Source organism: Mirounga leonina, unplaced genomic scaffold (genome assembly GCF_011800145.1).
Source record: "Mirounga leonina isolate KUSES-001 unplaced genomic scaffold, KU_Mleo_1.0 Mir_83, whole genome shotgun sequence".
NCBI classification, from domain to species: domain Eukaryota; kingdom Metazoa; phylum Chordata; class Mammalia; order Carnivora; family Phocidae; genus Mirounga; species Mirounga leonina.
Window position 1 is genome coordinate 1,311,759 of NW_023270826.1, and position 62,165 is coordinate 1,373,923.

Sequence of the window (62,165 nt, forward strand, 5' to 3'; positions counted from 1 at the left end):
GAGATCAAGCCCCGAGTTGGGCTCCTTGCTCAGCATGGTCTGCTTGAGATTCTCTCTCTCTGCCTCTGTACCTGCTCCCCATTCATGCACACTCAATCTCTCTCTCTTTAAATAAATAAATAAATAAAATCTAAAAAATAAAAAATACTAGATGAGGCATATGCATGGGAAAACATTTAAAGGCTTATTTACCAAAATATGAACAGTGATTATCTCCAAGTGCTGGATTATAAGTGATTCATTTTGCCAGAGCTACTATTGCTAGACATTGGCAATGAACCACAGCTCCCAGTTGGCCATGCAATCACAAAGGTAAACAACCAATACACTTACAACCATTCTGTACCCATGCAACCATTCTGTTTTTCACTTTCAGTACCGAATTCAATGAATACATGAGATATTCAACACTTACTGTACAATAGGCTTTGTGCTAGATGATTTTGCCCAACCGTAGGCTAATATAAGTGTTCTGAGCATGTTTAAGGTGGGCCAGGCTAAGCTATAATGTTAAATAAGTTAAGTGTATTAAATGCATTTTCAATTATGACATGGGTTTGACATTCATAATGAAATTCATAATGACAATTATGACATTCAATTATGATGGGTTTATCAGGCTGTAACACCATCATAAAGTGAGGAAGATCTATACTATGCCTAGAGACTCCTTATTTCTAGATTTTTTTTTAAAGATTTATTTATTTATTTGAGAGAGCAAGAATGAGAGAGAGTACATGAAAGGGGGGAGGGTCAGAGGGAGAAGCAGGCTCCTCGCTGAGCAGGGAGCCCGATGCGGGACTCGATCCCGGGACTCCAGGATCATGACCTGAGCTGAAGGCAGTTGCTTAACCAACTGAGCCACCCAGGTGCCCTCCTTATTTTTAGATTTTTTGTTGTGAGAGCATAAATTTCTATACTGCTCAGTTTATTCAAATTGATGTTTTCTGTTACATACAGGTAAACACATCCTGATTGACATAATTGGAAAAAACAGAGTTCAGCTATCTTCCTGTAGAGAATTTTGTTGTAACATAACTCCCAGGGAGGAGGGAAGAATTAGGACCCAAAGGTTGTCCAAAACAAAAAATGATCTAGAATTTGAGGAACTGAGGATTTGGTAAAAATACATTTTGGTGAAACCTTCTTTGATCAGAACATGATAAAAGGAATTAAACAGTTTTCTTCTAAATCTAACTAAATATCACCATTTCATATTTTTTAATTTTTTCTTCTAGAAAAAAAACTTGGCTTTTGTTTGACAAAAATGTTCAAAGCAAACACATTTTTTGATTTCAAAACTTAAAAGTGACTTATTTATTATTCTCTAAATGTTAACTTTTCTCTAAAATTTTCCAATACATTTGTTTCTGAAGCACACTATTGGGTATCTACTCCCAATTGTAGTATTTTATTTTCATGTAGCTAAATCTATGAAATAATCAGATTGTGATTCAACACAATTTGCTCATGAAATTTATACAGAAGTAGGCAATTTCTTAAAGGTACTAGGGAAGGGGCTTCTGGGTGGCACAGTCGGTTAAGCATCTGACTCTTGGTTTCAGCTCAGGTCATGATCTCAGGGACCTCGGATCAAACCCCATGTCAGGCTCCATGCTTGGTGTGGAGGTTTCTTGGGATTTTCTCTTCCTCTGCCCCTCCCACTTATGTGTGTGTCTCTCTCTCTAAAATAAATAAATCTTAAAAAAAAAAAGTACTAGAGAAGTGGTTCAGTTTTAATATCTTCTTGATTTATCTTATAAGTAGCAGAAAAATCTGTTGTGTGAGCTTGTTTTAATTTCTTTTCCTTTGATATTCCTTAAATCTGAAACTGCCTTTTTAATAGTTGTTAGTATCCGTTACTGATAATTCCTTCTTATCATTTACAAAATATAGTTTGAGACCTTTACCCAGATAGACAGGCTCAGGTATTAATGAATAACTTTATTATTTCAAGGTTGGGTTCTCTATTCATGTGAGTTTTCAGCCATTGATTTTAACTGCAGTAATTACTAAATGCCTTTGTTGATAATTTTATTTGGCTACTCATATTTTAAAACTTGTTTTTAACTAGTGATTTCTAAGTTTTGACGTTTGATAATTTGAGTGTTTCTGTACAATGTTTCCGGACTTGGCTTAAATGTTGAAACCCTTGGTTAATGATCAGAGACATTTAGGTGGTCCTAGGTGGCACTTCTCAACCTTTGTCCATAGGACACACTTCCCCTCCTATCAGTTGTATGCAAATCCTGCTCATTAATTGTAGCTTCACTCCTCTCTCCATCTAGGAAGCAGAGCTCTACAGGCATTACTTTCAATCCAAAAACAAAATAGGAAATAATGGGAAATATTGGCACTTTTCATCAGCAACAAATTACCAGAACATTCCTCCTGACACTTCATCACACTACAGTGACACCGCATGATGCCTCATGACTCCCAGGGAAAAACACTACTCCAGTGGTTATTACAATGCACTGGAAAACAAGAAACAAAAGACAAAAAATAAAGCCACCCCCACCCACTTGGAGAATAACCCTTGTCTGGGCAGTAACTTAACGTCTCTATGCCTCAGTTCTCCCTACATACAAAATGAAAGCTACAAGAAATTCTCATGAAAAGATTAATAGTTTGACATTATTGTTTTGAGAGCTTCAATTCAACAAGATAAGACAGAGGGCCTGGCAAAATAGGGAGAGAATCTAGTGGGGAGGGCCTTAAATGCTAGGCCGAGGAGTTGGATCTTAATATAATAAAGATGTGTAAAGATTATCGTAGCAGCCTTATCATCGATGTCTGTCTTAGGAGGAAAACCGGCAGCAGGAGGTAGAATGGAGGAGAGAGAGATGGAAATAAGAAAAGTTAAGAGAGTATTGCAAAGGTCCAGACAGATACTGTGGAAGGGAGGAGAGGGAGGACTCCAATTTAAGAGATGAGACAGACAATCAATTACAGACGCAATAGAATTTGTTACTAAATGGTGTGATGAGTGAGGGAGAAGAAGGAGGATTTGAATAGGACTTTGAGGTTTCTGGTCTGAGAAATGTAAAGAGGCTGATGCCATGAAGTGACTGGAAGCACAAGGATGGCATGTGCGTTCGTGCGTTTGTGCGCGTGCGTAACAGGTGACATGGGGCAAAGGTTAAGGGATGATTTTGTCCCGTCTTTTGAATTGCCTGTGGACGCCCATGTGGTGCTGTCCAGCTGGACAGTTAGAGTAGGTCTGGAGGCGCTTGTTCATAAAAAGGAAAGGAATCCTCTTGTAACGCGAACAGGTCATTTTTTTTTTAAAGGTTTTATGTATTTATTTGACAGAGACAGAGACAGCGAGAGCAGGAACACAAGCAGGGGGAGTGGGAGAGGGAGAAGCAGGCTTCCTGCCGAGCAGGGAGCCCGATGTGGGACTCGATCCTGGGACTCCAGGATCATGACCTGAGCCGAAGGCAGTCGCTTAACCAACTGAGCCACCCAGGCCCCCGAACAGGTCATTTTTATAGTCCTCACCATTAGCGCCCTAAACCCTGAGGTTATTACCTCACCAACAGTAAAAGCTGGATTACAGCTCACCGTGCGAAGGCCCTTCGTTCCCACAATTTCTATGGGCAAAATATTAATTGTGTTTAATTATTGTGCGGCATAATTCAAAGACTAGGCGATACATTGTGGCTTCTAGAGGGCGTTTGGCTTTTTCGCGGCAGCCCTCAGGGAAAGGAAACTGGACAGCTCCGCAGGTGGCATTCGGCCCCTTCCGGGTCAGGGCCGGCCAGCCGCGACCTGCCCGCAGCCATGTGGGTCTGGGCCTTCGGGCCCTTTCCGACCCGGGCGCTCCAACCTCGGGCGGAGGGCCCTGCCTGCCTGCTTCCTACGGCTTACGGCCCCCGGCCCCCCGCGCCAGGGCGGGGCGGGGCAGGCTGCTCCGAGACCCCGCCTCCTCCTGCCGCCACCAGCCCCGCCTCTCCCGCTGCTGCCGGCTCCCTCCGGCCCCGCGGTGCGGTGCGCGCCTGCGCTGGCCCTGGCCTCGGAGCAGCCATGATGGTGGGTGTTCTCAGCCGCGCCGAGCCCCGGGCGCGCGGTGGGGGCGGCGGGCGCGGGGCGGGAGCGGGGGCCGCGCCGGCCTACAACTAATGTCTCCCTTTGTGTCTCCCCAACTCCATCTTCTCCCCTGGTGCGCCGGGCCCGGCGACCCCGCAGGAAGGCCTGGACGACGGCCCCGACTTCCTCTCGGAGGAGGACCGCGGAGTAAGTTCTGCTTCTTTCTCGCTCCCGGGACCCTTCCGCCCCAGCCTTGGCCCCTGGGTGTGGTACCAGGAAGGGTCCCCTGTCGCGCGGCACCTTCTCCCCGGCGTCCTCCTTTCGGTTTCCTCGCTGCACCGCGCCCCGCCCTCTTGCAGCCGTTCCTCCCGCGGGGCCGCTCCGTTCTGATTTCCCGGGGACCCACGGCCGCTTTCCTGTCCCCCGCCCCGCCTCGGACCCTCCCTTGGACCTCCTCCCCCGCCCGGCTCGGGGCGCAGGTGGGAAGTGGAAGTGGAGGCCGGAGCTGGGTCCTTACCCTTCACCCCCCGACCCTTGGAGGGGCTATGAAAACCCATTCTGCGACCTTTGTGGCGGCACCCTCAGTTTTCTCCCGTTGTGGACCTCAGACCCGCTGCCGCCCACTCTTCTAACCTTCTAAAACAGATATAGTACAAGCTTTTTCTAAATTGCCCCTTTGCAAGGAATTTTACAGTTGCCGAACCTTAACTCGTATCCAGTATCCTACCAGATTTTGCAAAGTGCTGGAAGCTCACGATACCTTCACGTTTCTTAATGTCCAAAAAATACATCTTTTCCGGAGTTCCCTTGGTGATGCTTTGAGGCCAGTTGCCTGCCACTTAAGAAAGGGCCTCCAGGCTCCGATTCCTCCCTCCCACTCTCCCCCCTCTCCCTCTATTTGCCTTGGCCGAAGGGGGGTAATCTGTATAGTGCCTTGTACAAGTGAGCCCTTGAAAAATATTGATATGTGATGATTGCAGCTCAGCAAGGTTCCTTGGGTCCATCACATTTAACAGCCTGCACTTCAGTTTTCCATTTTACCTTTACTTATTCATGTTGGATAATATGAGAGACACATCAGTTAGTGCCAAATATTGTTGTGGGATATTAACTGTTTTTTAAATAAAAGATGAGGTAGTTAGTATTAACTGATGAGCTTTATAAAGTTTTCAAATGGTAAGAAGGATACAGAGGGGGCTGCATACTTTTATAAATTTCTCAGTTTACACAAAAGCATCATTTAGAATTTCTAGTTAGTGTGAAAGCATCATACAGGATTTCTGGTTATTTCTAAAAAGTTTAGTTTCTAATGAGTTTTTAAAAACTGTGTAGGTGTGTATCTGTATCTTCTGGGGTAAGACCGTAGTAGCGTTAGATGGCCACTTAAAAATTACATTTTGGGGGGCGCCTGGGTGGCTCAGTCGGTTGGGCATCTGCCTTCGGCTTGGGTCATGATTGCAGCATCCTGGGATCGAGCCCCGCGTTGGGCTCCCTGCTCAGCTGGGAGCCTGCTTCTCCCTCTGCCTCCCCTGCTTGTGATCGCACTCTCTCTCTCTCTCAAATAAATAAATAAAATCTTAAAAAAAAAAAAATTACGTTTGGATTTTAAAATAGGGAAGCCAGTAGAGTTGTGTAATGAAAGGAGAGGAATTGATAATAGTATAATTAAACTGATTTTTCTAAATATAAAGCAGTTGGCACTCTTTATTTAGATAACTTTGTCTCTAATTTTTGTGGTCTACCAGAAAAAGCAAACAGGATTTGCAAACAGGATTTGCCCTCCTGTAAAATCTGAATAATGTTCAGTAAAAGTATTAAATTTTTTGAGTATTTATTTTGATATGAAAAGCAGAGTATTTTCTGGTTAATATTTGCATTCATTGCTTTATGCCTTTGGTAAGATTTGTTTATGAAACTCGAAGCACTTATGTAATGTGTCCAAAAACTTTTTTCATGTATTACAAAATTAAAGGGAAAGGGAGACAAAGAGCATGCCTGACCAGGAGAAAATGGAAAAAACATTACCATGAATTTTTTTTACAAAGCATTTAGACTGTCATAGTGAATATGTATATATGTCCAGTTCTTCCTTACTTTTTGTCCTGTGGAACTGGGTGAATTATAGTAATAATTATAGGTGGGCACTGTGTTAAGTACTGTATAAGCATTGTTTCATTATATTCTCTCATTATCCTTGTGAAACTTTTAGTATTCACCTTTTACAGGTTAGAAATCTGAACCTTGGAGGACGCCCGGATGGCTCAGTCATTAAGCATCTGCCTTCGGCTCAGGTCATGATCCCAGGGTCCTGGGATCGAGCCCCGCATCGGGCTCCCTGCTCGGTGGGAAGCCTGCTTCTCCCTCTCCCACTCCCCCTGCTTGTGTTCCTGCTCTCGCTATTTCTCTCTGTCAAATAAATAAATAAAATCTTTAAAAAAAAAAAATCTGTACCTTGGAGAAACTGAGTAAGCGGTGTAAGGTCATACAACCAATGAGTGGGAGAAGTGGACTTTTTTTTAAAGATTTTTTTATTTATTTGAAAGAAAGAGACAGAGGTAGCGAGAGAGAGCACAGGCAGGGAGAAGAGGAAGAAGCAGGCTCCCCGCTGAGCAGGGAGCCCCATGTGGGGCTGGATCCCAGGACCCTGGGATCATGACCTGAGCTGAAGACAGATGCTATACCGACTGAGCCACCCAGACGCCCCTGAGAAGTGGACTTTAAACTAAACCATGGTTCTGATATCAGAGCCAGTACCCATATTTCTCAAAGTGGCCCTGAAACATCTGCTTCAGAATCACCTGTGGTGTTTGGAAAACAAAAGTTTCTGGGTCATGCCCTAGGAAATCAGATTCTCCTGAAGTAGGGAGAAGGACTGATAACTACTTCTTTTTTTAATACTTTTTTTCTTCTTCTTTTTTTAAATCCAGTGTAATTGCCCTACACTACTATTTCAGCAAGCACCCAAGAAGATTCTGTTGTGCACTGAAGTTTGATTACAGCTGCACAGTTACCCTGCTGTCCATCATTTCAGGAACAGAAATATCTGGCCTGTTTAAATTTCCTTATATTGTGTTTGTTCTGAAATAGACTGCCATAATTAGAACTTTTAGACATTGTACTTTTAGTTTAGGTTATCTTGTTCAGCCTTTTTCTTTCTTTCTTTTTTTTTTTAAAGATTTTATTTATTTATTTGAGAGAGAGAATGAGATAGAGAGAGAGCATGAGACGGGGGAGGGTCAGAGGGAGAAGCAGACTCCCTGCTGAGCAGGGAGCCCGATGCGGGACTCGATCCTGGGAACTCCAGGATCATGACCTGAGCTGAAGGCAGTCGCTTAACCAACTGAGCCACCCAGGTGCCCCTTGTTCAGCCTTTTTCTTGAGAGAGAAAAAGCAGGAAGTGCATGTATCAATAGGAATCTTTATATAAATCACAGATTCAAAAATAATTGTAAGCATTTCATACAGAGCAGCAAGTAAGCAAAATTAAAGTCTATATTTTTAAATACATTCTTAAGCAGCCTTAAATTTTCATCATGATTTTTGGAACAGAAGAGAATCTTATAGCCTTAAAAAAATATTGTTTTGTGAAAAACTTAAAAAGCAGGCTTTAAGAAATACACAATATTGAAAATTACTGGCTACTCTTCAGCCATACCTCTACATAATAGGCTTTTTTTTCCCCAAAATGAAGGACAGTAACATATTATTTAGTAAACAAATGAGCCCTTTGAACTGGACACATTTTGCTCTGATGTGCTTGTTAAATAAGAGCCGTGGGTGCCAGTGTGTTGGCATAATTCTCTTAGCATTTGATTTTAATTATAAATAATATGTTTATTGTTTTCAAAATTACTTCAGGTGGAGTAACTACACCTCTCCTGGACTCCTAACCTTGCTCCTCCCTCTCTGTTCCTTATCTTTGTCATGTTATCATTTTCCAGTCATGCAAGCAAGAAACCTCTGAATTGTCCTTCATCTCCATATCAGAATAGTCACTGAGGCCAGTTAATTTTTTTTTTAAAGGTTTTATTTATTTGTCAGAGAGAAAGAGCACAAGCAGAGGGAGTGGAAGGCAGAGGGAGAAGCAGGCTCCCCACCGAGCAAAGAGCCTAATGAGGGACTTAATCCCAGGACCTTGGGATCATGAACTGAGCAGGGGGCAGACACTTACCCGACCCAGACGTCCCTGAGGCCAGTTAATTTCATCTCAAAAATGTTGCTTATCCTATCTCTATTTGTCTGGCCCCACTTGTCCTTGCTATTTCTTGCCTGGATTGTAGCAATGCCGTCATTGGTCCGTGTCTCCTTTCTGTCTGCCTTCCAATCCAGGCTTCACATTATTTAAAGTTACCTAACTTTAAATGACTAAATCATATAACGACACTAGTCAAAAGTATTTTCTTGGACCCAGTTCGTCTTGCAGTAAGGTTCAAACTCCTTGGGCTAGCGTTAAACACCGTTCATGACACTTTCAGGCTGGCTTCATTTCTCAGTATATCTTTCCTGCTAGACACATTCTGGTCTGCTTGTCATTGCCCAGGCACTTTAATTTCTGTTTTATGCATGCTTATTAATGTGGTAGAGTGCTTTTTTTCCTCACCTTTTTTTTTCCACTTGAAATTTGATTTATTTTTGAAGACTTGGCCAGATGTTTGCATTTTCCTTTGTACCTACACAGCATTTAGTTTGAGCATATTCCAAATTTATTCATAGTTATTTTAGATAAAAATGTGACATTGATTATGTTGGCAGAGGATGAGAAGATGAATGTTGGCAAAGGAAAAATGGAAAGTTCCTGCCCTAAAACCATCACAGTATGGTGACAGATAAAGTGCCATGGGAGTACAAAGGAGGGAGTGTTTGCCTTTGGGAGAAGGTGAAGTAGTGAAGACAATGATAGCTACATACCTATGTAGCATTTACTGTGGGCCAGGTACTTTCCATATATTAACTCAATTCTCAAATCCCTGTTAAGTAGCTGCTACTATTCTAGTTTGGAAAGGAGAACTGAGGTTCAGAGAAATTAAATAAATTGCCCAAGGTTATAACAGCTAGTATGAGCTGGTTTCAGACTCAGGCAGTCTAGCTCCAGGTCTGGCACTCTTAACCACTGTGCTATCACCTAAATGAGCTAAGCCTTAAATATTGACCAGGAATTTTGTAGCCTCTCAGGGAAGGGGAAGGCTTGCCAGCAGAGTGGAGAGCCTGGGTAGGTAATTTGGTTTCACCTGGAGCACTTGTTCTCACAGGAAGCAGGGGTAGATAATGGATAGTACACATGAGTGTAAAGTGCATAATAATTAAGATTCTAGGCAGTGGGAAGTCCTTGGGGATTTTAAGCTGGGAAAGCCCTATGCCCAGATGAAAATAGCATTGTAGATTACTCTGATGTGGAGGATGGGTTGATTCTTCCTTTCACAAAGCAGAGAAGCCAGTTAACGGGCTGTTGTAACAGTCTGGATGAAAAATGATGAAGGTATAACTAAAGCAGTGGAAGAGAGGATGAAAGAAGGGACATAGGAAAGAGCTGTTGAGGAGATAGAATTGACAGGGCATAGTGACTGTGTAAGTACATGGGCTGGGGAGAGGAGAAGGAGAAAATGAGGAATGCAGGCGAGAAGAACAGAGTTAGGTAGATCATATGTTTGGTTTCATATATGTTGGATTTGAAGTGCCTGTAAGGTGTCTAATCCCTTTCCTGCCAAAGATCTGTAAGGGTGAGGATTGTGCCTTTTCACTGCTCTGTCCCTAGCTCCTAGGACAGTGATTTGCACATTGAAGGCACTCAGTTGCTTAATAAGTGACTACATCTGGGGGCGCCTGGGTGGCTCAGTTGGTTAAGCGACTGCCTTCAGCTCAGGTCATGATCCTGGAGTCCCGGGATCGAGTCCCGCATCGGGCTCCTTGCTCAGCGGGGAGTCTGCTTCTCCCTCTAACCCTCCTCCCTCTCATGCTCTCTGTCTCTCATTCTCTCTCTCTCTCAAATAAATAAATAAAAAATCTTTAAAAAAAATAAATAAGTGACTACATCTGGGCGGATATGTCTAGTTGGTACTGTGAAAGTATGATTGGGAATTTAAAATAAGAGGTCTGAGTTGATGATAAATATTTAGGAGTTATAGTCGAGAATGGCTGAGATTGCCCAGGCTAGATAGCACTTGTGGAAACCAACATTTAAGGGTTATAGGGAAGAAATAGATCGATCGATCGACAGGGCTGAGAGAGGTAGGAGGGATATGAGAGAAGTCCCCAGAAGTTGAGAGAGTTTAAAGGAATTAGAATGATCATCAAGGCAAAATACTGCAGAGAGGTCAAGAACACTAAAAAATTACTGGATTTGGGGCGCCTGGGTGGCTCAGATGATTGGGCGTCTGCCTTCGGCTAGGTCGTGGTCCCGGTGTCCTGGGATCGGGTCCCGCGTCGGGTTCCCTGCTGGGCGGGGAGCCTGCTTCTCCCTCTGCCTCTGCCTCTCTCTCTCTCTCTCTGACTTTCATGAATAAATAAATAAAACATTAAAAAAAAAATAAAAAATTACTGGATTTGGAAATTAGGTATTCGGTGTGTACAGAGTTTGTGAGACCAAGTCTAACCTTGACTAGAAGAGCAGTGTCTGAAAGGGTTGTGAAGCAGACAGCACAATTAAATGCTCAGGTGGACAGATGGACACTGCTTGTGAAAAAGTGGAAAGGATGATGAGGTTAGATTTATTTGTAGGAGAGTTTATTGATAGGTCTGAGGGAAAAACAGCTGCTAGTGTTTGTTTCTTTGGGATGTGGGAAACCAGGTCACTTGTTGCGAGTGGGGATGGAAATGTAGAGGGTTGAGGTAGTAAAAGTTTGGAGTAGTAGCTGAATGGAATTGGAAGGAGAGCTGAGCAGATCTACTCAGGTGTGTTGAGTGGTTTTAAGAGCTGAATGCAATTTGAAGACCATTAATTTGTAGTAGACCAATATAAACAGTTGTGACTTTTCTCTAGCCACACCGGCACCTCAGAAAGCAAAGATGATTGTTGAATTGAGTGTGGGAATTTGCAAGCCAAGTATGGCAAAAAGAGCTATGAGAGTTGACGGGACCAGTAAGAAAGATATTGGAGTGACATGTCATGCAGTGGAGTGGAAGAGGAGGGAAGCAGACATACGGAAAGGTCACAGAACAGGAGATATTGATAAGGTTAAATTGTACACAGAGTACAGTTGGTGAGGAAAAAGAGAATGGGAAGTACTTAATTTTGTGTTTTATTACATAAGGTTGATTGTCTCCCTCACTACCGATTTCTTGAAGGCAAGGCTTTTTATTCACCCAAGACAGTTGTTTGAAATCTATTAAAATAAGATGAAAAATTGATTATTTGGTTAAAAGTACTAGGGAAGGGGTTCCTAGGTGGCACAGTTGGTTAAGTGCCTGGCTCTTGATTTTGGTTCTGGTCATGATCTCAGGGTCATGAGATCCAGCCCCCATTGGGCTCCGCACTCAGGAGTCTGCTGGAGATTTTCACCCTCTCCCTCTGTCCCACCCCCCAATCATGCTCTCTCCCTCTCTCAGATAAGTGGATAAATCTTTTTTTTTTTTAAGTTTATTAAAGGGATGCCTGGGTGATTCAGTCAGTTAAGCGGCTGCCTTCGGCTCAGGTCATGATCCCAGGGTCCTGGGATTGAGTCTCACATCGGGCTGCTTGCTCGGTGGGGAGCCTGCTTCTCCCTCTGCCAGCCACTCCCACTGCTTGTGCTCTCTCTCTCTCTCTCTGACAAATAGATAGATATCTTTTTAAAAAGTTTATTAAATAAATGCACATTCGCATATTGTCTAAAGAGTAAAGTGTTATATTTGTACTACCAGTAATATTAACTTTGACTTGGAGGGAATGCAGAAGTGGACTCCGTTAGTACTACCCTAGTAATATTTAATTGTGTCTGATACGGTATGTGAGAGGAAATCTGGTTGCAGATGCCAGTTAGGACTTTCTCTAGCCACACGCAGCAGCTCAAAGTGTAAAAGCAGAGTTGATGGTTGGATTAATACCAATTACGAGAATTTGTAAGCTGGGTATGGCAAAAGAGCAGTGGGAGTTGTGAGACCAGCAAGAAAGGCATTGGATAGGGCTCCTGGAGAGCTCAAGTCAGTTAAGCGCCTAACTCTTGATTTCAGGTCAGGTCATGATCTCCGAGTCCTGAGATCCAGCCCCGCCTTGGGCTCTGCACTCAGTGGGGAGTCTGCTTCTCTCCCTTTCCCTTTCTCTCTGCCCGCTTCTGTGCACGTGCTTGTGCTCTCTCTAAAGTAAATAAATACATCTTAAAAAAAAAAAAAAGGCGTTGGAGTGACATATCATGTGACCCTAGTAATGTTTTGTTGTTTCTGGTGTAGTATATGAGAGGAAATCTGGTTGCAAATGCCAGTTTCCAGAAAAAATATATATAATCAACCACGGATTTGACTGCTCAGTATCAGACCTACAATAATAATAAAAATGATATATTACAGGACTTCCAAAATCATATCTGGGCTAGGAGTTAAACATTTAAAATTTGGCCTGAATTAGTGAGCCTAATGGAATTTACTTCTGTCTGTCTCAGAGGTTTTCCATTGACTGTACTGTAATTACAGTTTCTCAGCCCAGTTATTTTTTTTATTTTTTTTTTTTTAGATTTTATTTATTTATTTGAGAGAGAGAATGAGAGACAGAGAGCATGAGAGGGAGGAGGGTCAGAGGGCGAAGCAGACTCCCTGCCGAGCAGGGAGCCCGATGCGGGACTCGATCCCAGGACTCCAGGATCATGACCTGAGCCGAAGGCAGTCGCTTAACCAACTGAGCCACCCAGGCGTCCCTCTCAGCCCAGTTATGATTACCACCTTTCTTTCTACGCTTCTCTCCTTTCCATTCAACACGTTATTTATTGAAGTCCGCCACTGGGAATATAGCAATGAACAAAACAGAAATCTATGTCCTCAAAAAACTGACATTCTAGTTAGGGAGGACTATTAAAAAAAATATAGTAGATGGTAAATAAGTGATATGAAAAAAATGAGGGGGAGGGATAAGGATTGTTTGGGAGTGGAGAGAAGTTGAGCTATAGTAGTCTTAGGGTTGCCAGGAAAGGCCTTCCTGAGAAGGTGACGTTTTGGTAAATACTTGAAGGAAATGAAGGAGTGAGTCATGCAGATAGATATCTGGGGGCAGAATATTCCAGGTAGGGGGAAGAGTAAGTGCAAAGACTCCTGAGGTGGCAGCATGCCCCAGCGTTTAAGGAACAACAAGGAGGCCATCTGCATGTTTACAGTGAGCCAGAGGAATAGTAGATTAGCCTGAGAGATGATGTCAGATACAGATTTTGTAGGGCCTGGGAGACCCCTGGTAGGACTTTGGCTTTTCTCTAAGCGGGGACCCCTTAGGTTTTGAGCAGAGGAATGATTTTTAGTTTAATGGGATCTTCTGGTAGCTCTGTAAGGAGTAGATTGAAGAGGGTAAAGGGTAGAAACAAGACACCAGTTGGGAGGCTATTGCAGTAGAGTCATTTTCCTTTTCTTCCTCCATCCATCCACTTATCTCTGTACATTCGCTTTTCTGGCAAAAGATGAACAACTAATTTTTTAGGAATGTTCTAGGGTAGATACATTATAATAAATGAGTCAGTATAGTAAATTAGTAGTGAATGTCTTCTTTACTAAGTAATTATATGTGGAAAATTAATCAGCAATAAGGCAGCGTCTTTAAATTATCTTTTTTTTTAGATTTTATTTACTTGAGAGAGACAGAGAGCACAAGGGGAGGGGAGTGCAGAGGGACAAGCAGACTCCCCACTCAGCGGCTCACACTCAATCCCAGGACCCTGGGATCATGACCTGAGCTTAAAGTCAGACACTGAACCAACTGAGCCACCTAGGCACCCCTAAATTATCTTTCTAATGTTATGTATTTATGTTGCTTAATCCATTTTCCCTGCCAAGTCTTTCTCTTGACCTTGACACAAATGTTTAACCTAGTCAGTCTCTGACAAAAGAATACAAAGTTTATCAGCCCAGATAAGGATTAAACCAGTGAATGTCATCTAATGAGAATTTCTTCACTCCGACCTCACTAGTTTCAATTAAATGTTGATGAATCACAAGTTGTTTGCTTTCATTTTCCCTTAATAAAAACTCTCTAACATTATTAACTTTAAAGAAAGAAGAAAATATGCCTGAAAAATCTTGTGTACATTTTATGTAATTAACATTAAATTTACAATATGATACTTTATCAAATCGAAGGCACAATTGTTTGGAAGGTATACTTTCTTTTATGTACCACCAAGAAAGAAAAAACATTTTCAGTTAAACTGAAATTTGTCATCAGTTGCAAGGCATTCCTATTTCAAATGTTAAAATATGCAAAATATGCATCTAGAATTGATGAAATAGAGCAGATTAGCTTTCAGTGGAAATTTTATATTTGTGTGGGGGATGATTTCATTTTATTGGCTGGCTTTTCCATTATACATCTTAGTTATTAGAAACAGGACTTAAAAAAAAAAACCCTAATGTGTGTGAAGCAAATCTTACTGCCAAACAAAATAATTTCTTTATGTCTCCTTTTCTATGTAAACTCAGGAAATGGAAAAAAAAAAAATTGAGGTGTGAGGTGTATACCAGAACTGACTGTAGAAAGATGCAATATCGGGATGAACACTTCAGCTGATATTTTGAATTTACTATGAAATATAAAGGAGTCACAATCTTACCACCAGCATTTTGCTGTGACCATATTTATGATTCATGCACTTTTCCTAAGATCAATTCTAGAACAGTTTCTAAAAGAATGAAGAAGACAAATGATAGATTGGATTGTGGCCATTAAGGCAATATGTGAATGGCTACAAGCTTTAATAAGGCATACAAGAGAGAATTTACAGAAGAGGTGGAAAATAAAGAAGTAGAAATGTGAAAGTAAAGGAGGAACTCCTGCAGATGATTGTGGTTATGATCACAGGGATGTAATCTGTGTATTTTTCAAAAGTCTTCAAACTATATACTTAAAATCTGCATTTCATTGTACGTAAGGTGTACCTAAAAAGAATCCAAAAACAAAAGCAGTAAATATATAAGAATGTTTGTTATTAATAAAAGTTACAATTTTAGGGGCGCCTGGGTGGCTCAGTCGGTTGAGCGACTGCCTTCGGCTCAGGTCATGATCCCAGGGTCCTGGGATCGAGCCCCACATCGGGCTCCCTGCTCGGCGGGAAGCCTGCTTCTCCCTCTCCCACTCCCCCTGCTTGTGTTCCCTCTCTCGCTGTGTCTCTCTCTGTCAAATAAATAAAATATTTTTAAAAAATAAAAAAATATTAACAATTGAGATGAAGTTTTGACAGAATATAAAGACAAAGCAACCCTGAAAATCTAGGCTAGGGTTCCCAAACACAGTTTTTAAGGCTTTTTCCCTGAAGATTTTTAAAATTTTTATTTTATTTGAATTCAATTAACATACAGTATATCATTAGTTTCAGAGGTAGAGTTCAGTTATTCATCAGTTGCGTATAGCACCCAGTGCTCATTACATCATTATATCACTTGCCCTCCTTAATGCCCATTACCCATTTACTCCATCCCCCCACCCACCTCCCCTCTAGCAACCCTCAGTTTGTTTTCTATAGTTAAGAGTCTCTGAAGATTGTTATAAGTCTGTGGTAGGGCCTGGGGTTCTGTATTTTTAACAAGCACCCAGGGGGTGCCTGGATGGCTCAGTTGGTTCAAGTGTCTGCCTTCAGTTCAGGTCATGATCTCAGGGTCCTGGGATCGAGCCCCAAGTCTGGCTCCTTGCTCAGCAGGGAGCCTGTTTCTCCCTCTGCCTGCCACTCCCCCTGCTTGTGCTCACTCTCTCTGACAAATAAATAAATAAAATCTTAAAAAAAAAAAAAAAGGTTTATTAGAGTGCATGCACGTGTGCGAGCAGGAGAAGGGGCAGAGGGAGAGGGGGAGAGAGAATCCTCTATACAGAGCGAGTAGTGGGGCTTGATCTCACCTCCCTGAGATCATGACCTGAACTGAAATCAAGAGTCAGATGATTACCAACTGCCCTACCCAGGCGTCCCCATATATGCATTTTTAAATATATGACAGATCGGAGAGTATAAACAATTTTGCTTCCAGCATTTTTTCCATTTACATTGTAATTAAAATTTGAAATGCTAATGACAGGACGCCAGGGTGGCTCAGTTGGTTAAGCATCTACCTTTGGCTGGGGTCATGATCCCAGGGTCCTGGGATCAAGTCCTGCGTTGAGCTCCTTGCTGGGCGGGGAGCCTGCTTCTCCCTCTGCCTGCAACTCCCCCTGTTCATGCTCGCTCACGCACCCACTCTCTCTGACAAATAAATAAATCTTTAAAAAAAAAATGAAATGCTAATGACTATGTGAGATTCCCAAAATAAGTCCTGGGTTTTACAACTACAGTATTTGAAGTAAGCTAGGTAGATAATTAGGCTTTAACTATTTCATATCTTTGCAGCTGGCTAAGACTTTATTTTCATCTTATAGTGTATTTGATTTTTTTAATAAGTCTCCAAATTAGTCAAACATTTTAGAATGTATATTTATTTAAAGGGAAGAAAAATTGATGAAATTTAAGAATTATAAATAGAATTAATGGTAAGCATTATAAAGTAGAGGGGCATCTGGCTGGCTCAGTCGGTGGAGCATGTGACTCAATCTCAGGGTTGTGAGTTTGAGCCCCACATTAGGTGTAGAGTTTATTTTAAAATAAAAAAAAATTATAAGTAGGACGCCTGGGTGGCTCAGTTGGTTAAGCGACTGCCTTCGGCTCAGGTCATGATCCTGGAGTCCCTGGATGGAGTCCCGCATCGGGCTCCCTGCTCGGCAGGGAGTCTGCTTCTCCCTCTGACCCTCCCCCCTCTCATGTGCTTGCTCTCTCTCATTCTCTCTCTCTCAAATAAATAAATAAAATCTTAAAAAAAAAATTATAAGTAGAGAAGTCTTCTCATAGACAAGTAAATGAAAGCACTAAATAGAGAACATATTCAATTCTTGGAACATAGTAAAGCTTGTAGAGTAAAATGTGAGATTTAATTCATATCACAGGTGGTAGTTGAGTATTTACTATATGTTACCATTTTTCTTAGCATTTTACATATGTTATATGTAATATATTTAACTATGTAAATAATATATATAACTATATTATAATATATAAACTATAATAGTTTCATTGTTTATTCCTGAATTAAGCAATAGAGTTAAAATTATTAGCCAATATTCTTTTCATTATTTTGCTTGTTGTAAAAGGTAGATACTTTCCTGGGCACCTGGATGGCTCAGTCAGTTAAGCGTCTGCCTTCGGCTCAGGTCATAATCCCAGAGTCCCCGGTTTGAGCCCTACATCAGGCTCCCTGCTCAGCAGGGAGTCTGCTTCCCCCCCCCTGCCCCTCACCCTACTCTCATGCTCTCTGTCTCACAAATAAATAAAATCTTAAAAGAAGAAGAAAAGGTAGATACTTCCCTTAATTTTAGAGCACTTGAACTTTAATGGACTATAGTTTATGTATTTTTTTCAAACAAAAGGTCTCACATATTTATTACTGAACCAACCAACTGGTGCAGAAGCATAGTAACAGAGAAGAATCATTTCCCTAATAAAACATGTCTATTGCTCAGGTTGTAGTGATGTTACAGAGTGATAGGATATGAGTATGTGACCATGCAGCATAAATATGTGTGCCATCCATGTGCTGTTCCTTATAGACCAGCTTGGTTCTTTTCCAGTGCCTCTTGAAGCTGTACCTGATTTTGATACCGGTTTTCATCTGAATCCACTAGGGAATGGGACAACTATGCTTTTGTTTCTTGGCCAGAAATTGCTTGATGGGTCTTGTGAGAAGATCCAAATCAGAGTATTAATGTGCAGAGTTGGGATTCAAACCCAGGCCATCCAAGCTCCTAGGTTAGAGAGCCTTCCAGACTTCCCTGCTGTCATCCATGGTGAGGAACAGTCAACCATACACACCATGATGGCAGAGAAATAGGAGAGAGAAAAAATAGTTCACTTTTTGAGTGAAATTATAATGAATCATGGTTAGCACATCGACTCATACAAAGCATAGTTGAAATGTGTAGAATGAAAATGAAGATAATAACATAGCCAAAGCACCTGCCTCCCAAAATATATATGAGGTTTAAATGAACTTTTAGATTTAGGATTCTTTTGTTATTTTTGTTCGTTTTTGCATTATCTGAATGTCTGAGAAAAGAATGAAATTCTCTATAAGCCCACAGAATTTTTCATTAAGGTATTATCTTTTTCTAGCTTAAAGCAATAAACGTAGATCTTCAAAGTGATGCTGCTCTGCAGGTGGACATTTCTGATGCTCTTAGTGAGAGAGATAAAGTAAAATTCACTGTTCATACAAAGGTAAATGTGATTTTGTACTTGTATTATTAACAGCTATTTATTGTGCAAATGTTACATCTGTAATAATATATTGACTGGAACTTTGGTTTTGAACAAATTAGAAAGAAACCATATTTTAGCTTATAATTCACTGCTTTTATTTTAACAAACAGTTTTAGGGAATGTACTTTTTTTAATATGCTTTTTAAAGGTTAACATTTAAGAGTTAATCACAGATGTAATGCAAATTTAATTTTCTCTAGACTTATTAACATGTTTCAGTATTCTTGTTTTCAATTTTGTTTTGTTCTTTCAGTTAATTATATTATTGTCTTAGAGGGCATTTGGGTGGCTTAGTTGGTTAAGCCTCCAACTCTTGATTTCGGCTCAGGTCATGATCTCAGGCTTGTCCCTCTCCCCCCCACCGACCCTCCCTCTTTCTCTCTCTCTCTCTCTCAAATAAATAAAACTTTAAAACTAAATAAATTACTATCTTAAAAATTATTTTCTTCTTGGATTTTAGTTCTCAGGCACATTTTCAGATCTTAAATTTATTTTCCTTTGAGTAGTTGAGTTTGATATATATTAATAACTTTTAAGTAATGGTAGCAATACAATATAATAAGAGGCTGTCAGCTTACTTTCTTAAAGATCCCAGGATAATTTTTTCTGGGTGTCTCAGAGTTTTCATAATAGAGTTTAAAAGTACTGATAATCATTCATATAAGACTAATTTAAGAAAATAAGATTAAAAATGTTTATTAAAAGCTTTTTAGTGCAATTTTGATTTTTCTTCAAGAGAATCTCTGTCTTTGCAGAGTTCATTGCCAAATTTTAAACAAAATGAGTTTTCTGTTGTTCGACAACATGAGGAATTTATCTGGCTTCATGATTCCTTCGTTGAAAATGAAGACTATGCGGGTTACATTGTAAGTGTTGGGGTTCCATTTTAATCCCATTTTGTAGGAACTTTTTAGATACTTTGTTATGTGTTAAATCTTGTTTAGCATTTTAGTGAACTGATGTGATTTTTAAAAATTGTCAGTTACAAAACGCAATTGACTACCACCTTTTATCCTGAATTGTCTAGTTTGAGAGTGTGGAGATATGGATATCTTGTGCTCCTTCATTTAAACTTAAATTCTTACTGTTTATTGGAATTGAAATGGGCTTTTCCTAGAGATTAAGGGGATGTTATAAACCATACCCGTTTTGAACCCTTAGGTAGACAGATATTTAGAGTTGGAGGGTTCCTTAAGAGGTTATCTAATCTAAGTATGCATTAGGTGTTGTGCCTCAGCTGTTGACCACACTCAGATTCCTGAAATTTAGTTTCATATGATCTCCTTGAAATCATCCTGAACTGATTCTGTCTCCATCCTTATGGCAACACTCCTTCTCAGTCTTTTGCTTTTTCTTTGTAAAACTCAGAATTTGGTGGACCACTGGCAGTGCCTTCTTTTTTTTCTTTCTTTTAAAAAAATTACTGGTTTATATAAAGAATCAACACAGGAACAGCCAAAAGGAAGAGATGCATAGGACAAGGTACAGGGAGAGGGGGTTGGTGCAGAACTTTCATGTTCTGCAGGTGTACCACCTTCCACTTTCCAGCATGTCAGTGTCTTCGCCAACCTGGAAGCTCCTCCTTCTCTTCCCATGTTATTTCCACCTTTTCTTCCTCATCTTGTCTAATTCTTTTTTTTTTTAGTTTTATTTTATTATGTTATGTTAGTCACCATTCATTACATCATTAGTTTTTGATGTAGTGTTCCATGATTCATTGTTTGCGTATAACACCCAGTGCTCCATTCAATACGTGCCCTGCTTAATACCCGTCACCAGGCTAACCCATCCCCCACCCCCCTCCCCTCTAAAACCCTCAGTTTGTTTCTCAGAGTCCATAGTCTGTCATGGTTCGTCTCCCCCTCCGATTCCCTCCCCCTGTCATTTTCCCCTTCCTACTGTCTTCTCTTTTTTTTCTTTTAACATATAATGTATTATTTGTTTCAGAGGTACAGGTCTGTGATTCAACCGTCTTACACAATTCACAGTGCTCACCTAATGGCATTTTCTTACTACCATGTCCTTCTACACACTAAACACTCCTCAAAGATCAAGACCGTATCTTATTTAGGGATGCCTGGGTGGCTCAGTTGGTTGAGCCCCTGCCTTCAGCTCAGGTAATGATCCCAGGGTCCTGGGATCAAGTTCCTCATCAGGCTCGTTGCTCATCGAGGAGCCTGCTTCTCGCTCTGCCTGAAGCTCCCCCTTCTTGGATTTAAAAAAAAAAAAAAGGGCCATGTCTTATTTATCTTTATATGCACATTGTTCAGCATCATTCCTGGCACATAGTAGATGTGGTTGGTGTATGGGCATCCATGAATGTGTGCTCGGCTGTACTTGATGCTTCCTTCCCTGTGGCTTTCCTCAAGTATAACCCTTCTCTTGTATTCATTCTTTAGCTTTCCCCTACTTACCTGTTCTTCCTCTTATCTTCTTGCTTTCTTTACTTTCCATCATTTCCCCTTAAGTGTTCTTCTAGGCCCTTCCTCTTAAGATAAACTTTTTCTTTATCCTTCCCTTGAATGATATGTCTCTTCTAGATCTTATATTTTTATTTAAGGTAAGTGTTTACGTACCCACTGTGAGTGAATAGAATGATGTTAGTCATTAATCCCTGTCTTGTTCTCTTGGTTTTAAGTCAGTGCTTTCTTCTTATAACACTCCTCCAATTCAGGAACCCTTTTTAACATTCCTTGCTAGAGCATACTCTTGGCATTCATGAATTTTAAAAACATAGCATAGCATAAAGCTACTATGAATTCTTTAATTAAAAAATATATTTGTATTTAATCAAACCATTTACATACTTCTGAAAAATGGTATGCATCTTCTTTTAGTGTATAGTCAGAGCTTAATGTGCATATACATTTGAGGACTCTAAGTTGCCACATAGGAATCTGCAGATTAAAGTTTGGAAACTAGTGTTCTTATACTAGAAAATAGTGTTCTGCTGTATTTCTTCCTTGGTGCAAAGGACCTAATCAAATTCTCTATCCTGAATTGGGATGTTCCTGGTGTCGTGTTCATTCAGGATGTTTTTAGCTCTCCCAGATACAGTCTTTTATGGTGGCAGTAGTACAACTGCTGTGAAAAAGAAAATAGTCTTTAAATTAGGGACTTGGTTCTCTTACAGATCCCACCGGCACCACCAAGACCTGATTTTGATGCTTCAAGGGAAAAACTGCAGAAGCTTGGAGAAGGAGAAGGGTCCATGACAAAGGAAGAATTCACAAAGATGAAACAGGAACTGGAAGCGTATGTGATTTTTGTTGTTGCTTTTGTTAATTGTGCTTGTTTTAATGCCTTTTTCTGTGCTCTCTGATATCCCATCCTTTTAATCATTTCACCACAGTGACCCTTTCTGAAAGATGCAGGTTTAAGCCAAACAACCAGTTTTAATGGTCATGATCAGAGCCTACAGGAAAATTATAGAATAATTGTCTGTATTGTAAAATTCTTTAATGTTTTAAATAGACTCTGAAAATTAAAAACAGAGGATCCAAAACTTTATTTAAAAATAGTAGAAAGGGAAATACGACTCTTTAAAGCAGAATGTAACTTGCTTTGTTTTTTATTTACAAGGTTTTAGTCATTGCCAACCTAGTTTTCTTTTTTCGATATGTGCATACTACCCAAACTTCTATTATTTCTCGTAGAAATATGCACTGAGCAACTCTGCATATATTATTTTCTTTTTTAAAAAATGTGTGTGTGCATGTGTGTGTAATTTTTGCCCTCTTTTTTTCTGTCTCTGGCTTCTGGCTGAAGGAAAAAGAATAGGAACAAAGTAACAAGAGAATAGTTTTTAAAATGTTTTCATTAAATGATTATTAGTTTCACATATACTAGAAATTGTATTCAATCCTTGAAAAAATTTGAGATAGTTTCTATTTTATTTTTAGCATACTTGCTAAAAATACCAAATCTTTCCCCTTTTACTAGACATATGAATAATTTTAGATTTGCAGTATATTGTTTTTCTATATTTTGGGAGCTATACAAGGAAATAACTTTCCTTGCATCATCATCACTTCCATCACTCTTTTTCTGGCCATTTCTCCTCTTCATGCATTTCCTTTTCTCCTCTTCCACTTAGTTTTGGCTTTTAAGCGTCTATCCACATGGCTACTAGACTCCTCTTCAGAATGCTAAACTCATTTGACAAGATAAATTAGCAAAGTAGATCTTTTTTGTCAAAGTGTGAGGTGCTAGGTATTTTAAGATTTTTGGCCCTGCTGGGTGCAAGCAATAGTCTTGAGAGCAGACAGAAATCTATACTTTTATAGTTATAAGACTGAAAACTGGAAATTAGCAGAGCACATTAATATTAAAGAATCTGTGGTTTTCCAGTGGCCCTGATCATGATTCTTTTGTGGTCTGGTTAGGGGTTGGATAACAGAGAACCTTGGGTTTATTCTACTGCTACCTCCATCCTCTGCATCCTTCTTTTTTGTCTTCACTGAATGACTACCCTCACAGAGATCAAACTTCTCCCAACATTGGTCCTGCTGGTTTGCTGGTATGTAAAATTTATCCTCCTTGCACGTAGTTGAAGCAAGAATATTGGGCCTTTTCCTTGAGTGTTTCTTTTTTTCAAACTGACATATATTACTATACGATCGCTGTGATTCACTGATGATATTAAACTATTTTAAACACAGTTTTTCAATGTAATGACAAAAATTAGTCTCTCTGCGGTATGCTTTTTTCTTGTGTGTTTGGGTCATTAGATGAAAATAATTATTAATGTCAAAAATATGTTTACTGAGGATTGGGTTTTATTTATTTTTTTTATAAAAGTGTTTAAATGCAGTAATTATCTAGAAATTGAGTCATAAAATTGTATTGAATAACTTGTAGTATACTTTCTCTGGAGCTGAAAACGAACCCCTCTATAGTTACTTTAACATCAACTTGCATAGGAAGAAAGGTTCATAAAACCTAAAAATATTAACATTTAAATATAATAAATACTATTAACTAGCATGAAGCCTTTTCAGAGCTGGGTTTTATATATTTTATTAACAGTTCAACTAAAATCTTTGTTTATGTGGATTATATCTTTATATCTTTAATTTTGCTTTTAGTATAATTCAGAGTATTTGCTGAAAAAATTGTTGCAGATGATTTTCTAGTTGATGCAGTGTTTTACCTTTAATTTTGTGTATTGTTTCTAGTGAATATTTGGCAATATTCAAGAAGACTGTTGCAATGCATGAAGTGTTCCTATGTCGTGTGGCAGCACATCCTATTTTGAGAAAAGATTTAAATTTTCATGTCTTCTTGGAATATAATCAAGATGTGAGTATTGATTAAAGTAGTGATCAAGGTTTATTTTTAGAGTTACTGGGAAAGGCAGGGAATAGTTAGATGACCCTTTTTTGTAACATTCTTCTATTTCAAGGCAGTTTAAAATGATACTTTTGTGGGGCGCCTGGGTGGCTCAGTTGGTTAAGCGACTGCTTTCGGCTGAGGTCATGATCCTGGAGTCCCGGGATCGAGTCCCGCATCGGGCTCCCTGCTCAGCAGGGAGCCTGCTTCTCCCTCTGACCCTCCCCCCTCTCATGTGCTCTCTCTCTCTCATTCTCTCTGTCTCAAATAAATAAATAAAATCTTTAAAAAAAATAAAATAATAAAAAATAAAATAAAATAAAATGATACTTTTGTAGTGGTAATACAGTATTTCAGTAGAACTTGAGGAGATTAATTGAAGAAATGAGGGAAAATCATGTTACTACATGGGATATTGATTTTCATCCTGAATTGTGAACTTTTTAAGAAACACGGTTATCAACTTGATTGTTTTTTTTTTTCTTTTTTTTAAAGATTTTATTTATTTATTCATGAGAGATAGAGAGAGAGAGAGGCAGAGGCAGAGGGAGAAGCAGGCTCCCCGCAGAGCAGGGAGCCCAATGCGGGACTCGATCCCAGGACCCTGGGATCATGACCTGAGCTGAAGGCAGACGCTTAACCGACTGAGCCACCCAGGCGTCCCATCAACTTGATTGTTTCTTAAATTTGAGTTTGGAGTCCTCTGAAGCCTTATGGGGAATCCCAGCGAGGTGTTTGAGCTAAAGAATTCCAGATTAGTTTTGGGTTAATCATTGAGTTTTGGTCTGTTTAACTGACCTTCTTCAGTGCGATTGCTCCTAACCTTCCTCCCTCCCTGCCTGAAAACTGTTACAGTGCAAATAGAAAAATTGGTGCAGGGCGCCTGGGCGGCTCAGTTGTTAAGCGTCTGCCTTTGGCTCAGGTCATGACCCCAGAGTCCTGGGATCGAGCCCCACATCGGGCTCCCTGCTCAGTGGGAGCCTGCTTCTCCCTCTCCCACTCCCCCTGCTCGTGTTCCCTCTCTCGCTGTGTCTCTCTCTCTGTCAAATAAATAAATAAAATCTTTTGAAAAAAAAAAAAGAAAAGAAAAATTGATGCAATTGAGCTTCAAAGATTTCTTCATTTGTAGTACTGGCAAAAATTTTAATGGGTGGGCGATACAGATCTTGGGATTTATATTCGGATGACGAGATTAACTCATAATTTTAGCAAAAAACCAAATGTAGCATAGTGCTAGTTTGTTTACAAGTTAACATCAAGATCAAAGAATTTTGTATATATAAATTTGTCCTTCTGGTTTGGTTTTAGTAGACATGACAATGACAATAAAGTGTCCTAAGTCTAGCAGTAGAGAGTACATATTTTTTTAAAAGGGTATGAAGTAACTCAAGATCACAGAAACATAGCACTTAAGCATGGGTACTTTGACAAGCATAAATGTGGTATGTGATACTGGCATGTGGTCGTTTGTAACTAGGAATTAATTGTAAAGAATGCTGGCTATATTATGAATTATAAGAAGTGAAAACAATTCGTGAGTAGGGTTGCCAAAGAACACATGATACAGAATGCTGTCATCAATTTTTTACCTTTATGTGTTTGTTTTTCCTCAACCTTATTCGTGGCCTGGGCCAAAACCTTAATAATAATTGGTAGAGCAGCATAAGTCTGTATACAGTGGGGCGTGGTATTATCGGTTCAGGGTGACTTGTGCTAGAGGAGCCTCGTGCTCCACATACTCTAGCCCATTGCCAAATCCCTTAGTGCTGTGTAAAATTACATATCTGTATTTTTTTAATTTTATTTTTTAAACTTTTTTTTTTTAAGATTTTTTATTTATTTATTTGACAGAGAGAGACACAGCGAGAGAGGGAACACAAGCGGGGGGAGTGGGAGAGGAAGAAGCAGACTTCCTGCTGAGCAGGGAGCCCGATGCGGGGCTCGATCCCAGGACCCTGGGATCATGACCTGAGCCGAAGGCAGACGCTAAACGACTGAGGCACCCAGGCACCCCTATATTTATTCTTTTTAAAGAGGTTATAAACTATCAAGGATTTTGTTAATAAATTAAAGAGAGGCTGGCAAATTACAACCTATTTTTGTATAGCCTCTGAGCCAGGAATGGCGTTCATATTTTTAAATGGTTATTTTTACTCCTTTATTTTATTTTACTACTTTACCACTCCCCCTGCCTGTGTTCCCTCTCTCACTGTGTCTCTCTCTGTCAAATAAATAAATAAAATCTTAAAAAACAAAAAACAGGGCGCCTGGGTGGCTCAGTCGTTAAGTGTCTGCCTTCGGCTCAGGTCATGATCCCAGAGTCCTGGGATCGAGCCCCACATCGGGCTCCCTGCTCAGCGGGAAGCCTGCTTCTCCCTCTCCCACTCCCCCTGCTTGTGTTCCCTCTCTGGCGGTCTTTCTCTCTGTCAAATAAACCTTTAAAAAAAAAACCAAAAAAACAAAAAACACCCTAATGTCCATTCAATTCTTGCTACCTTATCAGTGGCCACACCCAGGACCCTCTCTCTTATCTGAGTTCTTAAACTCTAGTATTAATAGACTCCAAACATTGACAGCTAGACTCCAAACATAGATAACTCTCTTTTTCCCTACTCCTATTTTGGTGGTTGTTTAACTCACTGGTATATCTAGACCCTTGACCTCTCCTGCATTTTGACCCTGTTAGAAGCCCTTTTGTCTTTACTTATTTCTCATCTAGTCTAGATTGCCTGCTCCATCATTTATAACAAGGTTATGACTTTAGACAGCTCTCTCCCATTTTCCATAAAAGCTCATTTCAACTTTCAGCAGTTCCTCTAGATGAGAAAATGACCGTGTTCACTGGGAAGTGGAAGCCAGTCAGAAATCAAATCCTACAACTCTTATGTGTGTCCCACAACTCTCAATCACCATGGCAGCCATGATCATGTTTTAGCTTTTTTTTTTTTTTTTTTTTATTTCTTCCTTTCTAATCTGGATACCCTTTTAATTTCTTTTGCTTGCCTAACTGTCCTGGCTAGGACCTCCAGTACTATGTAAAATAGAAATGACAAGAGCAGACATCTTTGTTTTGTCTCTAATCTTAGGGGGAAAGCATTCATTGTTTCACTGTTAAGTATGATGTTAGCTGTGGGGTTTTCATTGATGCTCTTTATCAAGTTGAAGTTCCCTTCTGTTCCTAGTTTGTTGAGTGTTTTTGTTGTGAAAAAAGTATAGCTATTGAGATGATGTGGTTTTGTCCTTTATTCTGTTAATATGATGTATCACATTGTGCCTTTCCATTTTGATGAAGATATCTTTCTAGCTGTCCTGGATCCCACATACTTCTACATCTTTGGGATCTCTTCTGACTGAGTTTTCTTCTTAACTCTGAACATGGTGAAACTCTGTAAAGGTATTGAGTAAGGAGGAGATGCTCAAAATTTGATTTTGGAAGTCATCAACAGAATGGATAGAATTGAGGAAATGAGAGATGTTAACTAGTAGTCCAGTGTAGTAGTTAGGCAAGAAATAATGAGGTTTTTCACTAGGACAGTGGGAAAGAAAGGGACAGATTTCAGGATTTGATGGTAGAATTTGAGCTGTGAGAGACAAAAAAAAGTTGTAGATTATTTCAAGATTTTTAATGAGAGGTATGGGGCTTAAGGGAATATGTTGGAGAGACTGGTTGGATGGAGGGACCATGGACAGGGAACCAAGAAGAAAAATTTGGAGATTAGATTAGATTATAATGAATACTGTCTTAGTTTAATGTGGGTTTAGCAGAATCTCCATATAGGGATATAATATAGGCAATTGGAAATAGGGTCTGAGGTTCAGGAAAGAGCTTAGGGATAGTGATCATGATTTGTGAATCATTTACATAATGGTGAACATTGAAGCCATGGCAGTAGATACGGAAATTAGATGGGATGTTACATTGTGGGACACCGTGATGCAGTAAGTGGTAAAGTCAAAGAGTTAGCTGCTTCTCAGTTTTGCCTTTAGATAACCATTTTTGCCATCTGGAGTCACCTTTTGTGTCCCTTATACTATAAGTTGCTGATCCCCAAAACAGGACAAGACATGATATTTGGATGAGTTCAGAGTGAAGAGTTTGCAGAATACGGGGCGCCTGGGTGGCTCAGTAGGTTAAGCATCTGCCTTTGGCTCAGGTCATGATCCCCGAGTCCCAGGATCGAGCCCACATCAGGCTCCCTGCTCAGCGGGGAGTCTGCTTCTTCCTCTGCCTCTCACCCCACTCATTCTCTCTTATTCTCTCTCAAATAAGATAAGTAAAATCTTACAAAAAAAAAAAGAATTTGCACAATATATTTTCAAAGTTTTTATAGAGTCCTATGATGGTATATTAGACTCCAATAAATTTTACATCTTTAAAGGAACTCCTGGATTAAATTTTTAGTTGTCTTTATATATTACTATATATGGGATAAGAAGGCTACTTGCAATGGGATTATCAAATATACTTATAAAATTTGAGATATCTAGGCATTATTGTAGATCACCTGAATCTGAATCTTTGAGAGAGGCCAGCCTCCTCTTTAATACACTAAAGTTTGAAAGTCACGGATACACATAATGATACTGCCACTTTATTAAAGTTTAAAAACCAGGATCCTTTTGTGGTTGCCATTTTGTTTTTTTGTTTTTTTATTTTTTTATTTTTTATTTTATTTTATTTTTTTTAAAGATTTTTATTTATTTATTTGAGAGAGAGAGAATGAGAGACAGATAGCAAGAGAGGGAAGAGGGTCAGAGGGAGAAGCAGACTCCTGCCGAGCAGGGAGCCCGATGCGGGACTCGATCCCAGGACTCCAGGATCATGACCTGAGCCGAAGGCAGTCGCTCAACCAACTGAGCCACCCAGGCGCCCTGTGGTTGCCATTTTGATGTCAGAGAATAAAAGAGGCATTACTTTCCATTTGTAATCTAAAAAAATTGCCAACTTAAGTTTACCTTTCTTTCAGCTGAGTGTGAGAGGAAAAAATAAAAAAGAAAAACTTGAAGATTTCTTCAAAAACATGGTAAAATCAGCAGATGGAGTAATTGTTTCAGGAGTAAAGGTAAGATTCTATTTGATTAACAGAGGTATTGGTTTGAGAATCTACTTCTTTTAAGAAGATAGATTGAGATTTCAGATGTGCAGATGACTTATTAGAGTAAAAGAGAATTTGGACGGTAGAATGCTTAGGCCTGGGAATCTGGGCCCCCTGCCCTCGATTCTACTCTTTAGAGAACTTCCTTCTCCCAGGGGTGAGAGGTCTGTAGGTACAAGGGGATTTGCCCACCTGGAGTGTATACCCCTTCCCTCCAAACTAGACCATGCTTTAGGGGTCTGGAACCCCATGTTTCCTTGCCCAAATCTGAAGCCTACTTCCAACTTTTTCTCTTCTGTGGGCCTCTTCCCTGAATTCATCCTCCAGTGTGTGCATTCATGGGTGGTCAAGGGTGACCATGGAACAGCTGGGAAGAGGGAGGGCACAGGGGAGAAGATCAGTGTGCAGGATAGAATATCCGCTTACATACACACGTGAGGTTTCTCTTGGTGCCGTACAGAGCTGCAGGATAGGGCACGAAGAGGGCCTGCCTCCATTTGTGCACTTGCCCTCGGCCTTACAAATGTTAGGGGCACACTTGGGTTCAGATCTGGAGTTAGAAGAGCTCCTTTGAGGTTTTAGTCTTGTTGTGGGGTGCCTGACTGGCTCAGTTAGTAGAGCATGTGACTCTTGATCTCAGAGTCGTGAATTCAAGCCCCACATTGCGGGTAGAGCTTACAAATAAATAAATAAACAGGCATATTTAAAATTAAAATAAATAAATAGCACCTAAGTATTTCTTAATGATGTTCTAAAAATGGTACAAGAATTGATTTATCTGAAAACTCTTAACCATTAAAAGAGAAAAGTGTTTATATTACATTATCACACAGATACTAAGAAAGATAAATAATGCTGCTTTGTCATCATTGCCTATTTTTATAGATACATCTACAGTAAAACTTAGGTAGGAAGTACTATTTATTTGATTCATACTTCAGTTTTTCAGAGACAGGTCAGCTGGTATGTTGACAGTGCATGTGCCATGGCTACTTTCTAATAAGGACTCCACTTCCTTCCATTTTGATGCTACTTACACATTAATATTGAACATTTTCCTTAGCATTAATCCACTATATGGATTATGATTTTGGTAAAGTAGTAACATTTTTTGAACATTTACAATGTGGTGTTTGTTAATCCACATTTTGTTTACTCTTCAACCCTACAAGTTGGATAGTTTTATCCCCCCCCCCCTTTTTTTTTTAAGATTTTATTTATTTATTTAACAGAGAGATAGCGAGAGCAGGAACACAAGCAGAGGAGTGGGAGAGGGAGAAGCAGGCTTCTCGCGGAGCAGGGAGCCCGATGCGGGGCTTGATCCCAGGACCCTGGGATCATGACCTGAGCCGAAGGCAGATGCTTAACGACTGAGCCACCCAGGCGCCTCAGTTTTATCCCCATTTTAACAGTTAAGAAAATTGGTACACATGAGTTACAGATTTTAAAGGACATTTTGTTAGTACTGACTTCTTTCCCATGTTCTGTTGATGTGGATGTGAATTACATCATTTTAGCTGGTGCTGTTTCAAAAAATGATTGTTGTTTTAGAAAGGAGGAAAGTACTTTTAATAATTTTTATTTTTAATGTGTATCTAGCTTTGTTTCAAAAAAGATACAATAATTGCTCCCAGAAAGCTAGTTTGGCCATGTTTCCCCAAAGCAAGCAGAGAGGGCTGTAATGACGAAGGCCTGGCAGCCTTTAGGAATGGCTCATAGAATACTTAATAGACCAAGAGAAATAGATTCGGACTTGTCTATCAGAATTTGTTTCTTCTCAAAAGCAATTGATTACTCCCCCCGGCAGTAATATATTTGTTGGAGAGGCTGGACTGTAGACACAGAGCACGAGTAGGAACGTATTTCAGAGTACAACATGTGAACGTGAACCATTATGGAAGATCTAAGCTTTCAACTGCAAAACCATTGCAGATTTCTTCCTGGATAGATAGAAGTGCATGTCTGTATAAAGTCTGAATTTGTTGGTGAAATCATTAGAACATCTGATTATTAGAGGATAGCTGTGCTGTTTTACTGATCTTTTATGATTATAATGGTAAAGTGATTTATGTATTACACTAAAGTAAATAAGTGAAAAATTATATTTTCTTTTGACCCTATAGGATGTAGATGATTTCTTTGAGCATGAACGAACATTCCTTTTAGAATATCATAACCGAGTTAAGGATGCATCTGCTAAATCTGATAGGATGACAAGATCCCACAAAAGTAAGGTTTTTCTCTGTGGCTAAAGCTTACATTTTTTAATGGAATAATTATAAAGTTACTATGTTACTTATAGTTTATAAAAGTCTTGCTCTAGAACAGTGGTTCTCAAACTGTGGTCTGTGAAGTCTTGACCCTAAGGCTCTTTTTATTTTTAGCAAGTCTGTGAGGTCAAAACTATTTTCATAACAATCCATGATGCTTTTTGTATTTTTCACCATGTTGACATTTACACTGATAAAGCAGAAGCCATGGTGGATAAGATTACTGGTGCCTTAGCACAGAGCAAGACAGTGGCACCAAACTGTGCTAAGAGTCACTATATTCTTTCCTGCAGTGCGTTTGCAGTTAGAAAAACAAATTCAATTAAGAATATCCTCGATAAAGCAGTTAAAATTACTAATTGTAATAAACACTTCCCTTGAGTTCACTTTTTTAATATTCTGAATGATGAAATGGAAGGTATACATAAAGCACTCTGCGTACTGAAATATAATGGTTCTCTTTAGAAAAGCACTTTAGTTGCAACTGAATTATCTGCCTTTTTTTTTTTCCCCCCAAAAAAACCACCATTTCTACTTGAGAGAAAAGCTGCCAAACTATGATTATTCAGATTTGAGTATTTGGTAGACATTTTCTTAAAAATTAAGTGAATCTGTCACTTTAAGGAAAACAACTGATAGTATTTGTTGACAATGATAAAAGTCAAGCTCCCAGCAATAATTAGAATTTTTGAAAACTTGTATCCATCCTCATGAACTTGCTTCACAATAAAGACTTGTCTGAGGAGATTGATGATCATATGTCAATGTGGTATTTTTGATGTTGTTTATGTATAATGAAGTGTGTCAACATTTGGAAGATCTGCATAACTCATTGAGCCAATATTTTCTAAATGATCAAGTACATGATGTTACAAAATCATGTATGTAAAAGATTCATTCAAAGTTCAAGATAGACTAATGTTTTAACAGCTTTATTGAGGTATAAGTTGGTATCAGTAAGTTGCAGTGTTCAAAGTATACAGTTTGATAAGTTTTGACGTATGTGTAAAATCATCACTGTAATCAAGATAATGAACATATCCATCACCACCAAAAGTTCCCTTACAGCCCTTTGTATTCCCTCCCTTTTTCCCTGTCCCTAGGCAACCATTGATGTGCTTCCTGTCTCTGTAGATTAATTTGCATTTTCTAGAATTTTATATGAATGGAATCATACTATATGTACTCTTTATTATTTGGCTTTAAAATGCAACAAAATTATTTTGAGATTAGTTCAAGTTGTTGTGTGTATCAAGAGGGCATTCCTTTTAATTGCTGAGTATTATACTGTTGTATGGATATACCACAATTGTTTATTCATTCAGCTGTTGGTGGACATTTGGGTCATTGTTAGCTTTAGACTGTTATAAATAAAGCTGACATGAACCATCTATTTGTAAGTCTTTGTATGGACATGTGCTTTCATTTCTCTTGGGTAATACCTAAAAGTAGAGTGGCTGGGTCATGTGGTAAGTGTATAATTAACTTTTTAAGAAATTGCCAAACTTTTTTTCCCAAAATGAAATGACTGTACCATTTTACATTCCTACCAGCTGTGCATGAGAGTTCCAATTCCTCCACATCTTTTCCAACAAGGATACTCACTCTTTTTCCTTTTAGCCATTCTCATAGGCGTCTCAGTGTGATTTTAATTTGCATTTCCCTAATGACTGATGATGTTGAATATCTTTTCTTATATAAGTCCTCCTGCTTTATTCTTCTATACCAAAGTTGTTTTGGCCCCTCTAGGTTCTTTACATTTTCATATGGATTTTAGAATCAGCTTGTCACTTTTATAAAAATGGTGTCTGGGATTTTGATTGGGATTGTGTAGAACCTGTAGGTCAATTTGGGGAGGATTGATGTCTTAACAATATTGATTCTTCTGATACATGAATATAGTGTATTTCTCCATTTAGCTAGGTCTTCCTTAAATTCTCTCAGCAATATTTTATAGCTTTCATTGTACAGATCTTATACATAGTTATCTTGTATATAGATTGATTCCTAATTATTTTTGATGCTCTTGTAAATGATGTATTTTATCTTTCAGTTGCCAGTTGTTATTTGCTAATATATAGAAATACAATGTATTTTCTATATTGATCATATATCTTGCAGTCTTAATAAACTCACTTACTGGTTCCAGTAACTATTTGTAGATTCCTTTGGATCTTCTACATAGATGATCATCTGCTAATAGAAACAATTAGATTTCTTTCCAATTTAGGTTCCATTTATTTCTTGTCTTTGCCCCGTCGTACTGAAGCTCCAGTAGAGTGTGGATGGAAGTGGTGAGAGTAGGCGTCTTTGCCTTGTTCCTTAACTTCTGCGGAAGGCATTCATTCTTAAACCATTAGTTTCTCCTAGATGCTTTTTATCAGGTTGAGAAAATTCTCTTGTAAATTGCTAGTTTTCTGGGAGTTTTTTTTTTCTTTTAAGTCAGGAATGAATGTTGGATTTTTATCAAATGTTCTTTTTTGCACCTACAGTGTTGAGATAATCATATCATTTTTCCTTTTTAGTCTATTAGTATGATTAATTATATTTTCAAATGTTAAATCAACCTTATGTTCTTGGGATAAATATCACTTATACCAATGGAGTTTAAATGTGATAGAGTTCAGGGGGCCTGGGTGGCTCAGTTGGTTAAGCAGCCAACTCTTGATGTTGGCTAAGGTCATGATCTCAGGGTCCTGGGATCATTCCTCCATCGGGATCTCCTTCTGCCTCTCCCCCCACTTATGCTCTGTCTCTCTCTCAAATAAATAAATCTTTTTAAAAATAAATAAATAGGGACACCCGGGTGGCTCAGTTGGTTAAATGTCTGCCTTCAGCTCAGGTCATGATCCTGGGGTCCTGGGATGGAGCCCTGTGTCAGGCTCCTTGCTTAGTGGGGAGTCTGCTTCTCCCTCTGTACCTCCCCCTGCTTGTGCTCAATCTCAAATAAATAAATAAAATCTTAAAAAAAAATAAAAATTTTGCAGGTGAAATAAACACAAAAAGCAAAAAATTACAGTGTACTATAATCAGTCCTGTAAGAGAGGTGCATATTCGTGCTATGGAAACATAAAGAACTATAAAGGTAGACAGTCATCCATTAAGAAAACTGAAGAAAATATTAGTGATTCTTCTTTATTTATTTGACCAAATGGAACAGTGCTTTTTTTTTTTTAAGATTTTATTTATTTATTTGACAGAGACAAAGCGAGAGAAGGAACACAGGCAGGGGGAGTGGGAGAGGGAGAAGCAGGCTTCCCCCTGAGCAGGGAGCCCGATGCGGGGCTCGATCCCAGGACCCTGAGATCATGACCTGAGCTGAAGGCAGATGTTTAATGACTGAGCCACCCAGGCACCCCTGCAACAGTGCTTTTAAGAAAGATGGTTGTGAACCTATTTACAAAATCATAATTATTACATATAATTAATTATATAACATACGATTTTACAGAATTATAAAGTAAAAATTATTTTTTCATGATGCATGAACTTAGCCTGGACTATGAAAACTTAAGTTTTCAACATCACTGTAGTGTATAAAATCAGGGCAGTTTGCTTATTTTCTGTGATCATATAATGATGTAACAGCTAAAGAGGGTAGTATTCTCAGGGCCAGATATTAGGATCCAGGAATGTCTTGCTCTAAAAAATAATTTCAGGGTCAGTTTAAGTATAAAATATTAATGTATTTGATTTTAAACACAAATCATTTGTGATTCCTGCCTCAATAAACCAACCTTTTTGTGATTTTTAAGTGTTATTTTTTTTTAACTTAAACTTTTAGGATAATAGTGAACAATCTCATATGTAGAAGTTACCATTCAGAGTCTGAAGTTTGTGTTCACAGTTTCTTTATGGGGGCACCTGGCTGGCTCAGATGAGTAGAGTATGCAACTCTTGTGTGAGTTTGAGCCCCATGTTGGGCATGGAGCCCACTTTAAAAAAAAAATTCTTTTTTTTTTTTTTTTTAAAGATTTTTATTTATTTGACACAGAGAGACAGAGCGAGAGAGGGAACACAAGCAGGGGGAGTGGGAGAGGGAGAAGCAGGCTTCCTGCTGAGCAGAGAGCCCGATGTGGGGCTCCATCCCAGGACCCTGGGATCATGACCTGAGCCAAAGGCAGATGCTTAACAACTGAGCCACCCAGGCGCCCCTCAAAAAAATTCTTTATGAAAGATCAAAATAGATCTGTTTTGAATAATTTTAAAAAGTAAATAGAGTCACCAGATTTCAGTCTTATTTGTTGAATGTAACTTCGTACAGCATAAGAAAGTACAGTGTAAGGATTACTGTTTTGTTAGAGAATAAACACATTAAACCTTGTAAAATACTGCTGGCATAAGTGGGAATTTCCATACAAAATAGGCATGTCTCGGATTTCGTTAATAATAGCAAACGTTTGTATAATACTGTACTTGCTATGTGCCAGGTATATAGTAACATTTTTTTATTTTTATTATTTATTTTTTTTAAGATTTTATTTATTTATTTGACAGAGAGAGACACAGCGAGAGAGGGAACACAGGCAGGGGGAGTGGGAGAGGGAGAAGCAGGCTTCCCGCGGAGCAGGGAGCCCGATGCGGGGCTCAATCCCAGGACCCCGGGATCACGACCTGAGTCGAAGGCAGACGCTTAACGACTGAGCCACCCAGGCGCCCCTATAGTAACATTTATTAATTCATTTAATCCAAGTAATCATGCGGAGCTGGTACCATTATTATCCCCATTTCCAGATAAGGAAAGCAAGGCATACACAGGTTAAGTGATAAGCTCGAGGTCGTAGAGCTGGTAAATTGGGATTGGACCCTAAGCAGTTTGGTTCCAGTTCTATGCTCTTAACCATTGCACTTATACTATCCTTTCTCTGAAATGAGAAATCTTTTCTCAACAAGTTGTCCCATGGGGTGAGCCCTGGGAAAAGTATTGTGCTGAAGTTGAATACTTCGCTTCCTAGCACCCAAGGATAATGGTGCTACCACCATTCATCTAGCTTCCCAAGCTCCATAATTTTCCCTCCTACCTTAGGTCTCTTGTTTGTAAATCCTACCTATTAGGTTTCCTAAATATCTTCTAGCTTTCTTGTTCCTCTCTGCTGTCACTGTTTTTGCTAACTTGATCCTGACCATCAGTATCTGACACAACAAATTCCTAGTTGGTTACTCAGCCTTCTGTGTCTCCATTTCTAATCTTTATTCCAGGCAGCAGAATTTTTTATCTAAAATCCTTAATGGTTGTTTTTACCACTACTGTTATTTTAAAATGTTTAATAATACCCATTCTTACAAGATCAAATCCAAACTTTATTGTGTCTTACAAAAACCTGTTTTCTCCCCCCAGGATACTTCCAGTTTATTTTTCCATCTTCAGCTCTGTCCACTGTCTTCTATACCCTATAGTGCCTTCTTCCTAGAAGACTGTTTGAATATACTGTATTCTTTTATGTCTCATTGGCCTTTATCCATGCTGTCCCCTCCATTTTGCCTGGTAAAGATTTGCTTATCCTACAAGTTCTGACTCATTCAGTAGTGTCTGTAAATCCTTCCCTAACTTACTCAGGTGGAATCATCTGTTTCCCCGGCTCCCAGAGTAGTTTGTTCCTACTTCTAATATAATATTCATCAAGTTATAATATAGCTGTTGTCATTTCCTTCACCAGACTTGGAGTATTTCATACTGCATACACATTGTTTGGCAGGTAGGTGCTCAGTAAGTATTTTGGAATCAATGAATAAATATATTCTAAAAATTTTTTTCCGTAGGTGCTGCAGATGATTACAATAGAATTGGTTCTTCATTATATGCTTTAGGAACTCAGGATTCTACAGATATATGCAAGTAAGGATTCTGATTTGAAACATTAAATAAAACAAAAATTTCGTTGGCAGCCTGGACACACAGAATATTTCTGACCCGAGAGTCATTTAGAATATCTTCTTCAAAATACATCAATAATAAGGCGCTTCTTATAAACTTGGATCAGTGTCATTTTTTTCTCTACCATTTCTCTCTTATTTTTTAAATCTGAAAAGTAAAAATGGGCTTTATATAATTTTAACATTTGCCAAGTTTTATTTGATGAAAATTGGCTGATTTATGTATGTAAGGAAGAGGAAGACAGAATTTATGTCAAAATGTTCTTAGGTTTTGATGAAGTTTATTATAAATAAATGTTTTGGAATTAGAATATAATATATATTTGTATGTATTTTTTTGGAGGCCAGATTGACTTTTAAAGTAAAATGTGATGTTATCAGTTTATACTTTTTAAAGAGGCTGGCTATTCTAGATTATAAGTTTAATGAATCTTAGGGCAGTCCTAGAGTGACCTGATGGGGAAGTATTATGCATGTTAGTATAGAAATGCTCTCTGGATGTTTGCATACATAGCTGTTGTTTATTTACTTTATACTGGTTTTTCACATTAATCTAACCATAGTTAATTTTAGTTGTTCCTGTAATATTGTTTAAACCCAACTCTTCATTGAAAAATAATCCAACTTTTTTTTCAATTTTAAGTGGCAAAACTATTTTCATACTTTATGCCTTTTTCTAAACCATATCCTTGAACTTTTTTCTAGTATATCCCGTCTTAGTAGACATGTAAGATCCAGGTTTTTTGGCAAAACAAGATACTATATATAGCTTACATTAATTAACATGCTATCTTCCCAAAGAGTTAGTCTCTAACTCTTTGATAAGAAGAAAAAGCCAACCTTGCCGTGAGTTATTGGACATAAACCTGTCAAATCAAGTTCTTTTTGGTAAAACAAAGGTCATAAAATAGTGTTTTAGCTTTTATTTATTTATTTATTTATTTATTTTAAGATTTTATTTATTTATTTGAAAGAGAGAATGAGAGACAGAGACCACGAGAGGGAGGAGGGTCAGAGGGAGAAGCAGACTCCCCGCTGAGCAGGGAGCCCGATGCGGGACTTGATCCGGGAACTCCAGGTTAACCGCTTAACCGACTGAGCCACCCAGGTGCCCGTGTTTTAGCTTTTAGTAGTACTTGCCCAATCCAGTTATAATGTCACCGGTAATTACATATTATTTCACAGAATACCCCTTTAATGGTTTGGCATTGGAATATTTTTTAGTTGGTGTCAGCATTTGAGAGATAGGCTATTTAGTTAAAAGTGAACATGAATTCAGAGATAGAAATTGGTTATTCATTTCTGTTCTTTTTTTTTTTTTTTTTAAGATTTTATTTATTTGACAGAGAGAGACACAGCGAGAGAGGGAACACAAGCAGGGGGAGAGGGAGAAGCAGACTCCCTGCTGAGCAGGAAGCCCGATGCGGGACTCGATCCCAGGACTCTGAGATCATGACCTGAGCCGAAGGCAGACACTTAACGACTGAGCCACCCAGGCGCCCCCATTTCTGTTATTTTCTAAAACAAAGCAGCTCTACTTGAAGATGTTTAACACATAAGTATCAGATAACTTCAAGAGCTGCTCCAACTTTAGTGTTTTCCTTTTAAGTCAGCCTTTTTGGATCCGATTGTTCTATACTTCTATAGTAATTTTGAAGATACAGGCTTTATTTACTATTATGTGACATTCTGCTAAAGAATATAAAGAAAAAATTTTTTAATTTAAATGTATGGCTTGGGGTGCCTGGCTGGCTCAGTCAGTGGAGCACGTGACTCTTGAGCTCAGGGTTGTGAGTTCAACCCCCCCCTTGGGTGTAGAGGTTACTTTAAAAAGTATATATTACATACATAAATAAATGTATGGCTTAGACTGTTACCTTGAAATGGGAAGATTTTTTTTAACAGTTTTCAATCTGTTATATGGAAGTATAGAGGTGTTGTTCTAATGAAGTCTGTGGTGAACAAGACCATTAAATATTACTGCAGTGAAATAAGAAAGTTCATTATTAATATGGTTTTGGGGGTATATGCTCTGAACATTTGAAATGAAAAGTCATTTCAAAGCTGGCTTCTGATGAAATATTTTTCCCTTCCAGGTTTTTTCTCAAAGTTTCAGAACTGTTTGATAAAACAAGAGTAAGTACTATTGGTTAACCTTTGAGAGTCTCAATCTTTGCATACAGTAGTGTGTAACCTGTTGTGGTTGTGTTAAACTTTATTGAGAAAGATAAGCTATACTTCAGAAGGATGAAGAGACAGATTTAGATTTGAAAATTTGAGTTTTTTTCAGGAAATAAATTTTTTTGTTATGGCCTTCTGGTATTTGTGTAAAAGTTCATATTCTTATTTTTTTTTTTAATCTTTATTTATTTGACAGAGAGAGAGACAGTGAGAGAGGGAACACAAGCAGGGGGAGTGGGAGAGGGAGAAATAGGCCTCCCGCGGAGCAGGGAGCCCGATGTGGATCCCAGGACCCTGGGATCATGACCCGAGCCAAAGGCAGACGCTTAACGACTGAGCCACCCAGGCGCCCCCCCTTTTTTTTTAATATTTATTTATTTGACAGAGACAGCAAGAGAGGGAACACAAGCAGGGGGAGCTGCAGGCAGAGGAAGAAGCAGGCTTCCCAGGAGCAGGGAGCCCAACGTGGGGCTTGATCCCAGGACTCTGGGGTCATGACCTGAGCCGAAGGCAGACGCCCAACTGACTGAGCTACCCAGGCTCCCCAAAAGTTCATATTCTTTTTTTTTTTTTAAAGATTTTATTTATTCATTTATTTGAGAGAGTGAGAGAGAGAAAACACATGAGAGGGGGGAAGGTCAGAGGGAGAAGCAGACTCCCTGCCAAGCAGGGAGCCCGATGCGGGACTCGATCCCGGGACTCCAGGATCATGACCTGAGCTGAAGGCAGTCGCTTAACCAACTGAGCCACTCAGGCACCCCCGAAAGTTCATATTTTTGATCAGAGAACATGTTCATTATGAAACAGCATTTATTTTTATGAAGAATGATCTTTTTCTGGGGCTTTGTAAGCTAGAAGAAAGTCTTAGATTCATTATACTTTTACCAAGATGATAGTGCTTTTGATCCCCCATGACACTGGTTTAAAAATGAGTTGTATCAGGGCGCCTGGGTGGCTCACTTGCTTAAGCATCTGCCTTCAGCTCAGGTCATGATCCTGGCGTCCCGGGATTGAGTTCAAGCCCGGCATGAAGCCCGGTGTCAGGCTTTGCAATCAGTGGGGAGTCTGCTTCTCCCTCTTCCTCTGCCCCTCCCTGCTCTTGCGCTCTCTCTCTCTCACTCACTCACGCTCTCTTAAATAAATAAAATTTTTTTAAAAATTAAAAAATAGGGGTGCCTGGGTGGCTCAGTCGGTTAAGCATCTGCCTTCGGCTCAGGTCATGATCCAGGGGTCCTGGGATCAAGCCCCACATTGGACTCCTTGCTCAGGCGGCAGCCTGCTTCTCCCTCTCCACCACTTGTGCTCTCTCTCTCTCAAATAAATAAAAGCTTTAAAAAAAAATTTTAAAAATAAAAATGAGTTGTATCAATACGAGACAGATATGCAACTGCAGAAAGGTGTGATCATAGTAATAATTTCATGTTGACATAGTCTTGATTTTCAGGGATCAGTCTTAGATGTGGTAATATTTAAACACTTTAATAAAGTTGATAGAAAAGTGAAAAGTTTATTAGAAGTTTAAGGGTACTTAACTGAGGGTGGAGGTGGCTAGTCCATTGTAGAAATCTGATTGCAACAGAACTTTGTCAATTGAGTAATGTGTAGTGAAGACAAGGAAAGGAAAAGAGATTTTCTCACAAAGGAAAGAGTCATTAAATACATAAATGTTGTATACTGGGGTCCATTATTCTGCTTTTGGTATTTGTACCAATGAGCATTTTCTGGGAAGATATCATTGTTTTTCTATGTGTTTACATCAAAAGAACAGGGATTTATTACAAAATAGCTTTATGTGTCAAAAGATGTGCAAGTAGATGTAAAATGGAATCAGATATGCAAGAGATTCATTGGGAAGAACAAAGAGGAAGGAGTAGGATAGACATGAAGAGGCTTTAGACCATAGTGCAGGTCTATACCTGTGAAAGGAGAGGGCAGAGGAAGAGGGTACTGGGTAGGAAGAGTTTCAGCCTGTAGCATAGTTCCGAGGAAGTTTGTGTAGGTCAGCCAGAGTGGCTCATTAGAGGGAGCACTGCGTCAGGCAGGAGGGGCTGGCCCTGCTGCCCCATGCTCTGTCATGGGGTGCAGCCAAGGCAGGCATGGGAGGATCAGCATAACCTTGGAATGAATATTGTTCTGGATCTAGAGAGATTGCAAGTAAGACTCTGAACCATATGTGCTCCTTACAGCAAGCAGTTGCTCTTAAAGGAGCTCTAGGTGGCACATTGCCATTGCCACGACTATCTTTATTTCTTTTAGTGTTTTTGTAGTGTTGTGGTTATTTGCTGTATAACAAACCATCCTAAAATAAGTAGCTTAAAAACGACAACCATTTTATTATGCTAATGAAGTCTTTAGGTTAGGAATTCAGAAAAGACAGGGCAGAGATGGCTTGCCTCTGCTCCATGATGTCTGGGCCTCAATGGGGAACATATGAAGGCTCTTCCAGATGTCTGGGGGATGATACTGGCTATCAGCCGAGACTTGAGCCAGGGCTGTTGGCTATAACACCTGCATGTTGCTTTTCCAGGGAGCTGCTTCGGCTTCCTCACAATGTGCTGGCTAGGTTCCAAAAGGAAGCATCCCAAAAGATAGGAAGCAGACATTTTTAGTTTCATTAAGGCCTGGAAACTGGCACAGCATCACTTCTGTATTGGTCATACAGTCTTAGGGTCCAGATTCAAGGGGAGGGGATACATACCCTACTTTTTTTTTTTTAAGATTTTATTTATTTGATACAGAGAGAGCGACAGCGAGAGAGGGAACACAAGCAGGGGGAGTGGGAGAGGGAGAAGCAGGCTTCCTGCTGAGCAGGGAGCCCCATGCGGGGCTCGATCCCAGGACCCTGGGATCATGACCTGAGCTGAAGGCAGACGCTTAATGACTGAGCCACCCAGGCGCCCTGACCTACCCTACTTCTTAATGGAAGGAGAGGAGGCATATTTAAAAGCACCCAACATCATCTAGCATGTTCCCTAGATTTATCTAAATCAGTTTATCTAAATTTATCTAAGTCAGTTTTGAATATACTTTGTGCATTTATCTGTTAGATTAAGAAATTTCCTAAGTTTATTTCTCTGTTATAAAGGAATATTTCTTAAGCTTCAAGTTTTTTTATTGAAGCATATTATATATATAGGAAAGAGCACATATCAGAAGTATACAGCTCAGGGGCGCCTGGGTGGCTCAGTCGTTAAGCGTCTGCCTTCGGCTCAGGTCATGATCCCAGGGTCCTGGGATCGAGCCCCGCATCGGGCTCCCTGCTCAGCGGGAAGCTTGCTTCTCCCTCTCCCGCTCCCCGTGCTTGTGTTCCCTCTCTCGCTGTGTCTCTCTCTCTCAAATAAATAAATAAAATCTTTAAAAAAAAAAAAAAAAAAAGTATACAGCTCACGGGTACCTGAGTGGCTCAGTCGGTTAAGCGTCTGCCTTCGGCTCAGGTCATGATCTCAGGGTCCTGGGATCGAGTCCTGCTTCGGGCTCTCTGCTCAGTGGGTAGTCTGCTTCTCCCTCTCCCTCTGTGTTCTCTCTCTCTCTCTCAAATAAATAAAATCTTAAAAAAAAAAAAAAAAAGTATACAGCTCAGTGAAATTTTACAAATTTTACACACTCATATAATGAACACCTAGATCAAGATATAGAATTCTTAGGGGCGCCTGGGTGGCTCAGTCGTTAAGCGGCTGCCTTCGGCTCAGGTCATGATCCTGGGGTCCTGGGATCGAGCCCCGCATCGGGCTCCCTGCTCGGCAGGAAGCCTGCTTCTCCCTCTCCCACTCCCCCTGCTTGTGTTCCCTCTCTCACTGTGTCTCTCTCTGTCAAATAAATAAAATCTTTAAAAAAAAAAAAAAAAAGATATAGAATTCTTACCAGCAACCCAGATGCCCTGCCCCTCTTCACCTGCTTTCTGAGTCACCACCTCCTACAAGGGTAACCACTACCTTAGCTTCTAACGGCAGAGATTAATTTTATTTTCATATTTTATATAAATGTTTTATGCAGTATGTATTCTTTTATGTCTGGTTTCATTTACTCAACATTACGTCCATACTGTTCATCCATGTTGCATGTTTGTATAGATCCTTCATTCTTCTTGCTATATAGCTTTCCTTTGCAAGAATATACGTAAATTTATTCATCTGTTCTACTGTTGGTAGGCATTTGGACAGTTTCTAGTTTGTGGCTGTTTACAAATAGTACTTCTAAGACCATTCTTGCATATCTTCAGCTGAAAATAAGTATGTATTTCTGTTGGGTGTGTATAACCAGGGGGAGAATTAGGGGTCATATGGTCTCCATGTGAAAAGCTTTCATAGACAGTGCCAAACTGTTTCCCAAAGTGATTGTACCAATTTACATTCCTACCACAATAAATGTGAGCATTGGATTGCTGCACAAGCTTATAATACTTATCTTTTTTATTTTAGTTATCCTGCTGGATGTGCAGGGTTTTTAAATTTTAACTTTATTTCAACAGTAATTTCAGACTTACAGAAAAGTTGCAAGAATAGTACAAAGAGGGGAGCCTGGGTGGCTCAGATGGCTAAGCGTCTGCCTTTGGCTCAGGTCATGATCTCAAGGGTCCTGGGATCGAGCTCCACGTCAGGCTCACTACTCAGTGGGGAGTCTGCTTCTCCCTCTCCCTCTGCCTTTCCCCTACACTCATTCTCTCTCTCTCTCAAATGAATACATAAAATATTTTTTAAAAAAAGAATAGTACAAAGAATTCCTGTACATGTGTCATCCAGATTTCCTGAATGTTAACATTTTCTACATTGCTTAAAGTGCTTTTTCCCAAAAAGTCCATATTCATTTTTTCTGCCCTTTGTGCATATCTCTTTTTTAAAAAGATGAGAATTAATTTTAATATAGTCATGGGGTGCCTGGGTGACTCATTTGAGCACCTGCCTTTGGCTCGGGTTCGTGATCTCAGGGTCCAGGGATTAGGCCCTGCGTTGGGCTCCTTGCTCTGCGGGGAGTCTGCTTCTCCCTCTCCCTCTGCCCCTCCCCACCACTCTCTCAAATAAATAAAATCTTAAAAATGAACACTTTTTAAAAATTTTAATATAATCAATACAATTATCAATGATTTCCCCTTAAATCATCAAATATTGAGTATATAGATGCTCCCATTTGCCTCAGATGGCTTTTTACAGTGGAGTTCGTTTGAGCTGGGATTCAAACAAGGTCCCTATATTGTATTTGGTTGACATAATACATCTTTTTTAATTTTCTGTCTCTCCAAACTGAATTGAATAGTTTCATCTTTTTAGTCTGACATGGCTGCTTCCCATTTTATCCCAACTCAAACTAACCACATCTGTTTACTACTCTTTTGTGTCTTCAGGCACATTTTGTTAATGTTTTGACTACGTTTTCTGGTTGTTATCAGTAGGAAGATTGATTTGAATTACCTAGTCTTTCATTGTTAGCCTTTATCATTTTATTTATTTATTTATTTATTTATTTATTTATTTATTTATTTATTTTTTAAGATTTTATTTATTTGAGAGAGAGAATGAGAGAGAGAGAGCACATGAGAGGGGGGAGGGTCAGAGGGAGAAGCAGACTCCCCGCCGAGCAGGGAGCCCGATATGGGACTCGATCCAGGGACTCCAGGATCATGACCTGAGCCGAAGGCAGTCGCCTAACCAACTGAGCCACCCAGGCGCCCTATCATTTTATTTTTATTTCAGGGGAGAGGGAGAGGGAGAGAGAATCTTAAGCAGGCTCCACACACAGCGTGGAGCCCAACACATGCTCCATCTCACAACCCTGAGATCATGACCTGAGCCGAAATCAAGAGTCGGATGTTTAACTGACTGAGCCACCCTTGAGCCCCATCCTTTATCACTTTGAAATCATGTGTACATGTCATTGAAATGATGTAACAAGAGATGTAATAAGTGTATATTAGTAATGTACATGTAGTTAGTGATGCTGAAAGATAATATTGAAACTCATTATTGCCAAGAACTTGAGTCAAACATAGAGTCCTTCCATAAATTCACTAAGTCTCATTTGATTTCATTCTTTTTTCTGTTGATTTTTGGTCAAAGTCCTGAAGTACAGTAATAGGCTAGTAGAAAGGAGAAGGCAAGGAAAATTAGATTAAATAGGAATGGATACTGTAGTCATTTGTAACTTTAATTTTTTTTTACAGTAATTATGAAAGAAACATTGGCTGTAGAATATAAGTGCTAATTAAATGGCGGATTTTTTTCCCCTTTTTCAGAAAATAGAAGCACGAGTGTCTGCTGATGAGGACCTCAAACTTTCCGACCTTTTAAAATATTACTTAAGGGAATCTCAAGCTGCTAAGGTAATTTGATTGTTCATTGTTTTTTAAAATGGACTATTTTACAAAAAGCCATCTCTTTAGAGGTTGTTAGGCTTAAGATTGTTAATGATTATCTCTTGATTTTAAATTAGATTTTCACGTGTGAATTTTTTGTTCTCCTTTTACAGATTGTTGGTCAGGGAACCCCACATAAAAGTTTCCTCTATAAACTTTTTTTTTTTTTTTAAGATTTTATTTATTTATTTGACAGAGATAGAGACAGCGAGAGAGGGAACACAAGCAGGCGGAGTGGAGAAGCAGGCCACCCGCTGAGCAGGGAGCCCGATGCGGGGCTCGATCCCAGAACCCTGAGATCATGACCTGAGCAGAAGGCAAACGCTTAACAACTGAGCCACCCAGGCGCCCCTCCTCTATAAACTTCTGATATAGTATAATCTAGAACTATTTTTTTTTAATGAATTTGGTATATTCATTCAGATAAAATGCCTACAAAACAAGAAGTAAAACCCCAAATAACAGTCGGTGTAGCTAAAGGATTCCTAAGTCCTCTATTGTGGGTGAGAGAGCTGTAAAACCAGGATATGTTTTATTTTAAGGTAACTCAAATTTCCTTTTGGAAGTCTGTCTACCTGCAAGACTAAAACTCTTACTAATCCAAAAAATGTTTAACAGAAACATCTGAAAAGGCACTAAAAACTCAGTGGCTCAGATATTCTAAATTCAGGGCACCTGGGTGGCTCAGTCAGTTAAGCCTTCATTTGGCTCAGGTCATGATCCTGGGGTACTGGGATCAAGCCCCACATCTGGCTCCCTGCTCAGTGGGGAGCCTGCTTCTCCCTCTCCCTCTGCTGCTCCCCCTGCTTGTACTGTCTTGCTCTCTGACAAATAAATAAATAAAATCTTTAAGGAAAAAAAAAGGTATTATAAATTCAGTGTTAATTTATGAATTGATACATTGTACAAAAAATTCCCATGTGATCAGTGGTGCTTTGAACACCAATTTTTCATTCCTTATCAAATCATAAATAACCCTTGGGGCACTTGGCTGGCTTAGTTGATAAGAGCATGCAACTCTTGATCTTGGGGTCATGAGTTCAAGCCCCATGTTGGGCATAGAGCTTACTTAAAAAAAATTATAGGGGTGCCTGGCTGGCTCAGTTGGAAGAGCATTTGATTCTTGATCTTGGGGTTGTGAGTTCAATCCCTATGTTGAGTGAAGAGATAAATAAATAAATAAACTTAAAAGAAATTATAAATAACCTTTTTAACTTTGAGGACTTAGGTACTTGTAAATATACTATCCATATCAGATTATTTTATCCAGTTGTGTCCTATAAACCGTTTACATTGGGTAGGCAGGGATAAAATGAATTATTCAGTATAAAGACCTTAAATTCATTATTTTATTATAATATTATAGTTGTTAATGCATAACTTTTTAGAACATGGCTTTAAAAGTAAATCCATATTTCTTAGTGACCACAAGAAGGAATTGAAATTTAATTGCAAAAATTAAAACTATATGCAGCAGAGGGAATATAGGAATCAGTGGTAGTGTAATAGCGTTGTATGGTGTCAGAGGGTAGCTACACTTGTGCTGAGCACAGCATAACATAGAGCTGTCAGATCACTGTTGTACACCTGAAACTAATGTAATATTGGGAGCCAACTATACTTGAATGTAGGTGAGTAACTAAATAAGTAAATAGCTGTTTAAAAAATACTCAATATTTATTAAACAGCTGGGGGGGAAAACTCATGAGATATCACCACACACCTTTTTTTTTTTCTTTTTTTAAGATTTATTTATTTAGGGGCGCCTGGGTGGCTCAGTTGGTTAAGCAACTGCCTTCGGCTCAGGTCATGATCCCCCACATCGGACTCCCTGCTCAGCAGGGAGTCTGCTTCTCCCTCTGACCCTCCCCCCTCTCATGCTCTCTCTCTCTGTCTCATTCTCTCTCTCAAATAAATAAAATCTTAAAAAAAAAAAAGATTTTTAAATTTATTTTAGAGAAAGCATGCATATGCACATGTGGAGGGGGCAGTGAGAGAGAGAATCCTCAGGCAGACTCCCCAGTGAGCGTGAAGCACATCATGGGGGCTCGATCCCAGGACCCTGAGATCATGACCTAAGCCAAAATTGAGAGTCGGCCCCTTAACTAACTGAGCCACCCAGGCGCCCCTCACCACAGGCGCCCCTTAACAAGAATTTGGCTAAAATGAAAAATTCTGACAAAAATTATAGCAACTAGAACTTTCACACCCTGTTAGTTGGAATATGATACAATATTTTGGAAAAGTTTTACAATTTCTTAAAAAATTAAACATACATCTATCCTGTGGTCCAGTCATTCTAGTCCTGGGTATTTGAGAGCATGTGTCCCCACGGATATTCACAGCAGCTTTATTTGTAATAGTTGAAAACTGGCAACAACCTAAATGTCCACCAGCAGCTGAATGGATAAATTGTGGTGTATATATACAGTGGAATCCTACTCAGTGGTAAAAAGGAATGAACCATGGATAATATGCAACAATATGGAAGAATCTCAAAATAATTTTGCTGAGTGAAAGAAGCAAAACAATAAAGACCATAGTCTACACAAGAGCTAACTCTTAGTGTTACACATTGTTTTTTTGTTTGAAGAAATGTGTAATGATACGTATCTACCATTATAAGTATCATACAGAATAGTTTTCACTGCCCCCAAACTCCTCTGTGCTCCACCATTCATCCTCTTTCCCCTTAAGCCCTGTTGATTTTGTATGTGTGTGTGACATCTCCATAGATTTGCCTTTTCCAGAATGTCATATAGTTGGGCCTTTTCACATTGGTTGCTTTTTTTAAATATTTTATTTATTTATTTGAGAAAGCATATGTGAACACAAACTGGGGGAGGGACAGACTGAGAGGAAGAAGCAGACTCTCTGCTGAGCAGGGAGACCTGTGTGGGGCTTGATCCCAGGACCCTAGGATCATGACCTGAGCCAAAGGCAAACCAACTGAGCCATCCAGGCGCCCCAGTCAATTGATTCTTTTTTCTTTTCTTTTTTTTTTTTTAAGATTTTTTATTTATTTACTTGACACAGAGAGAGAGACAGCTAGAGAGGGAACGCAAGCAGGGGGAGTGGGAGAGGGAGAAGCAGGCTCCTCGCTGGGCAGGGAGCCCGATGTGGGGCTTGATCCCAGAACCCTGGGATCATGACCTGAGCCAAAGGCAGACACTTAATGACTGAGCCACCCAAGCACCCCTAGTCAGTTGATTCTTAATAAGGTGCTAAGACAGTTTTGGGGGGAAAAGAATAGACTTTTCAACAAATGGTACTGTGTCATCTGAATAGTCCATGGAAATAAAGTTAGACCCCTTCCTCATACTGTGTATAAAAATTTGCTCAAAATTGATCAAAGACCTAAATGTAACAACTATAACATTTTTAGAAAAAAACAATGTAAATCTTTTTGACCTCTGATTGGACATTGGTTTCTCAGATATGACACCAGGAGTACAGCAACCAAAGAAAAAATAATAAATTGGACGGACTTTATTAAAAGTAAAAACTTGTGTGTGTCAAAGTACACTGTGAAGAAAAGTGGAAAGACAACCCATAGACTGGGACAAAATATTCGCAAATCATACGAGTCCCTAATAAGCAAATGGTATCCAGAAAATATAAAGAACTCTTATAACTCAGTAAAAAGACAAATAGCCCAACTAAAAAATGGGCAAAGGACTTGAATAAACCTTTCTCCAAAGGTCCAAAAATATACAAATGGCCAGTGAATACATAAAAAAATGCTCAACATTAGCTATCAGGGAAATGCAAATCAGAACCACAGCAAGGGATGCCAGGCTGGCTCAGTAGGTAGAGCACGCGACTCTTGATCTTGGGGTTGTAATTTCCAGCCCCACATTGGGTATAGAGATTACTTAAAAAATAAAATTGTTAAAAACAAAACCAAACCACAGTGAGATACCACTTCACATCCACTAGGTGGCTTTAATCAAAAAGACAGGTAAGTGTTGCCAAGGATGGGGAGAAATTAGAGCCCTCATACAGAGTCATTGGAAATGTAGTGGTGCAGCCACTTTAGAAAACAGTCTGGCAGTTTCTCAAAAGGTTCAGCATAGAATTACCAAGTGACCCAGCAATTCCACTCCTAAGTAATGAGATATGAAAGAGAAAGGAAAACATGTTCACACAAAAACTTATACACAAATGTTCATAATAGCATTATTCATAATAGGCAAAATGTGGAAACAAACCAAATGTCTATCAGCTGATAAGTGGATAAATCAATGTGGTATTTCCATACAATGAAATATTTAGAAATAAAAGGAATGAAGTACTGGTTTACACAATAACATGAACGAACTTGAAATTTTATGCTAAGTAAAGAAAGCCAGACAGAAAAGACCACATATTATATGATTCCATTTTTTTAAAGATTTTATTTATTCATTTATTTGAGAGAGAGAGAGAGAGAGCACATGAGAGGGGAGAGGGTCAGAGGGAGAAGCAGACTCCCTGCCAAGCAGGGAGCCCGATGCGGGACTCGATCCAGGGACTCCAGGATCATGACCTGAGCCGAAGGCAGTCGCTTAACCAACTGAGCTCCCCAGGCACCCCTCCATTTTTTTTTTTTTAATGAAATGTCCAGAATAGCAAATCTGTTGAGACAGAAAGCAGGTGGGGGGGAGGGGGCGGGGGAGAGGACATGAAGAATGACTGCTGATGAATATGGGGTTTCCTTCTGGGTGACAAAATTGTTTTAAAATTGATTGTAGTGATGGTTATACAATTGTGCGAGCACACTAAAAACCGTTGAATTGTGCACTTTGAGTTATACGTATGTGAATTCATCTCAGTAAAACTGTTACAAAAACCATTTAGAAAATAGCTGGCATGTGTGGTATTCATGGTTTAAGTGTTCACTCTAATGATGATGGGGGTGATGGGGTAGTGGTGGTTGCGGGTAACTATTAGAAACGTGCAGCGTATGTTATTGTGAAGCATTCTCTTTTATAGGATCTCCTCTATCGAAGATCTAGGTCACTAGTGGATTATGAAAATGCTAATAAAGCACTGGATAAAGCAAGAGCGAAAAATAAAGATGTTCTGCAGGCTGAAACATCCCAACAATTATGTTGTCAGAAATTTGAAAAAATATCTGAGTCTGCAAAACAAGGTACTGTTACCTTACCCTTTAATCATAAGGTATACTTTATAATATATAAATTAAATAGTTAATCCTAATTTCTTTTGTTCACAGAACTTATAGATTTTAAGACAAGAAGAGTTGCTGCATTCAGGAAAAATTTAGTGGAACTGGCAGAGTTAGAACTGAAGCATGCAAAGGTATTGTCATATTAAAGGTTTAATAATTTAAGTGACTTATAATTTAGAAATGAGTCCGTTATGGGGTACTTGGCCGGCTCAGTTGGGAGAGTAGGTCACTCTTGATCTCAGGTTCATGAGTTTGAGCCCCATGTTAGGCATAGAGATTACTTTTAAAAAAAAGGAAAGAAAGAAATGAGTCCATTATGGAATTGATAATAATTCTTTAATGACAGTTTCCTTCTACAGGCGTACTGTAAGAAGTATTCCTGAATTAGAATTAATTACAATTGGAATTATAATTTTTGAAGGTTATTTTACTGCTTCAAAATAACTTGGTTTTAGGAAATAAACATCCTTCTTCCAGGGTTTTATAGTGTTTATTTACTTCAAATTAAGCCCTTTCTTGTAGTTAATAGAAAGCTTCGGGGATGCCTGGCTGGCTCAGTTGGTTGAGCATCCAGCTCTTGGTTTTGGCTCAGGTGGTCATCTTGGCGTTGGGAGATTGAGCCCTGCGTTGGGCTCCTGGCTTAGCGTGGAGTCCACTTGGGATTCTCTCTCCCTCTTGCTCGTGTTCTCTCTCCCTCTCTCTCTCTCTGTCTCTCTCTCTCTAAAATAAATAAATAAATCTCTATTTTTTTTTAAAGGATAAAGGTTGGCCCAAACTTTACTGTAATTTTAAAACTAGAGAATCTTAGAATTGAGAGGGATTTTACAAATCATCTAATTCAAACAAGAATAATATCTACAGTTTCTCTAAATGGTCAGCTCTGTAAGACTTTAGTACCTAATATGGAAACCAGTATCATTTTTTGACTAGCTAAAAAAAATAAATCTCTCATTAATAAAAAAAATTGAGGGCGCCTGGGTGGCTCAGTCATTAAGCATCTGCCTTCGGCTCAGGTCATGATCCCAGGGTTCTGGGATCGAGCCCTGCATTGGGCTCCCTGCTCAGCGGGGAGCCTGCTTCTCCCTCTCCCACTCCCCCCTGCTTGTGTTCCCTCTCTCACTGTGTCTCTCTCTGTCAAATAAATAAATAAAATCTTTAAAAAAAAAAAATTTAGGGGCGCCTGGGTGTTGCAGTCAGTTGGGTGTCCAACTCTTGGTTTTGGCTCAGGTCATGATCTCAGGTTTGTGGGATCGAGCCCTGAGTTCGGCTCAGTGCGGAGTCTGCTTGAGATTCTTTCTTCCTCTCCCTCTGCCCCTCTCCCCACTCTCTCGCTCGCTCTCTCAAATAAATAAATAATTCCTTAAAAAAAATAAACTTAAAAATTTATTTAACATATGCTGTCTTCAGAGGGACTGAAAACTAAAAACATATTCAAAATTCCCCAAACTATAAGTATTAAAGAAATTTAAATAAACTTTAAGTGTTTATTTTTTGATATATTGATAGCATTTATACTTTGAAAGTCATTAAAAAGCTTAAAACTGCACTAAGAGTTTTGGGGCACCCCATAATGAACACAAATCTACTTCTGTGTAACTTTGACACATTGGTCAAAGTTTTGTCATCTAAATTAAGAAAGATAAGTTCTCTTACAGTTTACCCTCAAATATTTATATAGTTTATATTTTGTATATATAGTCTCCTCCAAGCTAGATATCCTTGGGCTAAATATTTTTTATCTTATACATTTCAATAAGCTTTTTATATTATTGACCTCCTGTCATTGCTGTTTTAAAATATTACACCTGGAAATGGAAACACTTCTGTACACAGGCTGATTTTTTTTTTTTTTTTTAAGATTTTATTTATTTATTTGACAGAGACGTAGAGAGAGAGAGAGCACAGATAGGCAGAGCGGCAAGCAGAGGGAGAGGGAGAGGGAGAAGCCGGCTCCCCCACTGAGCTGGGAACCCAACGCGGGGCTCGATCCCAGGACCCTGAGATCGTGACCTGAGCCGAAGGCAGACGCTTAACCGACTGAGCCACCCAGGCGCCCCTGTACACAGGCTGATTATTGTGCACATTTCTTCTTACAGGGTGCTTTATATTTACAAGGGTTTAAGGTGCCATCTCGTACCAGCTTGTTTTGGCCTATAGTCACACCTTCTCTTCTTCTTCAAAGTCTTTTCTTGAGCTCCAGCCTATAATTCTGTGTTTCATTTTTTTAGTAATCTTTTTCATTTTTGTGGTATAAAACACATAAAATTTACCGTCTTAACCATTTTTAAGTGTGCAGTTCAGCAGTGGTAAATATATTCACATTGTTGTGCAACAGGTTTCTAGGACTTCTTCATTTATTGAGCATTTAAGTTTTAAAATGTAATTGTAGACCATATTTGTGTCTATTAAATTTTAGCTTGCTAGTTTTAGCCTAGCATGAGATCCTTTGGAAACTTTAATTTCATCATATAGTAGTACTTGACTATTAGAGTGGTTATTGCTCCAAAGTGATAGACATATGTAATTTGTATGAACTTCCCTTTTATGTCCTTATCTAAGTTTTAATTTAAAAGATTGATCAGGGGATGCCTGGGTGGCTCAGTGGGTGAAGTGTCAGACTCCTGATCTCAGCTCAGATCTTGATCTCAGGGCCATGAGTTCAAGCCTTGCATTGGGCTCCACACTGGGTGTGGAGCCTTCTTAAAAAAAGAAAGAGAGAGAGAGGGAAAGAAAAAAAAGGAAGGAAAGAAAGAGAGTGAGAGAGAAAGTGAGAGAGAGAGGAAGGAAGGAAGAAGAAAGAAAGAAAGGAGAGAGAGAGAGGGAGGGAGGGATCGATCAGGACCAAAGGAATCAATATTTGTTCATCTAATTGTAAAAGTACATAGAACCCAAAAAGGCTAAATTTTAGTTCCCTTCCTTTCTTTCTATACTAACTGATAATAACTTATTAATTAATATTGTTTGTAGTTATTTGGATAGTTATGAATTCACCTACTTATACTGTCATCAACCATTTTTTCTCCACTTTATCCATGATGGATATAAGTATCAAATTCCTCACTAAAATCAAGATACATGTTATGATTTCCTGGTCGAATAACCCTCTCAAAAGAAAATGTTTTGATAAAGCTGGCATGATTTATTCTTATTGCACCTGTGTTGGTTTCTAATGTTCACTGTATTTGTTTTTTGTGGTTTTTTTTAAGATTTTATTTATTTATTTGACAGAGAGAGACACAGCGAGAGAGGGAACACAAGCAGGGGGAGTGGTAAACTAGTAAAATAAAATAAAGGAGTAAAAATAACCATTTAAAAATATGAACGCCATTCCTGGCTCAGAGACTATACAAAAATAGGCTGTAATTTGCCAGCCTCTCTTTAATTTATTAACAAAATCCTTGATAGTTTATAACCTTTTTAAAAAGAATAAATATAGGGGTGCCTGGGTGCCTCAGTCGTTTAGCGTCTGCCTTCGGCTCAGGTCATGATCCCAGGGTCCTGGGATCGAGCCCCGCATCGGGCTCCCTGCTCAGCAGGAAGTCTGCTTCTCCCTCTCCCACTCCCCCTGCTTGTGTTCCCTCTCTCTCTCTGTGTCTCTCTGTCAAATTAAAAAAAAAAAAAAAAAAAAAAAAGGCAAAAGAGGGATGCCTAGGTGGCTCAGTTGGTTAAGAGTCTGCCTTTGGCTCAGGTCATGATCCCAGGGTCCTGGGATCGAGCTCCGCATCGGGCTCCCTGCTCAGCAAGTAGCCTGCTTCTCCTCTCCCTCTGCTTGCTGCTCCCCCTGCTTGTGCTCTCTTTGACAAATAAAATCTTAAAAAAAAAAAAGGCAAAAGAATATCATGATGTGATAATTTTACAAAATTTATATTTAATCTATAAATAAAGTTTTATTAGGATACACCGAAGCTCATTCATTTATGCTTTGTCTGTGATTGCTTTCATACTACTATAGCAAAGTTGAGTAGTTAAAACAGAGATGAAATGTCTCTCGAAATCTAAAAATTTTTTTTTCTTAAGATTTTATTTATTTGAGAGAGAGAATGAGGGAGAGAGAGAGAAGCAGGCTCCCCACTGAGCAGGGAGCCTAACACGAGGCTCGATCCCAGGACCCTGGGGTCATGACCTGAGCCTAAGGCAGATGCTTAACGACTGAGCCACCCAGGCGCCCCTAAAGTCTAAAATGTTTACTACATATTTAGTCCTTTACAGAAAAAGTTTGCTGACCCCTACTACATAGATTCATATCAGCCTCTGACTTCCAGATATTGTACTTTTCAAATCCTTTCTGAGAAGTGTTCCCTGTCTTGAAATTTCTGATAGGTCTTCTAGTCCAGTGGCTCTCAACTAGAGGCAGTTTTGCCTCCTGGGAGACAGCAATTTCTGGAGACATTTCTTGGGTAGAAATGTCTCTACCCACTTAGGTAGTCAAAACTAAGGGTGGGTGGGATACTACTGGTATGTAGTGCGTAGAGGTCAGGGATGCTGCTAAACTTTCTACAGTGCATCGGACAGCCCCCATAAGAAAGAATTACAGAGCCCAAAATATGTCAGGAGTGCCGAGATTAAGGGGCGCCTGGCTGGCTCAGTCGGTGGAGCATGCAACTCTTGATCTCAGGGTTTAGGTTTGAGCCCCACATTGGGTGTAGAGATTACTTAAATATAAAATCTTAAAAAAAAAAAAAAAAAGTGCCAAGGTTGAGAAACCCTGCTCTCTTGTGTCAGGTTTCTTCTTGATGATTTTGTAAATCTGAACAAAGTCCCATGTTAGTCCCAGGAATCCATATGAAATATTCTAAAAAGATTAGACATTAGTTAAACTTAGAGCCAGTTGATTTGAAACTACTTTGGATTTCATTTATTATAACTAGGGTATGTCTTGCCATGTAATTGAAATCTGGTTATAACAGAAAATTAGGTAGTTAGGTCACTTTTGTGTCCTTGAAATTAGTCTCAGATACCTTATTAATAAAGTGTCAAATGTATCAAATGCAAAAAAAGGAAGTGATGATACTGTCTATGAGGGTGTGGAGTCCTCATGCCCTGTTGGCGGGTGTGGGTTGGTGCACACCCTTCTGGAGAGCATTGGCAGTATATCAAATGAAGGATGTGTGTCTTTCGACTTAGTCCCACTTGAGGAATATACCTGTAAGAAGATAATTTCACAAATACAGACAGGGCGCCTGAGTGGCTCAGTAGGTTAAGCGTCTGCCTTCAGCTCAGGTCATGATCCCAGGACCCTGGGATCGTCAGTGTCAGGGAGCCTGCGTCTCCCTCTGCCTGCCCCTCCCCCTGCTTGTACGTGTGATCTCTCTCTCTCTCTCTCTCTCTGTGTCAAATAAATGAATAAAATCTTTTTTAAAAAAGGTTAAAAAAAGTCACATGCTCTACTGACTAAGCCAGCCTGACTGCCCCCCGCCACGTCTTTTTAGACTTCCTGAATCTGGAAAGTTCCTGAATCTTCATATTTCATAACATTGGACACTATTAAAAAGCACAGGTCTGTAAAATCTCCCTCAATTTGGGTTTGTCTAATTATTGAGTTTAGATTCTCCACTTGTGGCAAGAATACCACAAAAGTGTTGCTCAGACCTCCTTATTACGTCAGATCAAGAGACACATGCTGTTGATTAGCTGCCTTACTGGCAGTGTATGATCTTGATCATTTGGTTAAAGTGATGTCTTCGGGGGCGCCTGGGTGGCTCAGTAGTTGGGCGTCTGCCTTCGGCTCGGGTCATGATCCCAGGGTTCTGGGATCGAGCCCCGCATCAGGCTCCCTGCTCGGCGGGAAGCCTGCTTCTCCCTCTTCCACTCCCCCTGCTTATGTTCCCTCTCTTGCTGTGTCTCTCTCTGTCAAATAAATAAAATCTTTAGAGAAAAAATAAAGTGATGTCTACAGGTTTCTCAGTGGCAAAGTTATTATTTTACACTTTGAAATTAAGTATTCTGTGGGGAGATACTTGGGACTATGTCAATTAAATACCCAGCACTTAACCAGCATTGTCCCACAGAATTTTATGTGATAATGGAAATACTCTATAATCAGCACTGTCCAGTATGGTGGTCACTAGCCACATGTGGCTGCCAAACACTTGAAATGTGGGTAGTGCAACCGAGAAACTCAAACCGAGTTTTTATTTAATTTCAATTAACAGAAATTTAAATGTTCTGTAGCTGCATGTACCTAATGACCACAGTATTAGCATTTCAGCATTATATTGTTTTTAGCATCCAGTTATGACTTCCTGAGTCAGTTATTGTGATGGTTGCCAAATGGTCATTTTCTAATTCCATCATTGTATACATTTTAGTTGGCTTTGTACTCTAAGGAAGAAGTTTTCCTTCACCCCCATTTATAAATCGTTGTAACCAGGGTGCCTGGGTGGCTCAGTTGTTTAAGCATCTGCCTTCGGCTCAGGTCACGGTCCCGGGGTCCTGGGATCGAGCTCTGCATCGGGCTCCCTGCTCGGCCAGAAGCCTGCTTCTCCCTCTCCCACTCCTCCTGCTTGTGTTCCCTCTCTCGCTGTGTCTCTCTCTGTCAAATAAAGAAATAAAATCTTAATAAATAAATAGTTGTGACCTATATGCTTATATTTGTCTTTACACATCTGAATTTGGAGGCCAGTTCACATGTTTTACAGATGGCTACACAGGTCTGCATTTTATTTTTTTTTAAGATTTTTATTTATTTATTTATTTGACAGAGAGATAGCACAAGTAGGCAGAGCGGCAGGGAGAGGGAGAAGCAGGCTCTCCACTGAGCAGGGAGCCCAATGCGGGGCTCGATCCCAGGACCCTGGGATCATGACCTGAGCTGAAGGCAGCCGCTTAACCCACTGAGCTACCCAGGCACCCCCAGGTCTGCATTTTATAGAATACTTTTGTATGTGATCTTATTACTTACCTTTTTTTTTTTTTTTTTTTTTTTGAGAGAGAGAGAGATCATGAAGGTGGGGAAGGGCAGAGGGAAAGGAAGAGCGAGAATCTCAAGCCGACTCCCCACCCAGCATGAGCCTGATGCGGGGCTTGATCTCATAATCGTGAGATCACAACCTGAGCCGAAATCAGGAGTTGGTCACTTAACTGAGCCACCCAGGTGCCCCTCTTATTACTATTTTTATAAAAATTGCTATAACGTATCACTTTAATCATTAAAATATACATTATATATGTTATATATTATATAATCATGTAATATAATACACATATTTTAATGGCTTACAGTCAGAAATGTTCAGGGGCCCCTGGGTGGCTCAAGTGGGTTGAACGTCTGGCTCTTGATTTTGGCTCAGGTTATGATCTCAGGTCATGGGGCTCTGCACTCAGCGGGGAGTGTGCTTGATATTCTCTCTCCCTCTCCCCCTGCTCTCTCACTCTCTCAAAATAAATAAATCTTTAAAAAAAAATGTTCAGTAGTTTAACTTGGACACAAAGAGCATATTTTCTCTCTCATTAGATCATGCCAGGTAATTCCAAACAGTAATTAGTGGTCTAGGTGGAAATTTCCTGAAGAATCTGATATGTGGAAAATATTGTACATGAAACAAAGTATATAATTTTGTCTCTAAACAGTTATTTAATAAATTTAAAGTTACGTGCTTTCTAGTGCTGTATATTTTCAGTACAGTTCTTCCAAGCTCTCTGAGCGTCACCGTTTATTCTCCCTTTCTTTTTAGGGTAACCTACAGTTGCTGCAGAACTGCTTGGCGGTGTTCAACGGAGACACATAAGCCACACTCCACCTACAGTTAAAAAGGGCTGCCTTCCTTCAGATTTTATTTTTGTTTTCTTAATGGTATTAAGCATTTACTGCTCACTGGAAACAAAAGAAACAGCCGTCAAAGTGCATCTACTCTCCTTTTTTCCGAGAAACCACGGAGCGGCGCTGTCCCTGGGCTCTGCCAGCGTGCTTGGTGGGACGCCGCGCCCCCGCACCTGTGCGCCCCTTTGGCCGTCGGCCCTCGCCGTGCGTGCCTCCTCTCCTGAAGCCCCAAGTTCAGGCTTGTTTTAAGTAGCCTCTGTAACTGTGTTTATTTTATGAATAGTATTCCTTCTGGCTGCCAGTCTTACTTTTAAGGACTCTCTGAAGTTTAACCCTTTTAAAAACACACTGTTCAAACAAGATAAAGATTGCCCTTACCTTTTTTTGAATTTTGTTTTTAAAAAACATTGTATACCACCTTAGTTCATTCATGTATCCTGGTAAAGCATCTTAATCGGACTTATTTTTAATTAATGAACATTTCTTAGAAGTTTTGGGACAGATTTTATGTAATCTTTGTAAGTATGATTTCTGATGAAAAGCAAATGCATTAGTATGTTTGCCTTAAACTTGTAGACTAAACCAACTATTATCAAATAAAGTGATAACAGTGATAGTTTTTAACTCTGTGGTCATTGTATCACTCTAAAATTTGGAGTAGCTATAATAAATCTACTCCTTTATTCTGCTTTACAGTGCAGGTCTTAGTTTTTCCTTTTTCTTTTTTTAAATGGCATATTGAATGAAGTTCACCAGTCCCTTTACAAAAGGATGAACTGCTTCTCTGTGTGCTTTTAGCCTTTTATAGAAGGTGGAATTGAGCAGAGGCAAGTTAGAAACAGCCATTTCTAAAACACAGGAGCAGACAGAACAGTCTGTTATGGTTTCCTGAATTCTATCTCTGGCTCAGCCAAGGAACCGTGAGACGTGCCATTGAGCCCACTTGATCGTTACACTAGTGTATAAATTGGTATGTAGGGAGAAAGAGTATATAGGGAACAGCATTTGTCGGTGGGGGAAAAATTGGAATATTTGGACTAAAAAGGGTACAAAAAGGATACTAATTGTCAGTAGTCAATTCCAAATATTACTGGTCTTCTTAATGTAAATTAACATCAAGTCACTTCTAATTTAAAATTAGGTTGTGTGGTTTGATTTTTTTCACTAACTTCTCTTCCAGTTGGAAACCACAAGCATTTGGGTTGGTCACCCCTCGTTTAAATTTTCCCAAACCCTGGTTTAGGTCTTAAGGGTAGTCACCATGATTCCGGCCTTGCATGTTCTCTTGCCTTACTGGTGTGCTGGTTAATGTTCTTTCACTGATGTTGTTCCCTGATGCCATTTGAACTTGATTTTTCTGTTGCCTGAGAAATCTCTGTGTTTTGTCCTCCTTCATGTCTCCTTCCCTGGTGAAAATATGCCCGTGCGATGCTCTCCAGTGGGTGAACATTGGGCCAGAGAGCCCTAGCTTCTGGATTCTGGTGCAGTCCCTTCGCTGGCTGCCCTTGTGGCCTCAGGCAGGTTCGCTTGACCTCTCTCTGCCTCAGTTTCTCTACTACAAAGGACATATTGACCTACCTCACAGGGGTGTTGTGAGGATTAATAAACATTGGTACAGTGCTTTGGAAATGTGAAGATGCTGTGTAAATGCTAAGAAATAGTGAGTACACGGGGCGCCTGGGTGGCTCAGTTGGTTGAGCATCTGCCTTCAGCTCAGGTCATGATCCAGGGTCCTGGATCCCTCTGCTCAACGGGGGAGCCTGCTTCTTCTCCCTCTCCCCACCCCCTGCTCATGCTCGCTCGCTCTCTCAAAGTCTTTTTTAAAAAAAATCAAAATAGCAAGTACAGGGCAGAAAGCTATATACAATGTTCCACATAGCCATCAGCTAATCTGTACCAAAAAGGTCTTTTTGGGGAAAGGGGTAGGAGAGTGCTTCGTAGATCCCTTGGTCCCTGGTTTACATTTTTACAGTGTGTGTGTGGGCGGGGGTAGACTGGAAGCAGCAGTTACATATTAGAGCATGTGTGGGAGGGTGCTTAATAAATACACCTATAAATGAGTTGACTACACTATGCAAGGCCTTCTCATAAAACACTAAGATAAAGAACGTATATTATTCCCTCAAGGACCTACTTCAGGAGAGATTCTACTTCGTACCTCCAGAACAATTGAAATACTCCATAGTTCACTGCTAGTTCCTGATTAAAAAAACAAAACAAAACAAAAAAAAAAACAGCCAGCCTTGGTTTCACTGCTCTCGAGCTGTGGCATTCATTTAACATTTATTGGCTGTCGTATGCCTGGGGGCACAAAGGAGAAACAGGAGGACACCTGGGAGCAGAGACAAAGCCCTGCTATAGGGTTTCCTACAGGGGACACTATGCTCTGACAGGAAGAAAGCGACCTAGGCAGTGAGAATGACCCAGGCTGTGAACAGTGGGGTGGGAACCAGGGGAATGAAGGTTGTGGGTTTTATGTGGTGAGGGTGGAAGATGGCAAGAAAGGAAATTGCAGAAGAAAGTGGGTCACAGCAATTGCACTACTAGGTATTTACCCCAAAGATACGAATGTAGTGATGCGAAGGGGCACCTGCATCCCAGTGTTTCTAGGAGCAATGTCCACAATAGCCAAACTATGGAAAGAGCCCCGATGTCCATTGACAGATGAATGGATAAAGAAGTGTATATATACAAGGAGTATTACGCAGCCATCAAAAAGATGAAATCTTGCCATTTGCAAGGACATGGATGGAACTAGAGGGTTTTATGCTTAGTGAAATAAGTCAATCAGAAAGACAATTACATGATCTCACTGATATATGGAATTTAAGAAAACAGGGTCATAGGGGAAGAGAGGAAAAAAGAAAACTAAACCAGAGAGGGAGACAAACCATTAGACTCTTAATCATAGGAAGCAAACAGGGTTGCTGTAGGGGAGGGAGATTGATGAATGGGGTAACTGGAGGTTGGACATTAAGGAGAGCATGTGATGTCATGAGCAGTGGGTATTAAGACTGATGAAGCACAGACCTGTACCTCTGAAACCAATAATGCATTATATGTTAATTGAATTAAAATTTTGAAAGGAAAGGGGAAAAAAAGAGGGTCAGATCAATAGCTTCATAGGCTGGGTAAAATGTCTGCACCTAGTTTGGAAAAGCTTATATAATATTAATGTACTGTAGCAAAACTACAGAAGTTGAGCTCAAACTGATCACTTTGAAAAAATAAAGTAAGACAAAAAAAAACGGGGGGGAGCGGGGGAATCGGAGTGGTTCAAGGCATTAAAACCATCCAGCCAAACGAACTATTTTTCATGTTCCATTTAAGCACGGAACAACCTGAACACTGAACACGGTTACTTACCACCCACTCAACAAACACATGTTTTCAACACCGTAATATATTTTTACCTGTAAAAAATATAAACTTACAGGTTTTACCAAAAAAAGCACCAAGATTTCTAACCGCCACCCGGGCGTTATGTAAAGCATCATGAAACTATGTAAACAGCTCTCATTTAAAATAAGAGCAAATAATAGCAAACACATACCAAGAACTTAAAAAAACACATTTGAAGAAAACTGCGAACGCTGAAAAGACTGTTGTTCAACTACAAAAACCAGGGGAAAGCGCGAACGCAGTCCCCCACTACCACAAATTATGCA

At 39.6% G+C, this 62,165-nt stretch overlaps 1 protein-coding gene across 3 annotated transcripts; it reads left to right on the plus strand.

Moving 5' to 3' along the window:
- Nucleotides 1–3,832: 3,832 nt before the first annotated feature.
- Nucleotides 3,833–60,122, plus strand: LOC118002848 (sorting nexin-6). Of its 3 annotated transcripts, XM_034993453.1 has the most exons (15): nucleotides 3,837–4,035; nucleotides 4,192–4,239; nucleotides 6,258–6,374; nucleotides 18,321–18,425; nucleotides 19,223–19,333; nucleotides 21,601–21,722; nucleotides 23,645–23,768; nucleotides 28,766–28,861; nucleotides 31,018–31,123; nucleotides 36,925–37,000; nucleotides 39,135–39,174; nucleotides 45,446–45,532; nucleotides 50,540–50,699; nucleotides 50,784–50,869; nucleotides 58,412–60,122. In XM_034993453.1, the coding sequence occupies exons 1-15, from the start codon at nucleotides 4,030–4,032 to the stop codon at nucleotides 58,463–58,465; spliced, it is 1,338 nt and encodes a 445-aa protein (XP_034849344.1). In that variant the 5' UTR covers nucleotides 3,837–4,029; the 3' UTR covers nucleotides 58,466–60,122. The 3 variants fall into 3 exon arrangements, with proteins under 3 accessions (XP_034849345.1, XP_034849344.1, XP_034849347.1); XM_034993454.1 differs by lacking the exon at nucleotides 19,223–19,333 and having other exon boundaries at nucleotides 3,833–4,035; XM_034993456.1 differs by lacking the exon at nucleotides 6,258–6,374 and having other exon boundaries at nucleotides 3,843–4,035.
- The last annotated feature ends 2,043 nt before the right edge of the window (nucleotides 60,123–62,165 follow it).

Coding starts and splice junctions, on each gene's coding strand:
- LOC118002848 (XM_034993453.1), top strand. Junction 28,862..31,017: donor TAATTGTTTCAGGAGTAAAG/GTAAGATTCTAT, acceptor TTGACCCTATAG/GATGTAGATGATTTCTTTGA. Junction 45,533..50,539: donor GGGAATCTCAAGCTGCTAAG/GTAATTTGATTG, acceptor TCTCTTTTATAG/GATCTCCTCTATCGAAGATC.